A 72,089-nucleotide genomic window follows, 5' to 3' on the forward strand; every position below is an offset into this window, starting at 1 on the left:
GAAATAGAAAAAAAAAATTAGTTCCTTTTATTTTAATCTTCAACGGAAGTACAGTAAGTTTTTTTTTTTGTGTCTTATTACAGCATTCTCATTTTCACGCAGACAATTTTTGGTACAAAGACAAACAGAACTCAGAGCAAAAGCTGAGTAACTGCAGGAAATCACAGAGGTAAGAAATGTCTCTTTCTAATCGTATTTTTATCCTTCTACTAGACAAGGCATTGAACTTTTTTTTTTTTTTTCCCCTATGATGGAGAAGAGAAGACAGGTGTTTTGTCCATAGTTTTATTTCACCAGGAAGGTTTATATAGTTCTGCAATAAAGGTCATTGTATCACAGTCTGAAGTACAAAGCTCCCTTTGAAAACTCCAGCACAAAGACACTGCATATGGACAACATTAAACAACCATGTGGCTGGCATAGGGCAAAAAAAAAAAAAAAAAAAAAAAAAAAAAAAAGATTAAAACAAAACAGCATTCTTCCTATTGGAAAAGCAGAATAAAACAAGGCACTTTCAGTAAATAAGTGAAGAACAGAAACAAGCTGTATCAAAGATTCCACAGAGCTGACCCAGAGCACTGTAACAAAATTTTACAGTAATGAACAAGTAAAATACAAAAAGGCACTACATAATCCTCTCCCTGCAACTCCTCTTTCTCAACAAATTAGCCAACTGAACTTGGCACAATGGAGTCTTAATTATAAAGTGCATCTCCTGTCTTAATAGGTTTTGAAAAATAGGCTATAGAACATATGGAGCAATATCCCCACATGTACAATATATTGAAACACAAAAACATCGCGACTAGATTCAATCTAGTTATGAACCGTGCAGGAAAAAATATGGCTTCTTTACAAGTCTCTCAATCATCTCCATATAATCTGGACTATTTTTAAACAAACACGAATGCGTAAGCAAGATGGTAAGAGGTAGCGTTCCAAGTAAAAGGCAAACTCACGGGTTTTATTGTTACATGGGTATATAGCAAAGGTATCCCAGATTTTAAAAGCAGCATTACCAAACAGCAGTATTACAGCATGCTAACTTGGGATGAAAATACACAGTGTTTTGGGGGTCTCACTAGTTCCTTCAGCAAAAATGACCTTTTTTTTTTTTTTTTTTTTAAAATGTCCAACTATAATCCCATTTTCTAAGTACTTTGCTCTTGATACTGGAAGTTTTCCTATTGCATTGCATTAAAATTTCCAGAGAAACATTCTTCAACTTTACAACTTAAAAACACCACCTTCTACACTCTTATTAAACATAAGATAAGCCCGTTTTTACTTCAACAAGCATTGATTTATGGCTTTAAGAATATGAAAACACAAATACCAAACAGATGAACACATCAAACGTGTCACGTCAGTGGCGACATATGACATGCTGCTTACACGTGTTTGGTGATTTAATGTGAAGTTTTTGTCACTCCGCTAGGAAAGTCAGCCAAATTGTGTGTGTACGTATCTAAACTTTAGCTGATTTTAGCCCTTATTAGACTTAATATATTAAATATATAAAGGCTAGATAAAAATTGAGATCAAAGCAGCACTGGGTATATTTCTTACGTTAATAATTTGTAAGGATTTCTGTAAACATTCAACGTGTGCATTCTTGCTCTTTGCTGTAAATTCTTTGCAGCTACTACGTGCCCCTGCCCACGGGGTATGTCCCAACCATGAACCTTTCCTGGGTAACAGCAGCAGCTCCTGATCTATTCCTCTTCATCAGCGGTATATGCTACTTCAGCCACTTCAATTTCTGGTACAGAATTTTCAGCAGAGCCACTCCAGCAAGCCTCATGGTTCTCTTTATCTGAGCTGCAATGACAGATCAATTAGCTTTGTCAAACGGAAACTAATACAATTCTCCAGAGTCATTTTACGCCTGCAATCCACAAAACATTTACAAAGCTTGTTCAACTTACCACTTCTTCCAGAGCTAAAATCATCTCTCCCGAAGGCCTTTCTGAAACCATGGGATAGCTACAGAGAGGTGCAATAAAATGCTGAACTCCTCAGCTATTCAGAATTTATCCAAGACCAAACATTTAAAAACATACTTCAAGAAAAACTAAAATATAAGTAAAATAGTAGTATTTACCAGCTGTCCTCACCCAGGGTACCCTGGTCTGCTTCCACTGCAGAAGACTCCACCTCACCACTGCACTCACTTTCTTCTCCTGATATTTGACGAGTCATTTTTCCTGAAGACAAATCCCTACAACAAGTAAGAACAGAGTATCACCAATTCACACAGCAAACCTTTCATTGCTGAAGAGCCATTTGTTTCATTTTAAACTTTACAGTTTCTGGGAACCTATCAATCTCACTCCTACATGCCCCATTTCTTTTATTACTACAAAGATGCAAAGCTTGCACTGGATAGCTATTTAAACACTTCATTTGCTCCAGCTGCACGTTCCTAAACTAAATTCAATCCTCTGGTGGCATCATAATTTAGTAGCTTTACAAAATTAAAGTCCCGGGGGAGTGATTATGACTTCAGGTAAGAAATTACAAGCAGATGATCTAAGCCACACACATCTTGTCGAAATGGCAGAAGGATTATAACCAAAACATAGTCGGAAGGAAGACAGGCAGGATGATAAAAAGATTTCTTCAACAGTTCCCCAAGTTTCTCATTGGAATGTTAGTCATATATTAAGTTTCAGAACAATACATTTTTCCATTAACGATAAAGAGACAGGTGATAATTTTTTATTAACAGCAACATGGGTTGGCAGTCTGACTAGCCTGGCTACAAATGGGAATACGGTCACGTAAAATTATCAGAAAAACCCGCCTTGTTTGCAAAGTATTGCTCTGTGTGGAAATCATACCAACTTAGCACTGAAAGCTGCCACTCGAATTGGAAAGAAAAGCTTGAGAACAATTTTGTGTTGAAAGCGAGACTACTGTATTTCACCCTCTGAACTACTACTGTTTCTACAGTGTTATTTTAATGCATGCATTTTACGTAGCACCTCAGCAGTACTCTCTATTGGCCTGTGTTTGAGCCAAATCCACTATGATATGGCAAGGCCTACAAGTCTGATGCCTCGTCAAATCGCCCCCTCCTACCTCACATGCATTTTAGGTACCCGGCCTTTATAGCGTAAAGGCAGAAGGTGCTTAATTCTTGTTGGGTCATCAGATCAAAATTCCGCTTCAGCAGGACAGACCCGTTTCTTTTGAGTTCAGTTCCCATCAGACAAGCTGAATTTCTTAAACGAGACCACGGGCTTAGCTGGTAACTTTTACAACTTAAAAATCACAGGAGTTATTTTCTATTAAGAATTCAGATACTACTTGGCTGACTTTCAATAATTTTACATGTCTGGGAAACTGGCAGGGTGTTTGTGTGCTTTAAAAAAATAAATAATCTATCTTCAGGGAAAGCACTGAAAAATAAAATCCCTTTTTGCTACTCATGCCTTCTTGTTTTTAGTCACGCAGAATTTCCTATCGTGATGTTTTAGCCAAATGGTAGTCACTTAATTTTGATTGGCTACTTCACTGTTTAAGCCAGTAGTAAGTCATAACTTTCTCCTCAAACAGGGAAAGCATCTTTCACATGTAATTACTTGCCTTCACGAGTAAGTGACGAACTGCATGTGGCATTCAGATCAGAATTTTCAATTCCACTCAAATCCTTTACCAAATCCAGTTCACTTAAACCTTATATCCAAATATGTGATTTGTTAGTCAACCTGGATGTGCCTGGCTCAACAACCCAAGCACTATTAAAATAACTTCTAAAGGGACCATGGGAATTTACGCTTTTGCAAAGGAAACCCCGCAATCACCGACTCAGCAGGTCTGTCAGGACACTCACGAGCCCAACATTATTAACTCCCTTGGGCCTGCTACAAAATTTAGCACACAGGCACCGTAAGTTTTATAATCGAAACTCTACCATTTTTTTCCCCTTAGCTTAAAACGGAGGATCTGCAGCGTCATTCCAGGCGATTGGGAACAAAGTTGAAGACATTAATACAGACATAGAATCGCTTTGTCACTATGCCCCGTCAAAGCTTGGAGTACAGGTGGGATTTTACAACTATTATAAAAAGCAATTTTTCCATTGCTCTCATCTCTAGCGGGGCATTTCACATCTCCAACATTTCAACAGCAGAACGGAATCTTTGCCTTACCTTCACAGGATTAGGAAACATAATCCCAGTTACTTTAGAGGGAAAAAGATAGGACAACACTTCCTCAGTATTAAACAGCAGCTTTTTAGCCAATATATGAGAAAGAGCCTACTGAAAATATTGCTTCATGTGTGGTTACGTGGGGAAAATTCTTTCCAAGAATACTTTGAAAGCTGGTGCTTGTATATAGAGAAAATGCCTTTGTGGAAAGAAACTGCTAAACCCCATAAAATTGCTACATACCTAATTCTTCTCTCAATGGCATCTATATGAAGTTGCTTTTCACTTAGCAATTTCTTCAGCGATTCAACCTCTCGTTGTTTTTCAAGCAGTTCTTTTTGCAGGCGGTAATTTGTTTCCTCCAGAGTTTCACAGAAAGCCTAAAAGACAGATTTCAGAACATCTCCTATTTAACTTCAGTGGGCTGCCTTTATTGGTTTTTCTTTTAGAAATACCAACCTGTGGCAGAACTGTAGCTGCTTTTCTTTGTATTGATTACCAGGAAAAAAAAACACTATATAAACTTAATAAAAAGTTCCATCCTAATAAAACAACGCCGCTTTGCTTTGAACGCTGAATTTATTATGCTAAACTGCGATGCAAACACTTTATCACATCATTCGTTTGTCCCAAAAGAGACTTTAGAAAGAGGTTTCTCTCCTTTGATGCGCAGTCCCTAATTTTGAACCTAATTGGCTATACAGATCATCAGCCAAACTCCCAAATCCCTTTTCTCCTCCTATAAGCTTTGCTTTCACGTGACTTGGAAGCCAATTTCAAAGTATTTAATTATTCCCAAGATGCTAAGAATATCTGCAAAAAGTACATGTTCTTCCCTTACCCAGGACAAAGTTGTACAGTTCTGTACCAAATGGCTGTTAGAAATAGGACAATCATGAGAGTCAGAAAAACAACACAAAACACTCCGAAAAGGTTTAATAAAATGCTAGGAACACTAACTACTCAACCATGGTAAGTATGTTGTGCTGCTCCGCTGAGCATGACGTGTATATATAGTACATCCTGATGAACTTGACAGGGAGCAATCTCAAAACTACTGGAAAGAGCAAGTCTACCAACAGTAACGTGCAATTCTGATTTAATAATTAACATGTTCGCACTAAGTAAGAAACCCAGGTAGGAGGCTTTCTGGGCTTCACGTCACATACAGCTAACCACTAATTCACGGACTCCATTGAATATAAACATTTTATATGAGCTCAGTTAAGAACAATGCTGTTATAACACTATTTTCCCTCAAGTTTTAAAATGGGCTACAAACATCAAGAAGATACTAGTCTTTCCTTTAACTGAAGCAGACTTACAACTTTCTGGAGCCCTCAATATAGAAAGGACATGGACCTGATGGAGCGGGTCCAGAAGAGGGCCACCAAAATGATCAGGGGGCTGAAGCACCTCTCCTATGAGGACAGACTGAGGGAGCTGGGGTTGTTCAGCCTGGAGAAGAGGAGGCTCCGGGGAGACCTCATAGCGGCCTTCCAGCACCTGAGGGGGGGCTACAGGAAGGCTGGGGAGGGTCTGTTTACAAAGGCCTGCAGTGACAGGACGAGGGGCAATGGTTTTAAGCTGGAGAAGGGGAGATTTAGATTGGATATTAGGAAAAAGTTCTTTACCATGAGGGTGGTGGAACACTGGAATAGGTTGCCCAGGGAGGTGGTTGAGGCCCCTTCCCTTGAGATATTCAAGGTGAAGCTCGACGAGGCCCTGGGCAACCTGGTCTAGTTGGGGGTGTCCCTGCTGACTGCGGGGAGGTCGGACTAGATGACCTTTGGAGGTCCCTTCCGGCCTGGACCAATCTACGAATCTATGAACTTCTTTAAAATTGTAGGTTTTCCTGCAATTATGCAATTCAAACAAATGCAGTGTTTTTCAATCCAATAACCATTTTGAATTTTTTTTTGCACTAAGTTTTAATTTATTTTATTGTCTCGGAGAGCAAATTTATCTTGGTTGACAGGCATTGAAGACAAATCACCAGTTAAGCCACAGCTTTATTCACATGTACTAGAGCCGAGCACATGGTATGCAATTAATTCTTCACATGGCATTTTTAGTGATTGCTTTAGCAATCATTGCAGTTAAGCAGCCATCCTGTTTCATCTAAGCCAATTAAGCGAACTCTAGCATGTTTTGTAAAAGTGTTCAGGGTTGCCGGTGTCCTAACTGAAAATTGGCCATTATTTCCTTAAGAATATAATTAAGTTTTATTATTTCTACCTTTAGATTTATGCACATGCAAATTTCCCTATTCACAGAATAACTAAAAGTATCCTGTAGGCGTTTTGAGCTGTTTCATTGCTCTATATGAGAACTGAAAAAAAGTCTTTTGGAAAAATTCCTCTCTAGCTGCCTCCTCTTCCTCAAACTAAACAGTGTGTATCAGTTGCCCAAAGAAAGGAAGTCACTGTTCACAATGAATAAGAAAAGTAGAAAGGTGAACCAAAGCTGAGAAAGACCGATCAGGGAATTGTGTCTAATGAGATATATTGCTCCTTGAAGAACTGGACACCTGGAGTCTGGTACAGTTTCAATACCCAGGTGGGACCAATTTTCCCTCTAAGTTCTGAAAAGGCAACTGAACTAGACCAGCTGGAGGAGAGCTTCACTTCCTTCTTCAGTGTATCAGAGAATCATAGAATCATCTAGGTTGGAAAAGACCCTTGGGATCATTGAGTCCAACCATCAACCCCACTCTACAAAGTTCTTCCCTACACCATATTCCCCAACACCACATCTAAACAACTCTTAAACTCATCCAAGGACGGTGACTCAACCACCTCCCTGGGCAGCCTGTTCCAGTGTCTGACCACTCTCTCTGTGAAGAATTTCTTCCTAATGTCCAGTCTAAACCCACCCTGTTGCAGCTTGAAGCCATTCCTTCTTGTTCTATCACTAATTACCTGTGAGAAGAGACCAGCACCAACCTCTCTACAATGTCCTATCAAGTAGTTGTAGAGTGATGAGGTCTCCCCTCAGCCTCCTCTGCCTCAAACTAAACAGTCCCAGCTCCCTCAATTTTTCTTCGTACGATTTATTCTCCAGGCCCTTCACCAGCTTCGTTGCCCTCCTCTGCACCCGCTACAGCACCTCGATATCTCTCTGGTATTGAGGTGCCCAAAACTGGACACAATACTCCAGGTGTGGCCTCACCAGTGCTGAGCACCGGGGGACAATCACCTCCCTCCTTCTGCTGGTCACAGTGTTTCTAATACAAGCCAGGATGCCATGGGCTTTCTTGGCCACCTGGGCACAGGGACTTAAGGGACAACAGGGAATGGAGGCAGGTCCCTCCTCGGAAGGGCAAGCAAAACCCCTCCCGGCCCCTCTCACCTTCCCAGTTGCATTTACAAAATAGGTCTGGGGCTTTGGAAGTCGAGGGGCAGGTAAATGAGGATGGAGATGAAGACCCATGCAGTGAGCTGCCCAGAGCCAGCCACCCACGGCTTACAACTTCCTCAACAAAGAATAAAAGGAAGGTAATTGTGGTGGGTGACTCCCTTCTGCAGGGAACAGAAGGCCCCATTTGCAGACCGGATCCATCCCACAGAGAAGTCAGCTGCCTCCCTGGGGCCAGGATTAAGGATATACAGAAAATCATGAAACACTATTGGCTGGGAAAGGACCTGTGGAAACAATTACCAACGATATGACAAAAAGGACTGCTTTAGGGAATATTTTGCCTACATTTCTGTGATAAAATTTCTATAAGGCCTAATTGATTTCTAGTGGCGGAGGTACCCGTACTCCGCCCCAAAAAGAGAAACGTTTTGGCAAGTCCTTCTTGAACTGGAATAATAGAATAGGCATAAACCCAATAGACAATACCCATATTTTCCATTATCAGGGAAAACAGTAATAGAAGACTTTTTTTTCAATGCTTTGTATGACAACAATAAGGCGAAACAGAAGCAATTTTTGAGATGCCTTTAAAAACCAACTTCAGGAATAAGTACATGAACAATAGCTCTTGTCCTGTAGTTGGGCACTGTTTACAAAATCAAAGTGAGGGATGGATATAGCTGCTCTCTGATATGTAGGAGTTCGGGATGCTAACAGGCAGGAGCAGTGCAAAAAGGAGGACCACCAACCATGGATTTCAGGTAAGCAGACTTCAAGCTCTTCAGAAATCTGCTTGGAAGAAAGAATCCATGGGAAACCACCCTGGAGAGAAGCGCAGCCCACGAGAGCTAGCTGATATTCAAGGATCACCACCTTCAAGCTCGATAAAGGTCCAGCTTAAGAAACAGAAGTCAAGCAAAGGTTGCAGGAGGCCTGTATGGATGAGCAAGGAACTCCTAACTCAACTCAGATATAAAAAGGAAGCGTACTAGCAGTGGAAGCATGGAGTCCAGGAGTATAGGGCTGCTGTCTGATCTTACAGCGACAGGGTTAAGAAAGTAAAGGCTAACCTGGAGCTGAACGCATTAAGGCATGTGAAAGAAAACAAGAAAGGATTCTATAAGTGCATAATCAACAAAAGGAAGGTTAGGGAAACCATGGACTTACTGGCAAATGGAGTCGGGGAGATCGTGACAAATCACACTGAAAAGGTTAAGGTGTTCAACACAGTGTTCACCAGTCTTGACTGGCAACACCAGCCTTCAGGAACCTCTGCAACCAGAGGGAAAGAGAAAGAAGTGGAAGACAAACTCACCCTCAGTGGAGGAGGACCCGGTCATGGAGCACTTAAAACAAACTGGACATAGATTAAGTCCATGGGCCTGACAGGTTGCACCCATGAGTACTGAGGGAGTTGGCTGATCTCCAGCATGTTGTCCACCAGGACCCCATATCTCATGATTCAAGTATCGTAATCAAAAATAATTGAGCATCTTTCACATAAGAAGCAGATGAGAGAGCTGGGACTCCTCAGTCTGGAGAAGAGAAGGCTCGGGGTGACCCTATCAATGGGTATTTATACCTGATGGGAAGAAATGAAGAAGAGGGAGCCAGGCTCTTCTCAGTAGTGCCCACTGACACAACATGAGACAATGGGCACCAACTGAAAACTGGGAAATTCAATCTAAACACACAAAACCAACTTTTTTACCGGGATGGTGATCAAACACTGGAGCAGGTTGCACAGTGAGGCTGTAAAGTCTCCTCTGTAGATTATTCAAAGCCTGACTAGATGTGGTCCTGGGCAACCCGCAGTACCTGACCTTGCTTGAGCAGGAGGGTTGGACTAGTTGATCTCAAGAGGTCCCTTACAACCCTAACCACTCTGTAATAAGGTGGGGTATCCCTTGAAGACCAGAATTTTATGACAGCTGTCTCTAACAACTTTACATAAATGGTTAATAGCCACAACTGCAACAGCACAGCTATTTATTAATAGTTTGCTTAAATTCTTACGGTGGAAGAATAACCCTGAGGCTTCACCACAATACACGTGATCAAAATCTCTATGAAGGTGGCACTTAAATTTCTTAATTATCTGAGTAACTCCTGTAATTTTTATTGCTTTTCATCAAGTTAAATAGCTATAATGAAAAGTGGTTGTATAGAAATCAAACATGAGCTCGCAACATAAAAAACATACCAAAGCCTTCAGAAGTACATAGTGACGTAACAAGAGACAAGGCACTCCCACTCACACACAAAGCAAATTGGTAAATACAAATTTAGTTGAAGGAGCATCACTTAACATTCATAATTTCTACAGTATTAACAACGTATGTGCAATTATAAAAAATACTGTTACTGTGTACAGCAAGAAAACTATGACCACCTGTTCTAGACAGACTTAATACAGCTCTGCATGTCCTTGAAACCTATTTCTAATAAAATAGGCTGCAGCATACAGTATTATTTGTTCAATGTGCTCACGTGCATATTTAAAGGCTGCTGTTTTACAACACTACTTGACACTACTTATTTCTCTGCAAGAACACTATTTCTTGTGGTCAGAATTAATCCTTTCATTACATTCATAGCAAGAACACTTTACTGCAAGACCTGAAGTCTAAGGCGTACATATTGTGACAGCATGTTGAATGTAAACTATAAAACCTCTCCTTATATTCAGTAGTTGCCTAAAAAATAAGTTTTATCCACTGGTCATATAAGGCAAAAAGGAAGAGATTGTATCTTGGGAGAGGGATGAAGTACAGCAGTCAAAGATTATCAGTGTGCACCATTATTCGACTGTGTCAGTTTTACAAATACATCCATTTGCAAATATTTTGGAAAGAACAGAAATAACTGTTTCATTCCATACCATTCAGCAGATTTTACAATATTCTAACAACAACTACTGCCTTTTGCATTCTCCTTTTATCATATTCCATAGCACTTACCCTGCTCTCTTCTAGACTGTCAAAAGGACCTGGAGGATCATCCAGACAAAGGAATTCTCTCACTGCAAGACTTTACCAAACAAGAGAGTGAATTACTTGAAGTACAAAAAAAGCAACAACACTTAAATATGATCATACGAGGGCAATATTTCTTTAAGGGACACAAACATCTATCCTCAAATTTACTCCCAAAATGTTAACAAACTATTAAATCTGTGTTATATGTGTTAACCATGGACAGTATTTAAAATATGACTTAAGAAATTGCACAGGTACACTGAAGAGTTTTCAAATGGAGAGCAGAACATAATTCAGAACACGATTTTTCAAATCTTCATAGAATTTGTTGGTACGTGACAACTTACAAGCAAGTTTATCACTTTGGTATTGAAGAGGTTTGAAAAATTCTCCTGGTGAAAAATACTTATCAAAAGATGGATGAAAAAGTACGCTGCTTAAATCTATATGCAGATCCCTTCACGAATTATCAGTGGAACTAAGCATGGGTACTGAAACATGCTTACGTGTCTCCATTTTGCTAAGCTCATAATCCACTGACATGGTATATAGTGTTTATATCTACAGTGTATGTTTATATATAGATAAAAAAGAATAAGTTATAAAAGAATACGGAGTGACAAGATTAGTGTGCCATGCATATACTACATTGAAATGTATGTTCAGAAATGCTAACTAATGCATTCAACTTAAAATTGTTTAAAATTGTGCAACAGTTGTCATCCCCCCCCCCTTTGATTGTTTTGCAAAGGTCAGAAGAGGGAAGTGTGTGTGTGGTTTATTACAGGTTGCTTTGAGCATCTTGCTCATTCTGTCTTCCAAGTTTAGATCACTTTTCAAACTCTTCAACATGTCCAAACTTGTCCCTTAAACTCTTCAACATGTCCAAACTTGTCTCTTCGCCCACCTTTCTAAGACTTTCCTGCTCTGTCGCATTCATTCTTCTATAAATAACCTCCAATCACAATACTGTATTCACAATTAATTAGCAAGTAGTAACTTCTTAGCAATTCTGTGCTTGCACTCTCTACTCTAAGTCTCTAAGTCATCTCCTACTGCAATGAATGCAAAAAAAAAAAAAGGATTATACCATCACTTTTAGTTTTAGAAAGGCTCTAAAGAATATAGATCTAAAAATACATTAAACCTTTATTTTGTTGTTGGCTTTTTGTAAGCCTGCTTTCCAGTCTTTATTGCACATGTGAAGATACAGATGGGTTTTTTTGGTGAGTGGTTGGTGAGCATTCTTGTCTTGGTATCTTCTTTCACCTCATCATCCTTAACACCAACCTGAAAAAAATTCTTCTATCATAATAATCATTCCTTTCCTCACTTAATCTATGTGACAAATGCGATAAAACCTTCCTTTTTCAAGCCCTCTCCACTGTTTTACATTAATCAGTGATCTGCGCAAGTCAGAGCCTAAACCTGTACTATTAAAACAGCTTCTCCCACGTATACAAATAAATAATAAAAATAGTCTGCTACTTAAAACAAGATTATCACTCCAATTGGCACAAAAAATGAAAGACAGTAAACAAGTCATTAGTTAAATTATTAGAAAAAATAACCTCCAACCAAATGAAAAATTATTCAGGCATATAATGTATCTTTTCAAGAAGAGCAGGGTTGGTTTTTTCCTCTCTAGTTTAATCTGCTTGAAGTGACCCTTTTCCAACATGATGCTCAAGTCCATTTTTTTTCATGGGTGAATTGTTCCTTTCATAAAGATTCTGAATGAACTCACATATGCCCTAATGCAGAAGAATTCATTACGTGGAAACACTTCCACCCACCATTTTCCTTCAATATCTTCATCTTTAATTCACATAGCTCAATTCAAACATTTAATTATTTAATTTCTACATTTAGCTAGTCATTTTATTGTGTTATTAAAAGGCAACATTACAATGGCATAACATGCAGTAACGCCTGTGAGTGAAAAGGAAATGTCCAGAAAAATAAATGCGCAAAAATATCCAGTTTACATATATCACTACTTACCTCAGGTCAACCCCCTTTTTTTGTTGTTTTCCCTACAGCTGCTGGCAGAAAACTGTGTCTTTTTCTACTGTTTTCAAAACTTTGTGAAACTGAAAGCTGTAGATGCATTATTTTATACGAGGAGGTCACTGAATTTTTTTTTCACTGAATTTTTTTTTTTTTTAGAGTTGGAAGGGACCACAGAGATCATCTAGTCCAACTCCCCTGCTGAAGCAGGATTGCCCAGAGCATGTCAGAGCATGTTACTCAGGACTGCATCCAGGCGGGTCTTGAAGATCTCCAAAGAAGGGGACTCCGCACCCTCCCTGGGCAGCCTGTTCCAGGGCTCTGGCACCCTCACCGTGAAGAAGTTTTTTCTCATATTTGAGTGGAACCTCCTATGTTCCAGCTTGTGCCCGTTGCCCCTCATCCTCTTACTGGGAACCACTGAAAAGAGTCTGGCTCCCTCCTCCTTCAACCCACCCTTTAGATACTTGTAAGCATTGATAAGGTCTCCCCTCAGCCTTCTCTTCTCCAGGCTAAAGAGTCCCAGCTCTCTCAGCCTTTCCTCATCAGGGAGATGCTCCAATCCCTTAATAATCTTCGTTGCCCTTCGCTGGACTCTTTCCAGTAGTTCCCTGTCTCTCTTGAACTGGGGAGCCCAGAACTGGGTGCAGTATTCCAGAAACTTAAAGCCATAGGTCACCAAAACCATTGTTTCTGTATGTAAAATATGCACCTGATGGCATAAACATTTATTTGCAGATTCTTGAGAGCCTGCTTTGCCTTTGCTCTCCCCTCCATGTCTTACAGTCCTTCCTTTAATTTAACAAATAGGATAAAAATTCTGCCTTACAAGTATGATAGAAATCTTCTGCATCAATTAAGAAGAGCTGCAAGGAGCAGCACTGCATGTGGGGATCCCTGATGAAACTCAACTGAGTTTCTTTTAAGCTGCTTCTTACACAGGGTGGAGGCAGAGGAGCGCTGTGTCATCTATATAAAGCCCGCTGACGCTTCCGTTCAGCAGGTTGAACTTCTTTCTCCCACTTTGTGGGTTGCAGGAAACTTTCTGGAACACATCAGACTCTGTGGGTGGATTTCAATTTGGTCTTTCACCGAAATGTTTAATCCAAGGCAAAAATATGACAAGAAATCCATAAAAAGCAGACAGTAAATTTAGTCACCTGCACAGCAGCCTACATTTTATCTTTAAACTACTTCGTGAATCTAATTTTATTAAAAAAAATAGGTCTACTAAATGAGGTCACCTATCCCTCATGGGCAAATTTCCCACTGTCAATACGTCTCTATGACAGTACAGTGTGTAAAGAGAAATGAAACAGACGTCTCTAGAAGAAAAAAAAAAAAAAAAAAAGGCTCATTTGATTTTGGTGCAACCCAAGCAGTTTGACTTATTTGCAAAACCGTAGAAAAGTAAATGGTGAGCTTTTAAGGAGAAAGCAGGGTCAGGTGCTCACCACTGCTCAGGTAAGGTGCAAATATTAAATTTCCATTAATAGCAAATGTTATTCTAATAAGTGGGTAAAAAAAAAAAAAAAAAAAAATCAGACAGATGAAATCTCCCTAGTTTTGGTCACTTCCTGAGGAATCCAGACCTTCCACAGATATAAAAATTAGAACATAATCTGAACCAATAGGTTATAAAGTTTTCTAATAAACTTAATCTTCATACAGAGCCTTCCACAGCCAAGATCAGAGTTTCCCTCAAAACCACATTTCAGTTAACTATTCTAAACCAAAATACAAATTGATTCCACAAACATTTAAAGATCCTTTTGTATCTGATGAGTGATGCAGTCTGGAAGTTATGTTTTGGGTTTATTTTTCCTTAAATTATGACAAATGCTATTTTGTCCAACATGGACCATCATCAAGATACAAACAAGCTAGCTGAAATACCAAACTAGGTGCAACTCCACGAAGCATAGCGCCTATTCAAGCAGACTAAAGGTCCATCCAGTCCACCATTCTGTCTCCAGCAGCATAACATAAGTGACATTTAGAGAATAATTCCCTTCTTTTTTGGGGCACACCTATTATTGTGTAATTTAATAATCAGGAAGTTCTTAAACTTCTCAGCCACATATTTCACCCATATAATCACATTTAATAGTCACCGACAGGGAAACTCACAGGTTGATCCCAATCTCCTTTTGAAACCATTTCAGCTTTCTGTCTCTGACATCTCCCAACAAAGCCTCGCAACTCAAGAGTGACATAGTGAGAGATGACTATGAATCATCCAGATATTAACATTCTTTACTCACCCTCCCTATCCCCTTCATGATTTCATACGCCCAGTTTAGCCAGTCCTTTCCCAAGATGACAGACTAAAGGGAACCCAACTCTTCTTACAGAGAAGTGTGTCTGTAGCTTCATCTGTTCTTGCTCGCCTTCTCTGTAATTTTAGCAGACCCTCTTTTGAAACTGAATGCTTTGTTTTAGCATGGGACTATGTGGAAGTGCAATTCAGATTCCCACAGCAATCACTTTTCTTTTTTTCTTTTCAAGTTCCTCTTCAACAGTTTTGATGCAACTTTTTCACCATTGCTGAATACTGAACCGATTCAGAAAACTGTATCAATACCGATAGTTATTTTCCAGGTTGGAAAAAACAACAGAGCTTGTGATTCTGTATGTACTTTTATGTAATTTTGCATTTCATGACATGAAATTTAATGTTATTCACTCAGCGTCTCGGGATCCTTCTACAACACTTCATGATCTCATTGGTCCTTCCCTTTCACAGATATTAACATTGGTCTCCGTAACTGCGGTCCAGCAGTCCACATATAATACCCCTAAATTTCCATCAATCCTTTTCCCCTTGCCTTTCAACCATTTTATATGAGCTCCCTCATAACTCCTTGTTAGATAGATTTCCCTCTGCAAAAGATATTATTGCTTTTCCAAGGATTATTTTTATTTACCTGCATAAAAACACTGTGGGTTTTTCATTACAAGCAGTACCAAAAGTCAGACTGACTAATCTCTAGCTCCCAGACATAATTTGCCTCCAACACTCACATGCTTTATAAAGATGTGCCAAATGTAATAGCCATTATACTAAAAAGCAAACTAGATATGAGGATTATATAGTCTCACACCACAGGTCAACAGTTTTACATTTTAGTTCCTTTACAATTCTTGAGGAAATGCTGTTTGCTCTATAGAATTTCTTACTCTTCATTTTTAATGAAGTTTCAGGTGAATACAGCTCCTCAGACTTATTGCTGTACCAAAGATTCTGAGGAATCTCACAACTTTATTTCTGGTGTTGGGAAAGGTTTTTAGAACTAACTGCTCTGCCTCTAGCAACTTGCTTGCCTATATTAAAATGATTTTACATTGTATTTGCCAGAATTATGTTCTACTCATCTTCCAGGTTTGGAAGAATCTTCCACTTTGTATGAAAGAAAGACACTGTTCAAAGAGACTTCTGCACTTTGTTGCTTAAACACAGTGTGCTTTTTAGACTCCTAAGCCTTTTTTGATTTGTAATTTACATGTATTCATGTAAAGCAATCTATAAAGGTACTTCTATTACTATCACGTAATGTAAATTAAAAACCTTTAATTTAATACACATTTTAAGAACTAATCACATAACAGAGCAGGCACTTTCCATTACTGGAGCCCAATATTTAATCTCAATATAAATTAACAATATTTCAATTCTGCATTCAGCACACAGAAGTAAAGTTTTAGGAGTAAACATGGGATGCGCCTAATATTTTAAATATTACAGTTTTTAGTTAGTGGTTAACCATGTACGATTCAAAATACTCAAAATACTGTGATTCCCTGTTTTTGCTTAGGTTAAGATAGAACTAATGTAATAGGAAACCAAATAATTCACGTAACGACCAAATATACAACATGAATGTTAATGAAATTCCTTACTATGTTGCTCAAAGATAAACTGCTAGTGTCTAGAAGCCTATATGAGGAGTCTGAATACCAAAAAAATCCCAATCCACAAGCAAAGTTTAATCACGTACCAGTTAGCAATATCTTTGTGAGCTACTAGGTTCTGCAGAAATGCTTGTAGTCCCAACTGTCGATCTTCCAAGAAGTCAGGATTATAATTATCCTTGAACCAGCGCTTTGGTGGAAGAGCCAACCGAAAGCCTGGAAACATATCCTTTAGCTGAAATAAAAATCAAAGCCAAATGAAGAAAACCAAGAAAAAAAGTCTTGATGAAATACTGGATTTGACGCAGGCACTGACTTTACTCAGAATTACAGGATCTTTCTGTCTTCTGTTAAGTTCCAGCACAAGGTAAGTCTCAATCACAAGTACAAACCAAATTATAGTGTAAATTGTGGACACAGTTCTATTACTTGCTGTGCTGCCTCATGCAATAAAACGAATAAAATGACCTCTTAAATTTACTGTACAAAATAGGAATGAAAACCTTTGCTTTGTTGTTTAGTGTTTCTCAGTCTGCTACTTAATGCCTTTGAGTCAGTAAATATAAGAAAATTGTATGGAAGTAAAAAAGTATCAGATGAGTAAGCATTTCAGTGGTGTTCTAAAGTACTTGGGGATAATAAGTACTATATAAATAAAATATATAAAAGCCCATTACAGACCCACAACTCTGCAACTCATCTTTTTTTTGGGGGGGGAGGGAGCTGGCTGAATGAATTGCAACACAGGCCTGAGTCACTTCTAGTAAAGAGTAGTTCCTTGTACACTGAATATTAAAATTTCAATATGCATGGATAGAGCTCAAAGCCTACTACTAACATGCAAAACTGTATTTTTGAGTTACTTAAACAGTACCAGAGTATACTCAACATCAGAAATACCTAGAATTTTTCTTTGAATTCAGAAATAGGCAAGTGAATGGAATCATAAAATTATATAATGATGGACCTGTCCAGGGATACCAATTAAATATTTTTCTAATATGCATGAAAATAAAAAAAAGCCACTTCCATAAAAAATAATGTTTAGATGCCTTTTCTTAGAAGGGATGCTTGACACAAAAGTCTCTAAGAGGATTTACAACCAACAGGAAAAAGCAACCAGGTTTTAGAAAATCTAACGTTACTCCAACTGCCAGAAGAATTGTTTAATCTTTTTCTGAAGACAGGATCAAGCCAGCTTCCGTCAGGGATGTACTGTATAAACCTAAGATATTCATATGAATGTTCCAGTGACAGGGATTCCAGAATCTGCCTCGAAAACAGGTTAGCTCTCAACGTTTACATAGCTGCAAGGTAATTCTTCAGTGAGTGTCTTGATCATTGCACAGCAAAATTTAAGCCTTCTGACAATAAGTTCTATTTATTTAACTGCTCTTTATGGACTCTTGGAAAAGGCTAATGGATAGCTCTTTCAGCAGATTAAGTTTTTAAAAAGTTTAAACAGATACTGTATCTCAGCTAGAATCTCCCTACACAATTAAAGGAAGAACCACGTTAGTGGATCACCCTTGCTCATTTAAGTACCACAGCACAAGAAGGGTGCTTTAACATCACAAGCATGGTATATTCAAATAGCCCATGATAACTACTAGTTTCTTATTTATAAAATGGTTTATTGTCAAAGCCTTGCTCTTTATGCATTTAATTATTTAAGTATACGTTTTCCTCTTACTGAATTTCACCTTGATATTAGCCTCTTCTTGACATTTTTAGTTTATCTTTGGTCATCCAAAGTTCCTTCATCTCTCACCAAGGTATCATTAATACCATGTATGTAAATATCCTTTATGCTCCATAACCCCTCTTAATAAAATACTGAACAGAAATGAACCCAGAAAAGGTAAAAAAATGAATTCCTGTGTTAGTTGTAGAGAGGATCATAGATAACTGTTGCTGGGAAAGCTTTTCAACCACACAGATTTCTGCTTAATGGTAATTTCACTTGTCTGGTTACGCAGATCACGTAATTTATTTTGAAGGAAAGAGTACGCCTACCTACAGATTACTCCTTTGTGGACGAAGGGAGTATGAGAAAGTTTAGTCTGCTGACAGCAGACTAGTTTTCAACAGCGCAGTCCTGGGGCATTCTTTCTTGAACATTGCTCAAACGCAGCAGGAAAAACTGTGGGTCAGGCAAGTTATGCTGGCTGCGATCGCTTTCTTGAATCCACCTTCTAGATGTCTCCCCCCTACATCATCCATCACCTGCCAGGTGATGGAAGTCACACGAGGCACAGAGAAATGGTTAACTTCCCGATTCTTAAGACTGGCCATTTCACTATTTGTTCAGCATCTTTATCAGCATAGTAATAAACTTTACAAAGTTCTTTTTTCCATCATTTTTGGGACAGGAAAGTATTCTTCACATACTTCTCCAATCCACTAGGAGTTCTTCAACAAAACACACACATCTAGCCAAACATCTGTATTTCAGCCTTTGCTCCTAACCCCTCAAATTCTGTCATGTTCCAAAATCCACTTAGCTTAAGTTTTTTTGTTAACATTACAGCAAAAGACAGTACTTCAGTCCTTGCTGTATCATTCACTATTGGCTTCCCATAGTTTGCTCTCAAGTAATGCATCTGTTATTCTACTGCCTCCTTCCCTTCCTTCTGTCTCTAGTGTTTTATAGAACTTTTACCTATTGCTCTCAGCATCCTGTGACAGTCCATCTTGCATCTTAGCACTTCTGCCTTAGCCTTTAGAAGTCTGTACTACTACTCTTATGCTGGTATCTTTTTTTTTTGCCAATTACTTTTGACTTTGAGATCACTATGTGGCTTCTTGTGCCCAATACTGGCAATACTTCATCTTTCCCTTACATTGGATTACTTGCCATCATCTTCTATTTGTTTTCTTTCAGTAAGTATGGAGTTTCCAGAAACTTTTCCTTGCCTGGAAAGTAGATAGCTTTGACATTCAGAGAACTCATTCCTCACACTTGAAGTATGTTCAGGTCTTCACCTGCAGCTGCACTTACTGATTTCATTCATAAAAGGAGAGTTCATGGTTTTGAGCGTTTTTACTCCTATTTATTTCTATTTTATTAGCTGTTCCTTACTGTAAATATTTCAGAAACTATTGGAAGTCCAAAATACTTTCTAGGATCCTACTGCTATCTATTTTGCCGTATTTATTTTCATTTAGAGTTCATGGCACATAAAGAATGCTGTTATTAAGTTTGCTACCTACTTCTATTAGTTAGCTGAGCTGCATTCATTCTTCCAGTCCTGATTTTATCTTCACAAGCCCCCATTGTGACATTGTCCCTTTTCTCACATGTTCTCTATTTTTAGCCAAAATCCAACTCTCTGTTCAGTTTGGACTTGCGAATAAGTATATGCCTGACACACAGAAAACATATTGCTTTTTTGTCTTTACCTGGTCTTTCTGAAAAGCCATTCCTCCTCTTAATACTTCAAACTGCTTCACATAGCGATCAATTGTTCAATTCCGTTGGCATTTAATACCAAGTTTCTAATACCATTTCAGAGAATGAATAATTTGCCACCAACTTCACGAAGGATGGTGATGAAAAGGATTTATAAGACAGTATATTTCTCTTGTTCATATTGGATTTCTATGAGATAGGGTACAGAAAATCCTGGAAGTATATATGCATGCAACTTCATGTCTGTATTTGTCGTAAGAAAACAAGGAATTGCAAGTGTTGCACCGTGCCTTTCGAACCACTGATGCGTGTGTATAACCATTTACTCTTCAGTTTGTAAGAGGTCATGCTTGTTGTAACACAGAAATGCCACCTCCAGGAACTGAAATGTACTGTAATTCTGAAGCTTCTAGAGAATTACAGAATAGTAACAAGGTAAAAGTTTAGATGTATACTGAAAGATGAAAAAGATTCAGTCAGTGGCACAAGGGAAAAATAAAGTTCTTCCTCTTAAACAGAAATCCTAATACCCATAAATCATTTTAAAAGCCAAACATTGCAGTCAAATCTTTGACAGGAAAGACTAAGGACTTCACTTGTAAAATCTAAATATCTGTTTTGTGGCATTTTAGTTTCTGAAACTACTGATCAGCACACTAAAAGTCGATGCATGTAAGCCACTTCTTGGCCTATACCTGACATAGCTGACCAAAACGCAAACTGTTGTATGACTTGACTTCTGAAATTTGAGTTGAAATCCCCAGAACATCATCATCTCAAAAGAATTTAGGCTTTTGCCAATACCAAGGCATTCCTCAATTTAGGATAGATTGAATTAAAACACAGGAATTTCTTCAGAAAGGAATCCTTAAACTAATTCACATTCAACGATCTGTGGTAGTTTTAGAGCACACCGATGTTTTAAAGGTAACCTAAAAGACACTTAAATGGGTCAAACCAAGAACCCGGAGAAATATACAAATTCAAGCCAATATTAAACATTTCAGCAGAATTAAGTTCTTAGTTGTTTAGGCACTTTGATCCAAGGAGAACAAAAGGTATACCAAAAATCCCTTACTATGGGTAAAAAATAGGGAGTGTTAAAAAGCTGCAAGCTCGAACGTGAAGGAACACAGTAGAAGAAAACTCTCACTTGCAGTGAAAGATTATTCTTAGGAGTGGAGAGTAGGACAAAGTGTAATTGGTTTTTTACTTTAATGCTTCCATAAAAATAATGGTAAATGAGATAGCCAAACGGTATTTACCCATTAAAAAACCTTGTGTTTTTTAGAGAAATTACTTGTTTTCAAGTGTTCTAAAAATAGTAAGTTGCTGAACCAGAATGCCTATTTACCTGGCGTCTCTGTCTTCAGCTTTAAACATATAATATTTCACAATTAACTTCAAAGACACTGAAAATAACTGAAGACTGACCAACCTATAAAGAATTTATGTTCACGAAACTTCAGTTTTATCACAAAAAAAACCAGAGTCTTTTACACTGAAAAATTATTGGATCATTCCTGCAAAAAGTATGGGCCCCTAGTTCTATTTGCATGCAGGGGATACAACTATTAAAGAGTTAATTTCCTTTATCACATAGATTAGGAATAAATATAAAATATGAAGCACATTAACAACTTCAGACGAAGAAATACCTTCTTTACACTAACTGTAGTTATTTCATGTATCTTTGAAAAAAAATGAGGAAATGGATGTTTTTCATTCATTAATATAGTATGTGTTTTAAATGCAGGCAAAAAAAAAGAGCAAGAAAATAAAAAAGCGACAAAAATGTGAGACACAAAGAAAATGAAACATGAAAGAAGTATTTACCAGTGTAGAATTCTCACCTTGTCATTAAGCCTGGAGAAGTCAGTGTACCGTCTGAAAACCACCCAACTTTCCTCTGGACTTCTTTTTACCAGTATTTTGTATACCTGTGTGGAAAAACAGGAATATCAGAAAAATGTTCAGAACTTCAGGCTGCATTGGCAGGAAGGCTAATATTATCCTTCATTTCTTAATGAAACAAGACTTGTGGATAAGAAAAGAATCCTTAATTGGAAAGTGGGTTTTTTTAAGCTTAATTATCAGTACAAACAGTATAAATTAATTTCAGAATTTAAGGAAGGAGTCTCTATAATTCCTAAATCTAACTATTTTCTGACTGTAAGAAAGGATTTGTGAAACTGCATCCAGATTTCTTCCCCAGCAAAAACCAATTCTGTTATCAAAGAGGTGAGCGAAGTATGTTTTAGTGATCTACTTTAACCTTTGCTGAATTATGGTTTTACTCATCAGTCCTTGAGGCTAATTTGTTTTTAAGATGACTGTAATAATCAGTTACTGAGTGTTATATTGTTTTAGAATGTCTCATCTGACTTGGTTCACAAGGAAAAGTGATGCAGGATAAAAATAACATCCTGCTTCGGTTTCATTTGTCTTGAACATTAGGTTTTGCCTTTCCAGACAGAATACGACCACTTCCCTAGATAACTGCATCAGAACGATTTTACTAGCACTGTAGAACTGAACTAATGGATCCTTTGAATCAAGATTTAGCAAGACAACAGGACAGCAGTACCATTCTCCTATTTAAAAGGAAATGGATAAATAAATAAAACAATAACAACAACAGTAATAATTAAAAAAAAAAATCAATTACCAAAAGGTAATTAAAAACCAAAAGGTCCTTAAAAAAGGAGGACTAATACTCTAACGCCTGAACACAATGAATCTAACAACACAAAATTTTAACTAGAAAATATTACGTAGTATCTAGGAAAGAAGGGTTCTTATGTCACCAACCTTACTTTTTCCAATATAAGGAAAAAAAGGCTCTGCAATTGTACCAGGTTAGCTTTCACAGTCTAGGTGTTCTCTAGTTAAATAAAATACAAGGAAGAAAAAGATACTTTTGGAATCTTAGTGATAAAAAAACCCTTACAGGTATTTAACCAAATTCTAGTTAAAACATTTTCTAATCTGTTACTGAGTGAAATCTTTCCCACTATTTCACAGCAGGCCGTTTCAGCAATAAATGTATTTCTTGTTGCAGTCCCAGCATGCAATAACTGCAGTGACAGCCAACTTCTGTACATTTTGTATTCTATAATGTATTACGTTGCAGACAGTTACACAAGCCACAGATAACTACGGTGCAAACTGAAAGCGATTTTTCAGCAAGTATTTATCTACTTCTTTAACACAGAATTTCACTTTCAAGCAGCAGCATCTGTGGAAGTCCCGTACTGTAACAGAGGCAGTATTTCAGTCATTAACAAAAAGCTATTAGCTTTTAGAATTCATGCTGCAAGACATGCCTGTGAAGCCAGCATTAAAATGTAATTCTTCTGTCCTACATTTTCTGCATGAATGATCTCCAAATGTTTTAGCTTTCTTGTCATATCAAAAGTATAAACAGAGTTTTATTTCACAAAAATTTCATAAAGCAGAACTGCTATATAAAATTGTGAAGACTCTTTGCTGGTACACAGTAACACATGGAACAAGAAGCTTTGGAATATGCTTGCTGATTTACTTACTGATCAGTACCCTATCAAATTCTTTTATTCTACTAAAAGTTCTGCAAAGATATTGCTTACAAATGCACATATGAAAAAACCAAGCTAGTCTGACCCTCATTTTGAATGGTTTCCAAGTAAATATTAGAAAACTTTAAGAAAAAGTCTTTACAAATTATGGTTAAGGAGCGCAATCAGCTTATGATTACCAGCCAAGTAAAAAAAGAAAAAAAAAAAAAAAGGTCAACCTGAAGCAAACAATTTTGGTTTTCTTGCAAATGTTGAAAAATGTTCTGGGTTTGGTTCTTTTTCTTTTTAAGATTTGTAATTAGTAAACAAGAAAAACTGGATCATTACAAAACCAACTGTTAGTTCCTTCACACAAGGTTTTGGAAAAAAAACTGCAAATGAATTCAACAAATTCAAGTAATTCCAGTCAATCCTGAATTGCCTTATTCCACAAATACAAAATATTCAATGAAAATATGCCAATATTTAATAACAATCTCTAGCTGATTCAGCATCTCATTATCATTTCTAGTTTGCTTAAAAAAAACAAAAGCACTAGCTGAACATTCCAGGACTGCCAACTCATTTGAGACCAACTGCTTACAAACAGAGATGTTTTTCAGCCTAGGTTTCTTCTCCCATAAGCTTCAGAAGCACGTACTCCAACATGCATTAACATTTAACTCCTGACGTTAGTACATCACCCGGCTTAAACAACTCGGATTCATATTTTTGGGAACTCTGAGGTGTGCTAACAAACAGTAAAAAAACCTTCAGCAATTGAGTCTCCTCTCTTTTATGGACAATTTCAATTTACATTTCCACCGTCTTCCATCTCACTGACTTTGTGCTGCAGAAGCAACCAAAATTTCTAGGACTAATTACTTCCTGGTTTTAATGCACAATAGCAAGCTTATGTTCAACATGCAACTGAAAACAAACAGTTAATTATGTGCTTTCAGAAACACACAGAGCAACAAAAAGAGTGAATTCAGAAAGAGCAAAAATGCAGCCAAGCATTTTAATGGTGAAGAATGTTTCGTTTATACTGTAACCTGGCCTTCTCCATAAAAACACAACTTTGACTCCTTATTTTAACTGCATTTGGAGAACACCTTACACGCACACTGCAACATGCCTTGGCATATTTTCAGACTAACTTGTGTCAATATAACAATACTAGTAACTGCTTCAGTTTTGAAGGTATTATTTAAAAACAATCTTTTAATCTACATGTAAAAGAATTTCGGTTCTTCTTTTAAGCTACCATGCATGAAGATGTTAGAAACTGAAAAACTTAGACAAGGTATCATTCTCAAATAATTAAAAAGCAGCATTGTTTAATTCTTTTCATTGATTTTATTAGTCGTTGAACTGTTATAAGGGTGTTAGCTTCCACACTTTTCTGGGAAAACAGGAGAAAATAGGGAAATAGGAGCAGAAAAAAACATTTTCTGCTATTTCCTCCTTACCTATTTGTGATTAATGTTGCTCTCCTGAAGTAAGATGATTAATAAATAATTAGTAACAAACAACTCCCATCACTCCCACAAGCACTGCTGCCTCAAAGAAGTGTTTCAACCACATCCACAAAAACAAATGCACAAATGCCTTAATATATTTGTGGCATGTAAAAAAACTGAATTGGCAGCTACAGTATGTTTCGAGAAAAATCAATGCACATCAGTTAAGCTGGTGTTCTGTCATGAGATACCGCATATGTGAAATCTCACTCTGATGTTTTTGGAACAGATTTCCCTTTATTAGAAACTAAACCTAGCAACACAAGAAGCTGTAAACTACATTTGCGCTTTAATGCAGATGTTGTATGTTACTAATAACTGTAAAAGGCAAATATCAGGGTGTGTTTTACCATTCATTTCAAATAAAAGACTACATTTTATTTAAGATGTTTAACTACCCAGAACTTCTAGAAGTTCAATTTTTCAAGGAATTATAACTTTGCAAGGAATTCCTGACGTTTCCAGCAGAAATTGATACCTGAAGTAGAATGAAATCCTTTTGTTCCACTTTCCTGTAAGTGTGTAAGACTGCTTCTCAGTCTCAATTTTCCCACCTGTACAACAGGAACGATATTTTCCTGTCAGATGGCAGTACTTTGAAGCTAAACTGCTATTGGTAAACTACTCCAACATCCCCGAACAGCAAGATTAACTAATGAAAAAGAATGCAAAGTACATGAAATCATTATCTTGTCATTATAGGATGAACTATACTATCCCCAAAACTTACAGTGAATTTCGCCCTTTCCTCCATCACCTCATAGCCCAGTATAGTAGGTGTGGATGGTCGATCTTCCCAGCTCCTGGAATCTGTATTCTGCTCTATTTCGTCCATGGGCTGAGTACAGTATTCCATGGATGTATCCAGGCCTGTAAATTTAGTCCTAACAAGTGGACTGCTACACACAGATGACGTAGAACCAGTCTGGTCTGGCACACTCATCTTTTTAAAACTACCAACTGCAGAGTCCTCTAGCTGTCCTTTTGAGGAGCTGGAACTCGTCGAGATGCTCCCAAAAGAAGAACTTCTTTGGTTTCTGTTTGTAAAGCTGGATGATGAACTTCCAATAGGAACAGGAACGTATGGTGTTGCCATCCTTCATGAAAACAACCTCAGTTTTTGGTCCAGGAGTTTAAGGTTCATTCGCTGTACAAACCATGATTTCTCATCTTGTCAAGAACAGAACCTGTAGTGAAAGACAGAGAATGTTGTCATTTTTAAGTGAAAGCCACACTGAAATACTGCTTTGGAAGAATTTATAGCAGCACTGAGATATAGCAATATTGATGGTTAAATATTTTCACGAGGAATTTGGCTTCACATAAAAACTGCTTTACAATTGTATCTCTACAATTTGAGACAAGCTTTACAGGAGTTGTTTTTCAAAGCTATTAAAATGAAAGTTAAAGTAAGATTACAAACGAGAAAAATCGTTTTGTCCTTTGTGATTTAAGTGCTATTTTGTTTTATTGAAAATAAGTCAGCAATCTTTAGGCATATCTAAGAAGCTGTTGTAGAAACAGTACAAAGGCTTGTCCCAGAATTGCTTCTGTAAGATACCCAGAGCAGACTACATGAGCCACACAGGCATGCGACAACACGGATGACGTGAATCACAAGACAACACAGTAAACAACTTAGGTGAAAACATATTTGCATATATTACATATTCACTGAAGTATAATGGATCTGTTTTCAAAGCAAAATTTTTTTTTTCAAAATATTTTTTCAAAACAACTCTGTTGCATATAATGCTTTAGACATTCGTAACAACGTTGACTGGGCACATTTTCCGTAGCTTGAATAGGAGCAATTAAGTTTTACAAGCACGCCCATCAAAAGCAGTGCTGTAACAGCACCTAGTTTTCCCTTCCAGCAGATTAAAATGGGAAAATCAAGTTCAGCGAAGGAAGATAAACAAAAGATTTGTTTTGTGGTTTTTTTCTTCAAGAAAACCATTTCAAGCCAAAATTAATCTTTTGTGTGCACATTTCTAAAGAAAGCAAAAGAAAATTAAGACAGCACTATCAAACCGCCAAAAAAAGGCACCATCTCCTCATTTTAAGAAGGTTCCCAAAGAAGAGCTCTTACAAGATGCGAATTAGATGCCACCTCTTTGGATCAATAGGAAGCGAGTCACCACCTGTTTCACCCAAGAGTATCCCAATCAACCACGAGACTGCAGGTGCCTGTGAAACGGGAAACCATCGACCCAATTCACATCATATATATAATCGATCATCTGTGGGATAACTGCTGGAGGGGGCTTAGAAAATAGTTATATTCGCATTTTAAAACATTCCATTTTGAAACAAAAAGAGGCACAGCGTTGAAGAAACTTCCAGGCTGGAGTGCAGCTGACATGCAAGGAACGTGATCCACCGTGGTTCCCTACGCACATGCTGCAACCTTAGAGTCAGCAGAATCCAGGGTGACAAAACCCAGCATGGAAAGTTGGGTGGTGTGAAGATACCGTAGCCAAACTCTGGGCATCAGCGCAGGGAATGGGAACTTAGGGTACCATGAACACTGATAAACAGCATAGTTGTTACTCTGAGCCAGCAGTTTCTTATTTTTGTAAAAATCCTGTCCTTAGGTTGAACTTTGCTCATTATAATGTCGTTATAATACCAAAACACACCTCCAACCTAAAAGCTACCCGCCTCCAAGGTGCGACCACCCTTCAATGAGTCTGCGCTCTGAACTTCTGTTTGTCTATACCTTTAAATGCGAAGCGAGGACATTTTACACCAATCATAAAAAAGGTATGTATGACTTGAGTCACTCAAGCTCCTGCAAGGTAAAAAGTAGTATAAAGATGGCTTAAGAATGGAGGGATGTTAGGGAAGATACTATCATAGACAAGTCAGGATGACACCATCATGGACCTGGAGGGTCCTGGACAGGCTGGAGAGGTGGGCTCAAGTAAACCTCATGAGGTTCAACAAAAGCAAGTGCAGAGTTCTGCACCTAGGAAGAAACAATCCTCGCTATCAATACAGACTGGGGGATGAGGTATTAGAAAGCAGCCCTGAGGAAAGGGACTTGGGGGTGCTGATGGACGAGAAGCTGGACATGAGCAGGCAATGTGCTCTCGCAGCCCAGAAGGCCAATCACATCCTGGGCTGCATCAAAAGAAGTGCTGCCAGCAGATCCAGAGAGGTCATTCTGCCACTTTGCTCTGGTGAGACCTCACCTGGAGTACTGTGTGCAGGTCTGGAGCCCTCAATATAGAAAGGACATGGACCTGATAGAGAGGGTCCAGAGGAGGGCTGCTAAAATGATCAGGGGGTTGGAGAACCTCTGCTACGAGGACAGGCTGAGGGAGCTGGGGTTGTTCAGCCTGGAGAAGAGGAGGCTCCGGGGAGACCTCATAGCAACCTTCTAGCACCTGAGGGGGGCCTACAGGAAGGCTGGAGACAGTCTGTTTACAAAGGCCTGCAGTGACAGAACAAGGGGTAATGGCTTTAAACTGGAAAAAAGCAGATTTAGATTAGACATTAGGAATAAGTTCTTTACCATGAGGGTGGTGGAACACTGGAATAGGTTGCCAAGGGAAGTGGTTGAGGCTCCTTCCCTGGAGACATTCAAGGTAAGGCTCGACGAGGCCCTGGGAAACCTGGTCTAGTTGGGGGTGTCCCTGCTGACTGCGGGGGGGGTCGGACTAGATGACCTTTGAAGGTCCCTTCCGGCCCAGATGATTCTATGATTCTATGGACTATTGCTGACTTCTGGGAGCAGTCAACGGGCTGAGCCTCTCTTCTCCCCCCCCCGCCATAGGGACACCTATTGGGTGAGATCCATACACTTGTGGATGGAGTGCTTCCCTGGGGAACAGAAGTCTCTATAGAGGGTTGTTTTACGCTGCTATATTACTCGAGTTGTTTTACGCTGCTGTATTACTTGCACATGCTTTGCAGACAGTGTATTATCACCAGCAATCCAAAAGAACCTGCAATTCTGTTGCCTCAGTAAACTGCACAAAACATTAATCTGGCCGTGAGAGTTCTCATTGAATGCGACCAAACTCCTTAAATCTGGCTGTGCTAGTTCACTGAATGCGGCTAGACCGAAGGCGCATCACACTATTGTGCATCTGTAATTGTGATAGTTCAACACATTGAACGTGACCGGACCTGTAGTGCCAAATTAGGCATCACTCAGAATCTAAACCCAGCTGCCCCCAGCCCCTCTGATATCCGAGGACAAGCTGGAACGCAAGGGGGTTTATTTTCTGCTAAATTCCTTTTCACATTAACGCAACATCATCTACTGGAGCAAAACCCAAACGTGTTTCCTAATTACCAGGGTGAAGTGATGCTTTCACTCTCTTGTTCTAAATAAATCTTAGAGAACATGAATAAGGAAATGGATATGAAATGAACCAGCACCAACAAGAAAGACTAAAAAATGCTCTTGAAAGAATTCCTTGAGTGAAGGAAAAAAACCCCCAAACTTCCTCATCCTTTCAGCTAACAGGGAAACCTCCACACATTCTGTATGTCACAAAGCTCACGGAGCTTGATCAACGAGAACGATTTCAAACTGGCAGTGACTCCTTGGGAGCACCTCTGCCTCACCGTGGCGTGAGGCTGGACACTCGGCAGCGGAACTGTCAGTATCATAAACCCCTGCTGACCGACTTTGCTGGTCTGGTGCAGCATTTGGACTCTCCAGCAGCTTCTGCTGCAGCACAGTCCTGTGCTTGGTTGTGTGACTTAACCCCACGCATCAGACAGCTGGCCGGCTTCAGCCTCACATAACTTGAAAGAAGCAAGTCACACCTGTCTTGGGAGACAGGACATTCTCCTGGAGCTAGAATGAAATTTAAATCCCTTTTTCCACGTGTATCTCAGTAAGCCCATCTGTTTTCTCCCTCAAACAAACTCTGCAATAAATATTTTTAATAGAGGTAGAAATATCACGACACAAGTATTCTCTGCGGACTTTCTCTAGCAATATTCTCATCTGCATGAAACACTGAACAACGTTAACTCCTTTTTCACTCGCCGCTTTAGTGATTCTTCTATGTTACCAGCATAAGGAATTAAGAGCATCCCCTTAAAGAATGCCCCACCCAGCTCTGCTCCTGGCAAGTGAGAGATTAAATCCCTATAAACAGAAAAACCCAATTGAGTCCATGTTTCTATCAAATTGAAGGATCTGTAAATACAAAAAAAAAAAAAAAAAAGTGGTTGTTGTCTTCTACTGTGTAACTTTATGAAACTGAACCAGGAAAGAAAAGTAGGCCTGTAAATTCACCTGGGCGTTCAGGGAATTTTGAGAAGAAAAAAAGCCTGTGCTTTTCAGCACTTTTTGGAAAAAAAAAAAACCTCACAAAACCAAAAACCAACCACAAACCACCAAGACATTTTCACCAGTTACAATACTTATGAACAGTGTCTTTTCTAGAACTTCTTTCTTTAAAGTGAAATGCCAGTCAAGAACTTAACACACTTACTACTACTCTTAAATGCACGTGCATTAGTGAAAGGCTGTGGCTCTACGGGCAAGCAATACAGCTCAACAGCGCTTTACAAACGCATCCGTAAAGCACTACCCCACATCTACACTATAGATGCTTCAGCAGCTTTTATGTTAAACTAGCAGTAATTTGGCACTGACTGAATGCTTATTAGCAGCTGGACTGCGTTAGGTCTGCTCCCAGGGTACACTTTCTGGTTTAGTTTCTTTTGTACTCTGCAAGATGATCGCAATATCTGCTTCGAAAGGACATTCTTGACTCAATCTGACACAGTAAACATACCTATAGATAAATAAAAAGGGGCTCATACTACCAATGGTATACCCAGATTCCTGTAACTCTGAAGAGTAACAGGAACATCAGGTCAAGCGAGCAGAGAGCATGCCATGTCGTTTAATTTGATTTTTTGTGTGTGTGTCAAGAAAACAGAAAAAAGAAACCTACATATTACATTAGAATCTACCAGACTCATAAATACATATATATGTATGTAAATCCATCTTAAACTGTAAAGGTATCACAACTGCCAAATATCTAAAATAATTACGTGCTATGAATCACAACAGGGTTTAAAATCACATTAATTTGCGCTTTATAAAGGCTAAACATCAGAAAAAGGATACAACGCTCAAATGAGGGTCATAACCTTAGCACTCAAGCCTTTTTATGAATATAGAAGTTTACTGCCAATTCATGCAACAGAAGTAACAGAAAGAAATCTGATAAAACACTTTCAGACAAACCATATCACTCATTGCTTACACTGGTGCAGCAAGGAGGGAAGATTTAGGTACACACAGTCTTCTACTAACCAAGCTTCCCTGCAGACTGGTCTCATGTGTCACTGCATTAAACCAGGAGAATCATTGCACAACATCAATTTTCAGAACAAACAGATCGCTTACAGCACCTAAGAGATAATCCAGTCTCCACACTCTTCCCTGTCTAGATATTTGCTTTACTTTTTTATAAGAAATTTGTTTCCTCTTCAGAACCCATATTTAGTTTAGTTTGATTCCCAACTGTAAATTACAGTGAAATAAAGGAGAAGAGAACATTTGCTAGAAGTACTGAATGGCTAAATCTGAAATGGGATAGGACAGAGTCCCAGGAATCCTATCATCACATGCTACAAACCAGCATGACACTAACTTACCCTCCAGGGTGTTTACAACAGCCACCTCCCTTTTTGCAGGCAAAGCAAACAGGCTATAATAAAACCACTTAAAAAAGGGTTTGCCTTCAGCTTGCAGCTATCGCAGCTCCAAACCCTTTTAAGCTAATGGTTTGTATGTTTAGCGAGGAACATGTTAAGCCATACAATTCGAGGATAATAGATTAGAAACCAAACAATCCTTATTTAACAGTTCTAATTGGATTTAGAAGACTTTTAGCGATGCAATACTATTTGCGATGTGGATACGCAGGGTATGTCTCCGTTTGGACAATGCAGTTGGGCTGATCTCTGTTATTTAGGATTTCAGCCCCGCCACGGAATGCTTGCTGAAGAACTAGTGGGCTATTTAAGGAGACAATTTGCTGGGTTGGGACTTACAAAGCTTTTACAAAAGACTATCTTTTGGCCCCGACTTCACTCAAGTTACTTAACGACGTTGTTTCACCTGTTTCCGAACTCTAAATTAGGGCCTATTTATCAAACCACACACACACACACACGGGCACGGGGAGGGCAATCCTTGCCCTAAGGAGCCTGTCACCACATTGGAAACAACTCTGAAGGTGCCCCCCCCAGATATTCCACAGTGAGATGTGCTTACGTTGCCTACCTTTCCCTGCCACTTAACGGTACTGAAACCGAAACGAAACCCACACAAAACCCCGTACCGACCTCTCAGCATCCCGCCAGCCGCCGGTAGGGCCCTGGAGCGCTGGGGACCCGCCGCAGGCCCGCGGGGGGCCGCCAGGTGCGGAACTTCAGGAGCGGCCGCCCAGACAGCGGTACCGGAGGGGCCTGACAAACCTTGCCCGGTCGCAAGGCTTCGGACACCGGCGGAGGAACCACCCTTGAGGTGAGGAGGCGCCTTTCCACCCCCGCCCCGGGGAAGTGGAGCGCCGTCCCGCCCGAGCCGCACCGGGAGCGGGACCGGCCCCTGCCCTCGCCTCAGCTGCGGCCCAACCGCCCGCCAGCGGGGGCCGGCCCAACCGCCCGCCGGCGCCGCCGCCTCCGCACAGGTGGGCGGGAGATGCGCCACCGGCCGGCGCGGAGGCGGCGCGGGGGCCGGCCGTGACCGCCGCGGGACGGGCTGTGACGATGGGGCTCCGCGCTCCCCCCGGCCGCCCCAGCCCGAGCTCCGAGCCGCCTCCTTCCCTCCCTCATTCACCTCACCCCTTCCCGCCTGCCGGGCGGGCGGGCAAGCGAGGGGAGGAAAGGGGAGGGGAGGCGAGTAGCCCCACTCACCTGCTCGCCGCCGCGCTCGCCTCCCTCTGCCGCGCCACGGCGGGGACCGCCTCTCCCGCTCGGCCGACACCGCCCTCCCCCCCCGCCCTTCCTTGGCGTCGCGGTGCCCACTGGGACCTGTAGTTCCGCGGGGCTGAGAGGAGCGAGGGGGCGCCCTGAGGGCGGCTGGGCCGTCGTCGCTGCGGTGCGGCCCGAGCCGCCCGGGCGGCCTCGGGGCCTCCAGCCGCCGGGCAAACCGCGCAGGGGGAGTGGGCTCCCCGGCAGGGTCTGCCTGCCCCTGGGCCGGGAAGGGAAGGGAAGGGAAGCCGACGCCGACGGGTCTTCGCCCCGGGCGCGGAAACCCCAGGAGCTCTGTCAGGTAGGGGGATGCTGACGCGGTGTCACCTGAGGCCACCGTAAGGCCTCGCTGTGCCACCAGATGTGTCTCATGCGGCCACAAAACGAGTTTAGTTGTGGAGCGCCGTGTGAAGTTTCACGGGTATGAGGGGTGAGTGAATTTGCCGGAGAGGGGGGAAAGAGGGGAATGAAATCACTGTTCTTAAACAGTGGTGGGAATAAAACAGCATCTCGCTATTTTACAGTGACCTGTGTATGTAAACGGAAGTACAGTATTCTGGAGAAAATGAAAACAGCACAATTTGTGTAAAAAGGTACATTTTCTTTACATATTTTATATCCTTTATACATCCCATAAAAATGTGACATCAAGGGTTTCCGAAAAAGTCTTTCTGTTGAGTTTTCATCTGGAGTTCACATACCTGATTTTGTGACACTGTGTTTCCCCTCCGGCTTTGGATCTCTTATCTGGAAGGCATACACTAGGGTTTGTGGGTGTCAGCAGCCTGCTCCAGCAGCGGCTGGGACACCTGCCTGACACCCGCCTCCTGTTCGTGGCTCTGCAAGTCGTTAGGTACTTCCTGAGAATACTGCACCTCTTCTTCAAATGCTGTGCAACTGATCTGGGGTGCATTGGGAAGAGTGTGACCAGCAGGTTGAGGGAGGTCATCCCTCCCCCTCTGCTCTGCCCTGGTGAGGCCCCGTCTGGAGCACTGGGACCAGTTCTGGGCTCCCCAGTTCAAGAAGGACAGGGAACTGCTGGAGAGGGTACAGCAGAGGGCTACAAAGATGATGAGGGGTCTGGAGCATCTCTCTTACGAGGAGAGGCTGAGGGACTTGGGTCTTTTTAGCCTAGAGAAGAGAAGACTGAGGGGGGATCTGATCAATGCTCATAAATACTTAAAGGGAGGGTGTCAAGAGGATGGGGCTGGTCTTTTTTCAGTGGTGCCCAGGGACAGGACAAGAGGAAACAGGCACAAACTTGAATATAAGAAGTTCCACCTAAACATGAGGAGGAACTTTACTTCGAGGGTGGCAGAGCCCTGGAAGAGGCTGCCCAGGGAGGTGGTGGAGTCTCCTTCTCTGGAGACATTCCAAACCCACCTGGACACGTTCCTGTGCAACCTGCTCTGGGTGGACCTGCTCTGGCAGGGGGTTGGACTAGATGATCTCCAGAGGTCTCTTCCAACCCCATATCATTCTGTGATTCTGTAATCTGCTTGTTTATAATAAACCTGATACTTTTGGCAGGGCAGAGGCACACAAATAGTGTTGCAAAACTGCTGGTAAGGTGATCTGATGCGTGTTTCCAAACAGTAGTATAGGCCTGTTGCGTTACCCTTGTCAGTATATACTGCTCTGGGGGCTACTGTTACCACCGGGGTGTAATTTTCTGCTGGAATTATATTCTTAGGGTCTTAGGGAATTTTGGTCTTTGGTTTTTTTTTTTTTTTTTTCTTTTTTTGTGTCGTATTGTTTAAGCAGTACATCAGACTGTTTGGAATTAATTTTGAACTTAGTGGTTTTGATGGATGTTGGTCTTTCAAGCAATTTCCTCGGATTTGGCAGGGTAGCTTGCATTCATCATGAGTAGAATTAATAGATTTGAAAAGCGTTTATGAATGACTAGTTCAGAAGCCATGCCACGGGGATTTTTTTTTTTTTGATCTAATTATCTCTTTAAATTCCCAATTCCATTTTAAATATGTAGTACTCAGAAGAGATAACATACTGGATTTTTGAAATGCGTTTTATATTAATGCGTATATTAAATCAGAGGAAATATAATCAATTGCATTTTGAAAATTACACTGAGCACATAACTCTCATGAACTTGAAACTTTTTCTCACTCAAGATGAAAATGTCCTCTAATATATAGTGGCAAAGGAGAAAAAACTGCTAGAAGCAAGAGAATCCTAACTTCTAGTTGTTCAGAACAATTTTTTCTATAGTAGTTGAACATGTCTGAACATTGCAATACTTTATTTGTATATTCTGTGGGTTTTAAAAAATTTTTGCTGTAAATAGTTATTTTTAAAGTTTTCTACCTGCACCAAGCTACTTTTTAAAAACAAATGAGATTTTTTCACCTCTAGAAACATTTGATAGTTATAAATGCATGTTTTTCAGTCTGTTAGCGAATAGTTTGTGACATGACATTTATTGTATAAATTAACTTAAAATTTTTAACAGGCCCCTCCAGTGATAGTGAGGTCAGTTTTCACTATGACACTCTCAATCAAGCAGAAGTCCAATCCCAAATCCCTTGAAGAGAACATGATGTTTTTTCGTCACAGTGGGCAGGTACAGGAACAAAGCGTGAGGCTGCATTTCTTTGGTCGCTTGGAAATTCCGAGGAAGTCAGTGGGATTTTTGGCTGCTGAGGAATGTGGGCTCAGTGCCGTCAGGTCACAAGGCACTGTTCACTCACAAAGTCATCAGGAATGTCTGTTGCTTCACTGGAGTGAGGGGAATTATGCAGGATTAATCTGAATTAAAACTGGGTCTCTGCCTTTCCTGGTTTTCTTTTTATAGTAGTTCTTCCCTGTGTATTCCGGCCGTAGCAATCCGTAAAGCTTGGTGACTGCCTTGCTTTGGCTGCTTGTGTAAGCAGAAAATGGGGCATTCATTGCAGGCTAGATGAGCCACCCTGTGGCAATACTGTGCATTTCACCTTTATCAAATCAAAACGACAACAAAACTAGTTACTAAATGTGTAAAAGACTAGAAAGTATTTCCTGGACTGCCCCGGAAAGTATTTGCTGGTTTTTTTTCTGCACATATTGGTACCAGCTGCCACCCATGTTCTTCCTCCATCCACTAGTTAGTTGGTTTTCCAGAAGATTGGTATGTATATATTATAGGCCTGATTAAAATCTGTCAGGTCATCATAATTCTTTGTGCCAAATAAAAGATTTTTGCTAATGCTAGCTGGTTAGCTAGCTTAATTTGACCTTGTTTAGGGGCTAGGGCTTGCAGAATCAGAAAAGCCTATTAAGGTAAAAGAACTTTATGCAACCCCTGTGAAATTCCCAGCACTTTCTCTGCTGGGAAGAAAGGAGGAACTGCTAATTATGTAACACTAATGGTCCAGCAATTTTGTCTTCTGTTGAAAAAACACCCCAACAAATAATCCTATAGGTGAAAACTCTGGGATAATCAGTTATTGAATTAAATGTAGCTTCTACTTTGCTAGTTGAGGTATAATGTGATATGTTTTCAAAGTCCCACCTGCCCTCACGATCACGTGAAACACTGAGGGTAGATTTTCAATCAAGTTGTGGGATTTAGGCATTCAAGTCTCATTACGTTTCAGTTGGATGTAGGCACTCAAATTCTACTGTATTTTAGAACAATTCAGGCATTCGGTCCCATTATATTTCAGTGGGATTTGAGCCTTTCAGGATACTGTGAAATCTATGACTTGGAGGATATTTGTTTTATGACAAAAAGCCAATTTTGTTTCTCAGCTGTAGAGCCTTCAGCATTAGAAGTGATGGAATTTCCCCTAAGGGCAATTATTTCTGTAATTCTAGAATCCTAGAATTCTATAATGGTTTGGGTTTCCAAGATCATCTAGTCTGCCCCCCCCTGCCGTGGACAGGGACATTTTTCACTAGATCAGGTTGATCAAAGCCCTGTCCAGCCTGGCCTTGAACACTTCCAGGGATGGGGCAATGCCCTGGCTTGAGGCAGAACAGAACCAATTTTGTTTTCAGTAATGTTACTTTTCAGTTAAGTTTTTTCTAACAAACTCTCTGAAATTAATGGCATATCTGCTTCTAGCAGGTAACATCTGATGTTTATAGTTACTACCAAGGGATGGCGTGCAGAGGGGCTCTTGCATATACTTACTGCTATAAGAACCAAGGTCAACTAATTTGTTATGTACCAAGTTCGAAAGTCAGAAGCAGAAGAGCGTAGAGATGTTGCACCTGTGGGGAGGAGCAGACGAGGACAGGTGACCCAAAACTGACCAACAGGGCATTCCATCCCATCTGCATCATGAGCAGTATAAAAGCTGAGGGATCAAAGGGATCAGGCCTCTTTCTTCAATGGCTGGAGTCTGAGGAAGACTCTGTTCATCTGCCTTTGATCCTGATTTGTGTGTTCCTGACTCCAGATCTGGAATCCAGTTCCCGTCTGTCACTGAGTCCAGTCTGGGACTTTCGCAGTGCCTGCTGGGGACAGGATTGTCATCCTGGGAGCTCAGTACTGGTTTTGTGTATATTGTATATACCTTATTATTATTAATATTATTATGTTTTCTTTTCTTATTACTATTTCATTATAGTAGTTTACTTTCTTTCCAACCCATAAGTCTCTCTCTCTTATTTTCTCTCCCTTTGCTTCTGGGATGAGAGAGAGAGGTTAAAGACCGCATCAAAGACAGCTTCTCTTGGCAACCAGTTCTGGTGCCTCACCACCTTCATCATACAATGTTTCTTCCTCATGTCCAATCTAAACCTACTGTCTTTCCGTTTAAAACCAGTGCCCCTTGACCTATCACTACTGGCCCTGGTAAAAAGTCTCACTCCGCCTTTTTTTAAGCCCCCTTTAAGTATTGAAAGACCACAATAAGTTCTTTCTGGAGCCTTCTCTTCTCGAGGCTGAACAACCCCAACTCTCATCTTTACTTCATAGGAGAGGTGTTCCAGCTGTCTGATCGTTTTTGTGGACCTCCTCTGGACCCATTTTAAGAGGTTCATGTCTTTCTTGTGCTGGGGACTGCGGAGCTGAACACAGTGCTCCAGGTGGGGTCTCCTTACCGATGCAACCTTAAAGTAGTTCAACTGTGCACTTTAAAGTAGTACAGCTGAATAGTTTGAAAGTAGGCATAAGCATTGAAACAGGGAATTTAATAAAAATAGATCCTGAGTTGTGATCCTGAAATACTTAAAGCAGTTGCCTTGTAATTCTAATGTGTTTCCCCTTGATAGATACCACACCAGTGTGTGCATTTATATGTTGTATTCTGTTACTTCCTATGTGGATGAGAAGCTCAATGTGAGCCAGCAATGTGCACTGGCAGCCCAGAAAGCCAACCGCATCCTGGGCTGCATCAAGAGTGGCCAGCAGGTCGTGGGAGGTGATTCTACCCCTCTACTCTGCGCTCGAGAGACCCCACCTGGAGTACTGTATCCAGCTCTGGAGTCCTCAACACAGGAAGGACATGGACCTGTTGGAACAGGTCCAGTGGAGGGCCACGAAGATGATCAGAGGGATGGAGCACCTATGAAGACAGGCTGAGAGAGCTGGGGGTGTTCAGCCTGGAGAAGAGGAGGCTCCGGGGAGACCTTATAGCAGCTTTCCAATATCTGAAGGGAGCCTACAGGAGAGCTGGAGAGGGACTCTTTGTCAGGAAATGTAGTAACAGGACAAGGGGTAATGGTTTTAAATTGGAAGAGGGGAGATTGAGATTAGATATTAGGAGGAAATTCTTTCCTGTGAGGGTGGTGAGGCACTGGAACAGGTTGCCCAGGGAAGTTGTGGATGCCCCATCCCTGGAGGTTTTTCAAGGCCAGGCTGGATGGGGCTTTGAGCAACCTGCTCTAGTGGAGGTGTCCCTGCCCATGGCAGGGGGGTTAGAACTCGATGATCTTTAAGGTCCCTTCCAACTCTAACCATTCTATGATTCTATGTCTGTGAGATGCTACTGCAGCACACGTTCAGAGGAACTTTGCCTTCTAAAGGGCTGAGAAGGTTGACCTTTTATACATACCCTTTGGGAGCTCCTGTCTTTGGGAGGCTGTACTACACAGTTTCAGATATCCAGTGGTCAAAAAGGACTGAGGGAACGGTAAGAGATGGGATTTAAACTCTGTTACTGGCTGGCTCTTTGCAGGTTTGGTCTGACTTTGTGTGATTCACTGCTCTGTGGCTGACTGCATTCAAACTTACTTTGAAATCCTCATGAGGTGTATCATTTGTGCAGTACAGGCTCCTGGAGGCCTGCACTCCTTGTTCGGAGTTTGAAGTATTGCCCCGAGGGCTAGGCACTCCCAAAGTCCAGTTCTTTGTTAGCTCTAGGTCTTTTACGGTTTCTAGCTCAGGTTTTGAATTTCGGACTTGACCCTGTTCAAAACACTCAGGTGTGGGATACTGATTGCCCCTTTGTCTGCTCACCGAATACTCTCAGCCTGTTAATATCCATATATTATCTCCTAATGCTTGCTATAATTTTTACTTGTAATATAGTTTTACACCTAAATTGGTTTCTAGGTGGTATCCTGATCATAGACTTTTTATGGAATAAAAATAGACTTAATAGACTTTTTTGTGGAATATCAGTTTCACGGGTATAGTTCAGCTGCTGTGTATTATTCTGGCAATTCACTGAGCTATAAATGGGACTTACCAGCTTTCTATTCAGTTGTGCCTGTTGTGCTTCTCTCTTAGAGGGGGGTCCTCAAGTAAGAAAGCAGAAACAGCAGCCTCTCAGGAGTTAAGAAATCCCTGCCTGCCACAGGCTAGGTCTGCTTTCAGTTACAAGAAAGTTCTCTTTCTTGAGGATTGCTCCTGGGTAGAGAAACTCACAGGTGTTATGGCCAGAATTTTCAGATGAACGGACTGTAAGTGTGGATTTTAAAATAATATGAGAGTTACAACATTTCCTTCTGTCCTGTGCCAGGTATTGAGATCCCTAGCAAATTGTGTCCTTCCTTCTTCCTTTCTTCTTTTTTACACCATCAGCATTTTCAGCTCCTCTCCTAGCTGGGTATATCTTGCTTTGGCTTTAAAATACACGAGTAATTATGATCACTAGCTGCTAATAATGGTGTGTCGTTAAGAATATACAGAAGTATTCTGATAATTGATTGTATTGATGCTTAGGCAAAATTGTCCTAGAAATTGACAGCTAAAGACTTGTTGACATCTGGCTACATGTGCCCATGAATGTTAAGGGAGTGGGCAAATGCCACTGCAAGGCCACTCTCAATCATCTTTGAAAGGCTGTGGAGGTTGGGGGAGGTTCCTGAGGACTGACAGAAAGAAAATGTCATTTCCTATTTCAAGAATGACAAGAAGGTGGATCTGGGGAGCTACAAGCCTAATGTTAATGCCTGAGAAGGTGATGGAGCAAATAATTGAGGAAACCGTTTCCGAACGTGAAGGACAAAAAAGCAATTAAGAGGAAGGTGAAATCATGTCTGACCAACCTGATAACTTCCTGTGATGAGATCACTAAGTTGGTGGGTGAGGGAAGAGCAGTGGAAATTGTTTACCTTGGCTTAGTTAAAGCTTTTGACACTGTCTCACGTAACATCCCCACAGATAAACTGATGAAGTAACATCTTCATTAATGACCTTGATGATGGCACAGAGTACACCTTCATCAGATTTGTGGACAACAGAAAACTGTGAGGAGTGGTTGATATAGTTGAGCTGCCATTCAGAGGGACCTCAGCAGACTGGAGAAAAGGGCAGTTAGGAGTCTCATGAAGTTCAACAAGGGGAAATGCAAAGTCCTGCCCCTGGCAAGGTATTACTCCATGGGATAACCAGTACAGGCTGGGAAACAACCAGCTGGAAAGTAGCTTTGCACAAGAGGCGCTGAGGCTCCTGGTGGACACCAAGCTGAACATGAACCAGCAATGTGCAGCTAATGGTATCCTGGGCTGAATTAGGAGGAGTATTGCCAGCAGATTGAGGGAGGCGATCCTTCCCCTTTGCTTAGCACTGGTGAATAACATCTGGAGTGCTGTGTCCAGTTCTGGGCTCCCCTGTACGAAAGAGATATGGACATACTGGAGCAAGTACAGCAAAGGGCCATGATGATGCTTGCAGGCTTGGAGCATCTGACAATGAGGAGAAGCTGAGAGAGCTGGGATTGTTCAGCCTGAAGGAGAGAAGGTTCAGCAGTGTCTTATCCGCATGGAGAAATACCTGATGGGAGGGTGAAAAGAAGTTGGAGCCAGGCTTTTCTCAGTGGTGCCCAGTGACAGAACAAGAGTCAGAAGGCACAAAGGGAAATACAGAAAATTCCATCTGAACATAAGAAAGCTCATTTTCCTGTGAGGGTTATCAAACACTGGAATAGGTTGCCCAGAAAGGTAGTTGCTTGATGATATTTAAAACCTGACTGGACACAGCCCTCAGCAACCTGCTCTAGCTGACCCCGCTTTAAGCAGGGGCTGGACTAGACAATCTTGAGAGGTCCCTCAAGACCTCAACCCTTGTGTGATCCTGTGAGCCGTCCTGCAGAAAGGTACCAGACACAGTTTCTATTTCTGTTTTCTTAAAAGCGTCTAAAAGCATCTACTCTTTAAAGAGTATGGGAGCAAAATTTTTTCTCCTCATTTCTTGTTGTGTGATGAAATAAAATTCAACTTCTTGCAAGTTTACAGGTAACCTTTGAATGTACTTTTTTGATACTTTTTTCTTAATAGGGTTTTTTTTTTCTTTTTGTTTTTCTTTCTTTCCTCCCTGTAATCAATGTGAAAAGAAAAGAACATTGTAAGGAAAACCCAGGGAATAGAGAATAAAGAATTATTGTTAATTGAGTGGTAGACTACATGGTTTATTTTCAATCTAAATAAAATCATTTTGGCAGAGATTTTAAGCATTTTGATTGAGGAGTCATATTGATGTGCAATAATGACTTCATTACGTGCATTTGAATCTTCAAGTTTAAAAATGATTAGTTTGCTCTTAGCTAGAAGAAGTGGTTTTAAATGTTCTTTGTTTTACATCATTGAAATGTTCACTCACTTTCCTTCCAGGGAAGAGGTGTTTTTTTCCCAGTAATAACCTTTTGGACATGATGGTACCCTGCATTGTTATTCGACATGGCAAAGCTTCTGGTCTTTTGATATGACCTTTGTAGAAGGTTTTGGTTTTGTTTTCCCTCCTAATGCTTTACAGCTTACTGTTTTGTATGGCACAATGTATTTTAGTATTGATTTGTGAGAAGTCTTAAAAGCATTTCTTTCTTTGCAGGATAAAGAAGAAACTTGGTCTTATTAAAACACGAAGGGACACGCATGTGGGACAAACTGTTGTTTCATGGGTTTCTGTGTGACCTTGGACAAATCACTTAAATTTCACTTTACTGTTGATTCCCAGGTTTTGTTATAGGCTTATTAAGCAAGCTAACGAAGTTACAGTATTATAATCTTCTTCTAAATCTGGAAGGCATCACCTAGTACTATTACTAGGTACTATTACCCTGTGTTCTGAATTTAAAGTGATGCTTGTCTTTCCTGCACAAGACAGCTCTATTACAATACGGTCCTTCTGCACGCAGTCACTAAATATACCCCTATAAAGCTCAGTGTTCATTAACTGTATCCTGTGCACAAAGGGTGTGAGTTTCATTGTTTTTAACAATAATATAGAAACCTTTCCTTTATTTCCAAAGTTCAAATAGCAGCAGTGGTGTGAAACAGCTTTGTCTTGGAGAAACGTGTGGCGCATTGATATGGAAATGAGCACACCCTGTGCTTCAGTAAGTGCCAGGGTGGCAGTGTTCCCTACTGCCAGACTTACAGGAACTTTTCCATTGTGCTCAGCCTGTGTTCGGCTAGCCAAAATTCTAACAGTGTTTCCTTCCCTGGTAGAGGTAGACTTTGAAATCCTGCTGTACTTGACATACTTGCATATAAAGTTAGATAGAATCATACTCTTACCCTTTTCTTGTGAAGCAGCAACATGTAGTTGGTTATTTTTAGATTAATATTATACAGTAATGTATTTCATTTATGGTAAAAAATACCAGATAATTTGGAATCTTGACTTTGAGGAAGAAAAATATCTCTGCCCTTCAGAAGAACCCTGTTGCTTTCTGTTTATTTAGCCTTTTAGTTTTTTTCTATTTTGAATCTACCTTGTGAATTGCAATTCAAGAGTCTGTTGCACACTGACATGTTAATTTAGCGGTAACATTTGCAGACTATTCTAGGGCCAGAGGCTACTGTTAAGTGATTATTATTACTGCTATCTTGCAGAGCCCAGAAATGTGCTAAGCATTTGCAGACCCATAGGAAAACATTATTTTTTGAATGGATTTGTAGTTTTATATTGAACAGGATGAAACAAGTGATGATAACAGATATTTCAGGCAGAAGTTGGGAAGAGAGAACAAGGGCTACCACGTGAAGATCAATCACTAACTCATTTTAAGCTTTGACATAGAATTTTTTATTATCAGACAGTATTTGTTGTGATGGATGATTACATGGAGCAAAAATTCTTTTAGGAGAGATGAGCTGTAGTGGCAATGCCTCAGCTGATCTCAGCTGCAGCAAGTTTTGCTGAGTGAGCATGGCAGGAAAACCCCAAATCACAGAAACCACAAGGCCAATGGGATGAGGTTTAATAAGGCCAAGTGCTGGGTCCTGCATTTCGGTCACAACAACCCCAGGCAACGCTACAGGCTGGGGGCAGAGTGGCTGGAGCTGCCTGGCAGAAAAGGACCTGGGGGTGTTGGTGGACAGCCGGCTGAACATGAGCCAGCAGTGTGCCCAGGTGGCCAAGAAGGCCAATGGCATCCTGGCCTGTGTCAGGAACAGCGTGGCCAGCAGGAGCAGGGCAGTGATGGTGCCTCTGTACTGGGCACTGGTGAGGCCTCACCTCGAGTGCTGTGTTCGGTTCTGGGCCCCTCACTACAGGAAGGACATTGAGCTGCTGGAGCGTGTCCAGAGGAGAGCCACCAAGCTGGTGAGGGGTCTAGAGAACAAGTCATACGAGGAGAGGCTGAGGGAACTGGGCATGTTTAGTTTGGAGAAGAGGAGGCTGAGGGGAGACCTCATTGCCCTCTACAACTCCCTGAAAGGAGGGTGTAGAGAGGTGGGTGTTGGCCTCTTCTCCCAAGGGAATAGTGACAGGACCAGCGGAAATGGTCTGAAGTTGGGGCAGGGGAGGTTTAGATTAGATATTAGGAAGAATTACTTTCCTGAGAGGGTGGTCAGGCACTGGAATAGCCTGCCCAGGGAGGTGGTGGAGTCGCCGTCCCTGGAGGTATTTAAGGAACGTGTAGATGTGGCACTTCAGGGCATGCTCTAGTGCCCGAGATTGTTGGTTTCTGTCTATTTGTGGGGTGGTGTGGGGTTGTGGGCGTTTGTATTGTTTTGGTTTTGGTGTTTGGTGTTCTGGGATTTTTTTTTTTTTTTTTTTTTTGTTGGTTGGACTCGATGATCTCAAAAGTCCCATCCAACCAAAAATATTCTGTGATTCTGTGAAATTGAGAGGCAAGCTCTGCACTACTTGTCTCGCTGTCATCCAGACCCGGTCCCAGAGACCATGCCCATCCCTTCCTTTTGAACTGCCCGTGTCTTACTTCCCAATGAAGGTAAGAACATGGGAGGGTAGCAGAGGGTGGGATGGTCCCAGCACACCAGTAGGACACAGCCGTATCTCACACCGTCACCCAAGACTGGGGAAGAGCTCCCAGGTACCACAGCTCAGAGCTAGCAATAGATCCCTGAAATGTCATTTCATCTAGAAACCTGGACACAACCGATCACTAGCATATTGCAGCATTCCCAGAGACTCAATAATTTTAAATGAAGGGGAAAATTAGACAGCTAGATGAGTGAATAAATGTCCTTTATGCGCTGAGGAGGAAGGAAATTTTTAGGATGCCTTTTGAAATAATACGTTGCTGTGGCTGGATATAATGGAAACATCAGGCATTGCAAGTGTAGGGAGAGATGGGAAACATGAGGACGGTTATAAGAAAGGTGGAATGTTGCTGTCAGGACTGTCACAGATATTTCTAAGGAGATGTAGTCTATGACGGAACAAAGTCAATATTAAAATGGGCATTTTTTAATAAGAAATCAGTATTGCCTTTTCTCACTAAAGGTATGAATATCCACTTCCCCACAAATGCATACTGCCAGCATAATTTAAAAATGTCATCAGTTTAATTCTGGTGGTGTTTTCAAGGGAATAAGTGTTTCTAAATGGTCCGAGGTGTTAGCCTGGCGCTCTCACTGTGTGATATTCAGGACTTGGAGTTTCAGAGTCCACAATTGCCACTGAACATTGTTTCAAATTTTTCATAGACTTACAGAAAAAAGAAGGAAAGTAGTTAGAGCATTTGAAATGTAATTTATTAAGTGAGGTTTTGAAATATAAATATAAAATAAAACCTGTAATTATAAAAATACATAATACGGTAAAAGGTAAAAAGTTTTCATTTTACCAGCATCCCCTAATCGCTTTCCTTTGTATATAGAAAGATATTAGATGGAAGTTCTTCTTGCTGTTAAACTATATTATAGCTAGTATTAAAGACTTCACCAAATGTCCTTTTTGAAAAAGAAAAATGTATTTGAGGTGTATTCAGGCTATTGCTTTTCCTAAGTTTATGCTCCCATATGGCTTTGCTGGGAACAAAAAAAGACAAGTAGACAAAAAAGGGGAGAGAACAACAAAAGTTGGCATTGTGCTTTTTATTTTTGGCGCTGATTTTTAGCTTGCAGCTTCTCGAGTTGGAATGACAGATACACTGTGCCATATTAGCATCCAGCCCAAGACCCAGCAAACCTACATCAGCCACCTTTCAGGTCATGGGTTGACAATGAAATGAAAAGAGATTCTGTCTCGGTTGGCTAAATTAGGTTTCTTTCACACCAAAGAGGAAAAGAGAAGTAGGAAAGAGCAACAATAAACCAAAGCAAGAAAAAGAGAAATACAATAAACGTTACAGGTAGGACCCAAATGTTATGTTCTGTATGATGTTGCAATCATGTGACAAAGGGAGCTGGACTTTTCTTACTCTGTACAATGTAGAATGCAGGGTTTTACAGCACAAAGCTCAGTGTATGAATTCTCCTTGCCTGGTATTAAATGAAGTTTCTTTGGTGTGAAATGAATTGTATGCTGTAATTGGAATGGTGGCAGTCTGACTTTTGTGCAAGAGAGATGGTTGGGGGGAAGCATAAATAATAACCTTACCATTTTCTTTCTGACATGTAGATCATGCTGCGCATTAGATGATGAAGATATTTCTGTCCTTTGATATGCTCTGTTCTCACAACAAATTATTATATGTCAAAGAAACGAGCTCTGAGTCAAAATAATAGCAAAAGTGATGAGCTAGAAAATAATGTAAAGAACTGGTACCTATGAAATTACTGCAAATGTCTGAAGAAATAGGGTAAAGGAAATTGCTCACAAAATTGTTCAAATGGCTTAAGATGCTGTCTGAAAAATAAATAATCTGGGATGTGACTATTAAAAATGAAATGTGGTTAAAAGCTGAAGTTTGTGAAGCACTGTATCTGATACTGCATCACAAGCCATCTTTCCTTAACCTCCTTCCCTGATTAAAGTTTTAGAAGGATTGTAGTGGGGCCAAGTAGAGGGCAAAAAGATTGCCAGTGTCATAAAGAGTCTTTCTTATCTAAGTCATTAGTCCTTTCCCAGCCATGTCAATAGTGGGTTGAATTCATTATTGCCGGAAGACTGTTCAGTGCTCTATGTGAAATGAATTGTCATTCCCATTCTTGTTAGATATTTACATCACAAAGAAAGTTTGCTAGGATCAATACCACCCAGCTGCTACCAGAGACTAAGCAGTGGTTGGGGATTTGTTGCAGAGAGAAAATTGTAGTTTATGCGGGTTAGGTGAGTCATGTACTGTGGCAGGGAAACTTGTCCTTCGTGCTGATGAGACTTGTGTGATCTGGTCTAGTGTCACTTCAGTGGAGCGTCTTTCAATACCAACTTGGGGACAAGGCTGCTTCTTCCATATTTGGCCATCTAAAATTACATTTGAGGTGGTTGTCTCTGATCCCTCGTAGCCCATACAGAGACAAAAGCATTTTCAGAGGTCTTCAGTTTTTCCAAGATAACGATTTTGGAGATGTTTGGGATCACTTTGCACAGGTTGTCCATGTAGTACTGTTCAGAATGCTGAACTCCAGGTGGTCCCCTCCGGCAGAAATGGCTGGTTCTTGGTTTTATTCATATGCCTAGAGAGGACATTAATGTAAAAAATCTAAGTAAAGTGACATAGGGGTTAAACTTTTCCTTGATGGCTACAAGATTAAGAGGAGAGATAAACAGAAGACAAACTGTTATCTATTCTGGGAAGCTCTTCCTATGAAAAAAACAATGGAGGAGAATATAACGCTTTGGGGGATGTTAAACATTCACACTGAAAGGGTTAGTGATGAAACTTACTCTGAAGACAGAAAAAGGTTTACTTCATTACTCAGAGCACAGATTTTTCACAAATTCCTTCAGTGTAATCTTTTCTTTGATAGCTCTTCTTCCCGGGGCCTCAAATTCATTACTTAGCTCTCTATTTTAGTTTCCAAGTCAATAAAAAGGGGGGCAACAGGACTTTATAACTCCCTTGAGAAATGTTAATTACAGTGTTGAATTACAGGTGAACAGTGATAGGTTTGTGCTATATGTGCTCAAAGGCCCAGACTAGCACCAAGATCTCTTGAAGTTGATGGTACAGACTTAAATATGTAACTATCACATTTCTATCAGCAAGCAGTTATAAGCTGTACATACATTTTTCAGCTGCAGCTTTTGAGGCCTCACTTGTGCTTCCTTTTTGGTTGTGGCCTTAAATGTATATTTTTTTTTTCCCTCAGAGCAAAAAAACAGAGCAGAAGGGTTACTCCAGACTTTGCTCTCAGTGATATATTTGGATGTTATGGAAAATTGGAAAACAAATTATTGCCATGTCTTATTAAAGATCCATGTGTCTGGACCAGATGTTTGCTCTACAGCCAGTTCTGCTAATGAGGAAAAGGGTAACTAACCATAACATGATTGATTTATGTGTGAACGTCCGTCTTTGCCTCTAACCCTAGCAGGTGTGTGTATTTTCCGTATTGAAGAGAATACAGATTTTCTGTATGGCAGAGGATATTATATCGCCTGTCCACTACCAGAACTTATGAAGGAAAATATCTTGGCAAAGACCAACAGATCAGACCTCTTTCTTTAGGAAAGAAACACACACAAACACACACATTATTTATTAAAATTATCTAGACAAGTGACAAGTGAGTTTCTTTGATTATACTTATTTTACTGCTTCTGCTGCCTTGAATTGTGAATTGTGATTGCTGAGATAAATGAAAGACTTGACTGTTCTCACTTTGGTTTCCAGAAATACCTCTTTATGTTTTTCAGTGAGGTACTGCTTTGTAATTTACAACATCAGTCTCATTGTGTGAATCTCTACAGATATCTCAGCAACCTTTGCAGGAGTAATACGGTGTGTAATACACAGTATTGCATTTCCCTCTGCTTTCCAACAGGGAAAGAATAATGCTCTCACAAAGCTGTGCTAAATTAGAAGACTAGCTTTTTCTATGCTAAATCCCTAATGTTACGCACGCTTTTAGTCAGTATGGTTAAAGAAAAGGATGAAGCATCCCAGCTTTCTAGGTGGTCTAAAAAACCAGTCGTCTTCCCTCAGGGTTTCCACAAATATACTTGAGCTTTCCTTTAAGTTTCGTGTCTGAATTTGTGAATCCCCGTAAAGGAAAGAAAGATTGAAGCAATCTGTGAATGTAGCTTTTAAAAGTTGGAAATAGGACTAATGAAATCTCAGTGTGGGTCCCTAAAAGATAATTTAGTGGTAGGCACCGAATAGAGCATACTGTGTGATTTGCTGATGAATCCTGTGAGATTTACTTAGATGCAGGATCAGCCACACTGAGAGAAGAGCAATAATTCAAGCAGTTCTCCTCGGTGACAAAATTGCTGCCTTCTCGTAGCTGAGTTAGTGCTGAAAGGTGCAACAAGGTAGCTCATATATTTTCAATAGGAATTTTTTAATAAAAGGCAATAAATTCAAAGTACCCCGCTGTTCTATAAAGGCATCATAAAAAAGGGACAGTGTGCAATAAATTGCCCATTATTTATTTTAAAAAAGGGTTTCTAATGAAAGCTTAGCACTAATTAGGTCTAATCACACTGGGAAAAATTGGCTGTTTTCCAAGACATTTAGATCCTGTTCATAACTAGTTTACTTTAAGACTAGAATTTCTAGATTTCTCTTATCCGCAGTATGTCCCCTGTTCTGCAAAATAACTTTTTCCCTGAAGACCAGAGAATACATCTCCTGTTGCGATCTATAAATTGATGTAGGCGAGTAGAATTTGAATCTTGGCTAACTAGTCACACTTACAGAGCTAACTTTTCATTTTTACAACAAAAAGCGTTTGGAAGTATTAGTTGTTAACCATGTACATTTGCTCTCATGAAGTCTCTAATCTCTTTGTCCATATTTTCTTAGCTTAGTGTTACTTTTTCTGTTCAACAGAAGAAGTTTTGAGGTTTGGTTGGTTCTTTTTTCCCTGTCAGTCTCATTCTAAATTTGTCCCTGTTTAATTGCATGTGCTGTCTGCTTGCTTGAGGGTTTAGTTTAAAGCTCTCCTTCATACTCTTTCATCATTTGCTGTGCTTCCAATTAAGTATCGTCTGAAAATTTGGCCATTTCTCAAGACATTTAAACGAGTAATATTTTTCTTTTTGCCTACTTTCTTTTCCGTTTCTTTAAAAACCCTTAAAAACTAAAGCAAACCAAAATTAACCCGATCTTTAAATAGGTTAAGATCCCCAAAAGGGAAGAGGCATTGTTAAATAAATGGGGCCATATTAGTACTAACAAAACTCTCTTTGTTTCTATTTAACTTACTTCATTATGTTTGAGTCCATGCAGTTATTTCTGTTGGAGAATATGAAAAAATACATAGTTTAATTGAGAGTAAAGACACTGATATATATAATATTGCATTTAATACAATCAAATACCCTCTATTTTTTCCTCCATGCAAATAGCGGAGGCTTTCAAGGACAGTGACAGTAAAAGCCTAGTTCCAGTCAAATACATGGAAATTGACTGTTTTCCTCTTTAATAATTTTCAAAGATTTCTTTAGGTGCTCCTTTTCATTTGGTCTGCGCACTGAAAGGACTTCTACCCTCAGAAACTCTCTGCAGTGAATTGAGACATCAGTACTTCTTAGCACTGATGAAATAACACCCTGTCAAATATTTGATGGTGGAGCGATGGTGAGTTGATCACTCAGATGACTGACCAAGTCACAGCCTCCAGATTTCACAGTACGGTCAAAAATATTGCTTTTGTTCGTGCTTCTCTCACCTCGAGGTGCTGAGAAGCCAGGTGAGGTGAGGTCAGTCTTTTTCAGAGACAAGCTTGCCGGAAGGCACGTCTAAATTTCTCTCTTACACTTGATTCGTGTTTAACTCTTTTGCCTTGATCTAAATAAAATAACATTGAAAATCATTGGTAGAATTCATTTCCTTCCGAGCCAATCTTCTCAGGTGATGCTTTTTTTTTCTTTTTTTTAGTGACGCTTTTCTCGTGCTGAGTTTTGAGCCATGGTTCTTTGGACTGCAGCCTTGTCTCAACGTTTATGATAGACCTCTTATAAAATTTGTAACATAAAGCGTTAGGAAAGCTCAGATGGTCTCAGGGACTCCAATGGTGGTCTAAGGGCTGCAGTTGCTGCTGTTGTAGGGCATTTTGCTTTCCCCCTTTTCTATGCAAGGGTCTGTGGCTGGCCGTTTGGACCTCTGAGAGAGGAACTAAGCGTTGACTCTTGCATTGCTTTTACTCCTGAAGACATTTGGTCACACACTCATTCAGTCACTCATTGTCTGTCTTCTGTGCGTGGGAACACCATCTATGTCTCCATCATTCACACTGTGCAGGTTGCTAATGGCTTTGCGGTATGCATACACAGAAATTCCCCTGGGATGGGCCTGTGATTGATCTAACATTCCTATTTACACCTATTTCAAGGTCTGGAGCAGTGTAAACAGGCAGTGGTGGTGTGTGCCTGAGAACTAAGCCCTGTTTAAACAGGAAGGGCTCAGTTCTGTCAGTCTGAATCACAGAACGACATGGGGTTGGAAGGGACCTCTGGAGATCATCTAGTCCATCCCCCTGCCAAAGCAGGTCCACCCAGAGCAGGTTGCACAGGAACGTGTCCAGGCGGGTTTGGAATGTCTCCAGAGAAGGAGACTCCACCACCTCCCTGGGCAGCCTCTTCCAGGGCTCTGCCACCCTCAAAGTAAAGAAGTTCCTCCTCATGTTTAGGTGGAACTTCTTATATTCAAGTTTGTGCCTGTTATCTCTTGTCCTGTCCCTGGGCACCACTGAAAAAAGACCGGCCCCATCCTCTTGATACCCTCCCTTTAAGTATTTATGAGCATTGATCAGATCCCCCCTCAGTCTTCTCTTCTCTAGGCTAAAAAGACCCAAGTCCCTCAGCCTCTCCTTGTAAGGGAGATGCTCCAGACCCCTCATCATCTTTGTAGCCCTCTGCTGTACCCTCTCCAGCAGTTCCCTGTCCTTCTTGAACTGGGGAGCCCAGAACTGGTCCCAGTGCTCCAGACGGGGCCTCCCCAGGCAGAGTAGAGGGGCAGGATGACCTCCCTCAACCTGCTGGTCACACTCTTCCTGATGCACCCCAGGATGCCATTGGCCTTCTGGGCCACAAGGGCACATTGCTGGCTCATAGTCATCCTATTGTCCACCAGGACTCCCAGGTCTTTCTCCTCAGAGGTGCTCTCCAGCCGGTCAGCCCCCATCCTGTACTGGTGCAGGGGGTTATTCCTCCCCAGGTGCAGCACCCGACACTTGCCTTTGTTGAAGTACATCAGGTTCCTCTCTGCCCAACTCTCCAGCCTGTCCAGGTCTCGCTGTATGGCGGCACAGCCCTCCATCGTGTCAGCCACCCCTCCCAGCTTTGTATCGTCAGCAAACTTCCTGAGGGTACACTCCATCCCCTCATGCAGGCCATTGATGGATATATTGAAGAGGACTGGACCCGGTTCTGCCCCCTGGGGGACCCCACTTGTTACGGACCTCCAACTAGATCCTAATAACAATTACATGTAAAACCTTACCGTACAGGTACTACTAGATTCAGTGCTGATGTGGCAAAGTGCCGTTTGTGTGGGAAAGGGCAGCAAAATCAGGCTGCTTGCACTTAAGCCCGGTGGGAAATAGGATATTAACTGCCTGTGTTACAGAAGAGGAGAGCAGGTCAGCAGGATGACATACCTTGAAGAGCACAAGCGGTGATTTTATGTCATTATTTGTCAGCATCCTGCTTCTGTAACCTCGAGCGGCGCTGGCAAAGGTAGCTGCAGAGCTTGGGAGTGTCTCTACTGGGATGGTGGCATATCTGAACGGCTTGAGGAATGTGAACCAAGCGGCATCTGCCTTTATCGGCAGCAAGCAAACAGAAGGCAATTTGGTCAAAATTCCTTCTATTGTATTTTCAAGGATGTTTGCCCTAGAAGAAAGCATTGCTTTGGAATGTATTTGTTTTGAAGCGCTTGCGTTCGCAGAGCTGATGTTACCTCTGAGAGCTAAAGAGTAAAGGTTTGAGAGGAACCTCTGTGCATAACAAACACCATGCTGAGGAACCACATTTTCCCAGCGTGCGTAATTCTAAATACTGAATGATTGCGATTACTAAGGGCATCTGAAGAGTGGGACACTGAGGAGTGTTGTCATATTATATAAGTTATGGCTAATAGCTGCTGACTTTGGAACAGTGATGTGAAAATCAGACGACTTCAGAAACTCAATTTGGAAGCTGGGAGAGCCCTGTGACAGATCAGTACTGATGTAGGAAATGACTTAGAGGCAGATAACTGCTGTTTTATGCATAAGTACTCAAGGTCCCAATATTTTTCCTATGCAAATCAATGTCAAAATTGAGGTTAACCTGATTAGGATCATCTCCTTGCATAGAAGGATTGTCTGTTGCTATATCACAGAGAAGAGTTATAATTACATTTTAGATGGGGAAAAGTTATGAATTCCATCATTTACATAATATGTTGAGTCTAGTGGTCCCTGGGAAAGTTCTTAATATCAGTTATTGTCTGTATAGAACAATTTTTGTTCCGAGAAACAAATCAGGAAGGTGCTTTTCCATGAATTTAGGAAGGCATTTTGAATTGGTATGCGTGGTATGCATTTGTGCTGATCCTGCAATGTGCTTTTCTCATAGACATATTCTGAACTCGCACTTACATTTGGTGAGAGTACATTGAACATTCCAGCAGACTGCTCGCTCATCTTTGGTAGTTTGCCTAAACCAGTGTGATCTCCATAGCTAATGATGCTTAAGGTTCTTTGTTGCATCTCATCCCTCATCTACACGGGGTCACCTTTACCATTTTTGAAGAAAGACTCCTGCAAAAGAAGGGTGTTCAGGAGGCATTAGCAGAGACCTGCAATATGTCTCAGGGAGGAAGGAAGATTCCTTCTAATCTGTGCTATAAGTAATAAAATGTGGCCAGGCAAATCATTCTTCTTCTCTGGAAAAGTTCAAATAAACCATAAGGGAGATATTATGAACTCATCCAGCATGTGAAAAACTCATGTTCTCATTCATTCACGAGGTGACAATAAAGAATTTATTTTGTGTCTTGCATATTTATCACGGATGTCAGAAGTATTGCTTTCTGCCATCACTTAAAAAGATTTTCTGGTGAAAATCTTCCCAGGAAGATGTATATTATACCAGGAAAAGAGTTCTTTTGCTATCATAGTATGAGCTGTATTTTAGAATGGAATTAACTTTATTCACAAAGGACTGTTTTTAACATCTGGGTATCTGGATTAGGAGTGTTGCCATTGTAAACAGAATTTCCATATGGGAAAATTTTATAAACGTAGAATTACTTTGGACTATGTAGTGGCTTACTGAATGTAATAAAGTGCATCAGTCTCAAGATTTTCCTGTGCCTAGTTAGGAAGAAGTATATGTTGCATTGAGATTGGTTTAGTAGGATGTTCTGCTCAGGTGTAGGAACACCCAGTGCTCTTGGCAAAAACATAATTTCAGAGTTAGTTCCCTGATTTGTCTCTGTTCGTTACCTCATTCTCCCTCTCCAAACAGTGAGGCTTCTATTTCTAGGATGTATCTAGTGTCATCACCAACATTAGTCCTTAGCTGATAAATTTGAACATTAATGCAAATTTTTGGCCATTGAAAATCACAGAAGTGCTTTTCTATGTGTGCTCTTTCAAAGTAATTTCTTTCCTGCTTTGTTCCAGTGCTACTTTTTGCTTTTGTACAACCTAATTTTCTTTAAGTGGTCTGACAGGAAAATAAATGTGCTGCTGTTTAGGTTATCGCTCACATTATTTCAGGATTAAAAATTGTATTGTTGCACTGTGAGTATTTACAGTGATATGCATTCTTGATTATTAGGGCAAGAAGCAAATATTTTTTTTTTTTAAGAATATAAAAGGAAAGAGAAGCAGAAAAATGAGAAATTTTCAATATATGAATTCCTATTGTTATATCTTGGATATAACCCCATTCTCTAAGTAGCAAGGCTCACGCTGATTCTAAGTACAGAAGAGCTCTGTAATTTTTAGTGCTTAAAGGAAGGTTTAGTTTTGTGGTTTTTGACAGTTCTGGCCTCTATTCCTTCTTAGGTATTGCTTTACATTTCAAGCAAAGCATAATGTAAGTATACCTAAAATTCAGAAATAAAAATAGAGCATAATATGTACTGAGCTGAATCCATTATGAGATGGTAGGTGTTGCTTGTGACAAGAGTGCTTGTATTATTAGCTGACCTGGACTGCTTTTTGTATCATTTCTGTGTTAATTTTCATTAGCTTTCCCTTTCTAAGTATTCTTCTAAAAGGAATTTGAGAGATGAAATCGCGGGGGAAATGTTTTCTTTTCAAAGCAAACACTCTGGCTTCACTCCTAGGAAGTGCTACTGGTATCTCTGTCTTCCTCTCTTGATAACTCTAGGGAACAGAGGTTAAATCGCAGTAAATCTCAGTGTCTACTATAAATTACATATTTAATTATGCCTCTTCCCTGGTAGAGAGGTAAGAACCTTAACTTTCCCAGGTCTGCAATCTAAAATTATTATTTGTTGCATTTTTTTTTTTTCCCTAAGTAAATGCAAGGGAAGTACAGTGAAGCTTCCTCTCTGGAAGCTGGATGGTGATTTCTTCTGCCGTTCGAGAAACTTCAAAACAATAGGAAACTCACATTTGGTGCATTTGCATGTACTTGGACAAAGTCTACTTTTAAATAGGATAGCACTGTATCATTTTAAAGCACTGAAGAGTAGGTAATATAAAATCAACCAAGAGGATAATCTGTGACATTTACAAACATTTATAATGGCATTAGTTCCGAGTAAGTTAGCTGAGGCAATTTGAACCTGTAGACCTGAACAAATAAATAAGGATGGCTTGCCATCAGCTGTTTCAGAAATGTACCAGTACTGCTGCGGAGCTTTGTGCATCCAAATAAGCAGAGAGATCTGCCGGGCTTCTCTGGGGCTTCCTTCGGTCAAGACGTTGCCTGCTTTACTAGGAAGTATTTCGCAAACAGCTAAAAATGCTGTCCCGGTTTGAAGTAAAACTGAACCATTTTTCTGTTCTGTAATTTTACATGGTAGGCAGGCCTCTTCTAACTCTCTGAAATTAACGGTATATTGTGAAGAAAACTGCTCGTTCTCAGAATGATAAGCCCAATGTTTGTGCTCCATGCCAAGGGATGGTGTGCAGGGAGGCCCTTGCTTATACTTATTGCTATATCAACCAAGGGCAGCCAATTTCGTTATTTGCCCCTTAGAGGGTCGGAGATGGAAAAGCGTAGAGGGGTCACATCAGTGGGGAGGAGTGGACAGGAGAGGTGACCCCAAACCTGACCAACAGGGTATTCCATCCCATCTGCCCCATGCTCAGTATAAAAGCTGAGGGATCAAAGGGTCAGCTCCCTTCCTGCGATGGCCGACGTCCAGAGAGGACTCTGTCTGTTTGTCTGCCTTTGATCCCGATCCGTGTGTTCCTGACTCCAGAGCTGGAACCCAGTTCCCATTCGTCACTGAGTCCAGTCTGGGACTTCCCCAGTGCCTGCCAGTGACGTGACTGTCATCCTGGGAGCTTGATACGGTTTTGTATATACTGTATCTATTTCATTATTTTCTTCTTTTTTATTTTAATATTAATTCTTCATTAAAGTAGTTTAGTTCATTCTAAACTTCTGAATCTCCTTATCTCTTCCTCTCCTCTTTTGGGGGGGTGGGGGGAGAAGGGCCATCTGTCAGTCTGGTTTTGGTAAATAGTCGGTCTGGTTTTGGTAAATTTGGCCAAAACCATGACAAATGCGATGTTGCAGAAATTTTTGGGCTTTCTGGAATTTCTGTTGCAATGTTTTAGAGCTAGTCTGAAAATAATGGGCTTACAATAAGCCCCACTGTCAGTGACGGGGCTTAAAGGTGAAATTATTTTTGATGAAATGTCGCTGATCGGCAGGTCTGGCAATAGTTTCCCTTGCTTACCTGTGAAATGAATCCATTCTTCACCCAGCTGTATGCCGTGGTTAGACTGCGGTGCCAGCGTGGGCCTGAGCTTGCCCTTGGTCCCAAACTGACTTGTCCAAATTCTCCGAACCCAAGCCGATGCGAAGCAGCCTTCGGCAAGCCCTGAGGAGTGCAGGAGAATAATAACTGAGCCTGTGCAAATTTTTTGGCATGAGCAAAGCGTGTGCTTAGTATGAGGAAGGAGAGCTAAGCACCGGCATGTCAGCTCTTGCTTTATCTCTGTCCCCGGCCAGAAGTGCCGCAATGACTTGCAGTCATGTTATATGGCTATATATGGATCAGAAAGACCGACAAAGAATCATAGAATCATAGAATGGTTAGAGTTGGAAGGGATCTTAAAGGTCATCGAGTTCCAACCCCCCTGCCATGGGCAGGGACACCTCCACTAGAGCAGGTTGCTCAAAGCCCCATCCAGCCTGGCCTTGAACCCCTCCAGAGATGGGGCATCCACAACTTCTCTGGGCAACCTGTTCCAGTGCCTCACCACCCTCACAGGAAAGAATTTCTTTCTGGTATCTAATCTAAATCTCCCCTCTTCCAATTTAAAACCATTACCCCTTGTCCTGTCCCTACACTTCCTGACAAAGAGTCCCTCTCCGTCTCTCCTGTAGGCTCCCTTCAGATATTGGAAGGCCGCTATGAGGTCTCCCCGGAGCCTTCTCTTCTCCAGGCTGAACAACCCCAGCTCTCTCAGCCTGTCTTCATAGGGGAGGTGCTCCATCCCTCTGATCATCTTCGTGGCCCTCCGCTGGACCCGTTCCAACAGGTCCACGTCCTTCCTGTGTTGAGGACTCCAGAGCTGGACACAGTACTCCAGGTGGGGTCTCACGAGTGCAGAGTAGAGGGGTAGAATCACCTCCCATGACCTGCTGGCCACGCTTCTCTTGATGCAGCCCAGGATGGGGTTGGCTTTCTGGGCTGCCAGCGAGCATTGCTGGCTCATGTTGAGCTTCTCATCCACAAGCGCTCCCAAGTCCTTCTCCTCAGAGCTGCTCTCCAGCCATTCTCCACCCAACCTGTATTTGTGCCTGGGATTGCCACGTCCCAGGTGCAGGACCCTGCACTTGGCCTGGTTGAACTTCATGCTGTTTGCACGGGCTCACCTCTCAAGCCTGTCCAGGTCCCTCTGGATGGCATCCCTTCCCTCCAGCATGTCGACTGCACCACACAGCTTGGTGTCATTGGCAAACTTGCTGAGGGTGCACTCAATCCCACTGTCCGTGTCTCCGACAAAGATGTTGAACAGCACGGTCAGCAAGCCCTTATGGGAAAAAGGTCCCTGTGGCACGAGTGGCCAAGGCAGTGTGAGTGTGCAGAGGGTGGCTGGGGAGTGCTGTAGCCTGCCCTTGGGTTCAGCAGGTGCTTAGCGGAGCGGGCATGGCTGCAGGGCTTTGCCACGCTGCCTCTCCACCGGTGTGTGTTGCTGTATGAGGGACACAAGCACTCACAGTTGCCTCTTCAGACTGAAAAGATAATTCAGTTCCTAACTCAACTGCAACCTGTCTTCTTATTTGTATCTTATATCTGAAATCTTGTTTATTAAAGCTGTCGTCCACATTATTCCTCAGGGAAAAATGTGAAGGATCATATAATCATAGCGTGGTTTGAGTTGGAAGGGACCTTGAAGATCATTGAGTTCCAATCCCCCTGCCATGGGCAGGGACACCTCCCACCAGAGCAGGTTTCTCAAGGCCCCATCCAGCCTGACCTTGAACACTTCCAGGGATGGGGCAGCCACAGCTTCTCTGGGCAACCTGGGCCAGGGTCTCACCACCCTCACAGGAAAGATTTTCTTCCTAATATCTAATCTAAATCTCCCCTCTTCCAATTTAAACCTTTACCCCTTGTCCTGAAAGAAGAGGTGTCTGAGTCAGCAAGTCTGAGGGCCAAAGGAGTCTGGAGGTTCTTAAGCAGACACCCCTGCAATTTCTGCTGAGGGTCAAACAAGGGTGTGCAGAGTGGGGCTGACCAGTGGTGGAGACCCTTGGTAGGACAATATTAATCGGGGTTCCAAGTCCCTGCATCAGCAAGACTCAGGTAAATCTCTAGCTCTTCAGTCGCAGCTCCAACAACTTTAAATATTTGCCTTGAGAACACCATTTAAGGCAATTAACCTGATGTTTGAAACTAAAAGCTTGATTTAAAAGTAGAGAATTTACAGAAGCACAACTGAGAGTTAAATGCGGCTTGTGAAGCCTTTGTCTCTGGTACTAATGTTTAAGAAGGAAACAACCCAGCTTGACTCCCAGTTCCCCAGAGTGAATTTGGAGGCCTGAGCTTTAGAAGAAAAAAGCCCTTTTAGTGGTACATGGAGATATTTAACCTGCAAATCCATGAGAGAAGACAAAAATGCAATTCTCATAATGCTTTGATTGCGTTTTTTTTTTTTTTAGAGGAAAAACTTACTTAAAAACTGGAAACAGTGCTCAATACCAAATTTTAGATGCACGCTTTACTGCTGATTTCCTCCTACCATCTGTTCTGTAACAAAAAGACAGACTCGTGGTTTCTGGGTCAGAAACAAGGCGCGGGTAGTAACTTTGTACTTCTGGGAAGATACTGCGTGCTTTAAACCAATTCACTCCTGTGGTGGTGTGCGGTGGGAGGTCAGCTGAAAGGTTTAAGATGAGCCAGGACAATTTAAATCACACAGTTTTAGCAAGGGGTCTGTTAGTTTTAAACATCAGCACAACTTGGCCAAGGACTATGTGTAGATTGATTCCTCAAAGTTGAGTGCACATCTAAGTAAGACCTGGAGGCTTGCTGGAAACGGTTTTAGGTTTAATCTTCTTCAAGGCTTCCTTGATAAAAGTTTATAACTGGGTGGCACTTTCTAGTTTATACCAAACTTTTGTAATGGTGAAACTTATAGAGTGCAGGGTGATCATCCTGTCCATAACTGCAACCACAGCCTCCGAATATAAAGCTGTTGTCCCATTCTCTACGGTATTGTTCTAATGAATGCTTGTTTTGTGGTGTGGTGGTTTGTTTTTTTTCCCCCCAAAGATACGACAGAAGCAATCTTAGTTACCAACATATTATCTTTTCAAAATTGTTAAAAAATTGAATTTATAGAAATATCTGAAACAGTTATCGACTACTGGAAAAATTTGCGAGGGCAAGTTATTGGTATACCTTAGTATGTGATCTAATGCTTTTTTTGTGCATGGGGTTTTGTGGGAGCTGAAAGACTAGCTTTTTGTTACCAACATTCTGAAATTGCTCTTCTGCCCTATTATTTTGTCTTGTGTTCGTTCATTTTCCAAATGAAGCTTCATGAAAAGAAAGACTCTCCCTCTCCTTGCTGAGATTCCCCTGCTGGTTTGCATTCTATTTTCTGCCATAAACCTGCCCTACCTGTAATAACTGGAAACGTAGTGAGCCTACTACTGTGGATAGAATGGATAGAGGATAGAATTCAAGGATAGAATGGTACAAATTCTGTTTGCAATCTTCAGACTTAAGAAAGCTCAATTCCATTTTAATCCCTTTTTGAGGGACTGAACTGGAGTCCTCATGCTCATCTGCCTTGTCTTGTCTTGCCCTGTATCTCCACTTTCAGGTTCAGTGGTGGGTTCCCAGTGTATTTAGCAGCCTACAATGTTGATAGATGTACTTAGTCACTTAATCAGAGGTTATGCTAGAAAGCAGGGACAGGACAAGAGGAAATGGGCACAAACTTGAATATAAGAAGTTCCACCTAAACATGAGGAGGAACTTCTTTCCTGTGAGGGTGGCAGAGCCCTGGAAGAGGCTGCCCAGAGAGGTGGTGGAGTCTCCTTCTCTGGAGACATTCCAAACCCGCCTGGACACGTTCCTGTGCAACCTGCTCTGGGTGGACCTGCTTTGGCAGGGGGTGGGACTAGATGATCTCCAGAGGTCCCTTCGAACCCCATGTCATTCTGTGATTCTGTAGCTGCTTGGATTGCTGTCTTTGACATTCGGTGGGTTTTCTGGAGCCTTCTGAATATTTTCCTGTCTTCTTTCTTCTCCTGTTAACTCAGGAATGCTAATAACTGAAATCCCCTTTTTATTCAGAGAAATATGGGCAGTGGCCCAGCAAGATGGCACATATCACAAACACTTGTAATTTCACCCTGCCTATAACAGAAGCTGAGGCCAGAATCCAAATGGAGCGATTAGAGTTAATCCTTGGAAGTAAGATGAAGTTCACAAATTGTTTCTTTGACAAGTGAGTTTATTTGTCTAGATGCTGCTCTCTATATAGTCCACCTGTCCGTTATTGATAAAGAGATCGTTGATTGCTCAGAAACATGGCTCAATTTTTTGTGTGTGTGCTGGTGCACACAACTGATGCGTGTCATTAATGGGATCCAGAGGGAGCAGTTTGGAAGATGAGAGGATAATTTACTCGCCATGTACATTCAGTCCTCAGCCTCCTTGCTGAGATTCCCCTGCTGGTTTGGGTTCTATTTTCTGACATAAACCTGCCCTACCTGTAATAACCGGAAACGTAGTGAGCCTACTAGTTTAATTCAAGGATAGAATGGTACAAATTCTGTTTGCAATCTTCAGACTTAAGAAAGCTCAATTCCATTTTAATCTGCAATGCCTAGTCCTGGCATTGCAACCTCTGTACGAGTTGAGAGCTACGTTAGCGTCCCGGTTTGAAGTAAAACCGAACCAATTTTCTATTCTGTAATCTTACATCTTAGGCAGGCCTCCTCTAACTCTCTGAAATTAACGGCATATTGTGGAGAAAACTGCTCGTTCTCAGAATGATAAGACCAATGTTTGTGCTCCATGCCAAGGGATGGTGTGCAGGGAGGCCCTTGCTTATACTTATTGCTGTAACAACCAAGGGCAGCCAATTTCGTTATTTGCCCCTTAGAGGGTCGGAAATGGAAAAGTGTAGATGGGTCACATCGGTGGGGAGGAGGGGACAGGAGAGGTGACCCCAAACCTGACCAACAGGGTATTCCATCCCATCTGCCCCATGCTCAGTATAAAAGCTGAGGGATCAAAGGGTCAGCCCCCTTCCTGCGATGGCCGACGTCCAGAGAGGACTCTGTCTGTTTGTCTGCCTTTGATCCCGATCCGTGTGTTCCTGACTCCAGAGCTGGAATCCCGTTCCCATCCGTCACTGAGTCCAGTCTGGGACTTCCCCAGTGCCTGCCGGTGATGTGACTGTCATCCTGGGAGCTTGACACGGTTTTGTATATACTGTATCTATTTCATTATGTTGTTCTTTATTTTTATTTTAATATTAATTCTTCATTAAAGTAGTTTAGTTCATTCTAAACTTCTAAATCTCCTTATCTCTTTCTCTTCCTCTCCCTCTCTTTTGGGGGGAGGGAGAGGGGGGGGAAGGGCCATCTGTCGGTCTGATTTTGGTAAATTCGGCCGAAACCACGACAGTTAGGAAAGACTCTGAGATAACTATAATCACTAAAAGATGAATGAATTACTCGTATTGATTACACTGGAAACAGGCCTGGTTTGACTCCACATGAGAAAGAAAATTCTGAGGGGATGAACCTGTTTCAAGATGTGCTGTGCTGCAGGGATGTTGCCCAGTGCTGGAGGTACCCAAGTGCCTTGGTCTTAGCAAGAGCCTGGTCCTTGCAGCTCCGTAACTTCCCCCTGAAGCTGCTGAGCTGTTAGCTGGAGCCTCTCTGCCACCATTTTTTCCATTTTTTTTTTTTTTTCATGCTGTTATTCTTGTATCATTCTTACAGACTTGCACCTGCAAATCCAGACAGTGTTATGGCAGGCTTTCATGGAAGTAGCTACCGCTGGTTTGAGAATTGCCCCTCTCTCCCCTCTTTCTTTCCTTTCTGTTTTGTAGATTTTATTTTATAGGAAAGAAACCAAGCCTGGAGAAGAGAAGGCTCTGGGGAGACCTCACAGCAGCCTTCCAATATCTGAAGGGAGCCTACAGGAGAGCCGGAGAGGGACTCTTTGTCAGGAAGTGTAGGGACAGGACAAGGGGTAATGGTTTTAAATTGGAAGAGGGGAGATTTAGATTAGATATTAGGAAAAAATTTTTTACTGTGAGGGTGGTGAGACACTGGAACAGGTTGCTCAGGGAAGTTGTGGATGCCCCATCACTGCAGGTGTTGAAGCCCAGGCTGGATGGGGCTTTGAGCAACCTGCTCTAGTGGGAGGTGTCCCTACCCATGGCAGGGGGGTTAGAACTCGATGATCTTTAAGGTCCCTTCCAACTCTAACCATTCTATGATTCTATGAAACCAAACACTCTGCACAGCAGAGTGGATAATAGTAATCCAAATCCTCCATAAACATTATCCACATATAAACATATGTGGACAAAAGCTTAACAATCAGTCAATGAACAGTGCTTGCGTCTCATCAGCGTACTTTGGTCAGTGCTAACAGCATCAAAAGCAGGAGCGATCCATACAGACTTTGAGTGGGTGTCAGTGAAACACTTAGAATAAGGGAAAAACTCCTTCTCTTCCTCTTCATCATCACCACCTGCCTCCATCACCACTGGAGACACTGTCCAGAGGATGGCGCTCACCTGAGACCTCCAGGCTGCTCTTACTGGCTGGCCTCTGGGGCGTTTTTTGTCCGCCTCTCTTCATTTTCCCCTCTCCCGTCCTCTTTTCTCTGTCCTTCTCCTCTACTTATGGTTTTGTTTCCCCCCCCCCCCCCCAAATTACTTTGTCTGTTAGAGTCAATGTGTGTCATCAGCAGTGGATCCTGCTAATCAATCTTCATGCAGGTTACCCTGACTCAGCATCCTTTGTACAGCAGGAAAATTGGTGATCACGGCTGAAGTAGAAAACTGTAAGAGGAAGTGAAATGTTGTGATCCAGACAGGTACATGCTGAAGAGGAAAGAGGGGTCGAGCAGGAGGACCTTAGGCCAGACATAGAGCTGGTATGTGGTTGTACTCAACTCTGCTATCAAAGAGCTATTGCTGAGGGTACAGTTTGTACCAGGAAAATTATAGAATCACAGAATGGTTAGAGTTGGAAAGGACCTTAAAGATCATCCAGTTCCAACCCCCTGCCATGGGCAGGGACACCTCCCACCGGACCAGGTTTCTCAAGGCCCCATCCAGCCTGGCCTTGAACCCCTCCAGGGATGGGGCATCCACAACTTCTCTGGGCAACCTGTTCCAGTGTCTCACCACCCTCACAGGAAAGAATTTCCTTCTGGTATCTAATCTAAATCTCCCCTGTCCCAATTTAAAACCATTACCCCTTGTCCTGTCCCTACACTTCCTGACAAAGAGTCCCTCTCCGGCTCTCCTGTAGGCTCCCTTCAGATATTGGAAGGCTGCTATGAGGTCTCCCTGGAGCCTTCTCTTCTCCAGGCTGAACAACCCCAGCTCTCTCAGCCTGTCTTCATAGGGGAGGTGCTCCATCCCTCTGATCATCTTCGTGGCCCTCCGCTGGACCCGTTCCAACAGGTCCATGTCCTTTCCATGTTGAGGACTCCAGAGCTGGACACAGTGCTCCAGGTGGGGTCTCACGATGGCAGAGTAGAGGGGTAGAATCACCTCCCATGACCTGCTGGCCACACTTCTCTTGATGCAGCCCAGGATGGGGTTGTCTTTCTGGGCTGCCAGCGAGCATTGCTGGCTCATGTTGAGCCTCTCATCCACAAGCGCTCCCAAGTCCTTCTCCTCAGAGCTGCTCTCCAGCTATTCTCCACCCAACCTGTATTTGTGCCTGGGATTGCCACGTCCCAGGTGCAGGACTGTGCACTTGGCCTGGTTGAACTTCATGCTGTTTGCACGGGCTCACCTCTCAAGCCTGTCCAGGTCCCTCTGGATGGCATCCCTTCCCTCCAGCGTGTCAACTGCACCACACAGCTTGGTGTCATTGGCAAACTTGCTGAGGGTGCACTCAATCCCACTGTCCATGTCTCCAACAAAGATGTTGAACAGCACTGGTCCCAGTACTGACCCCTGAGGAACACCACTTGTCACTGGCCACCACTTGGCCATTGAGCTGTTGACCACAACACTTTGAGTGCAGCCATCCAGCCAGTTCCTGATCCACCGAGTGGTCCATCCATCGAATCCATGAGTCTCCAATTTTGAGACCATTATGGTCTCAAATTATGGTGTGCTTTCAGCTCTCTCTTTAAAAGTGCCGTTTTTCTGGAATAAATGTGTCTGTGCGAGGAATTCACTGGCACTCATATGTCAGTCACAAGGACTCTTAGTGCAAGCAGATGTTTGTAAGACACCAGAGTGTGTTTGTGCATGTTGAAAAAAGGTGGATGCATGCAGAGGCATGGATTTACATCCCCAGCTAGGCCCAGCAGGTTTCCTCTGATAAACTGGGAGACAAAATGTGTCAAAGTTCTTTTTCAGCCCCTGAATGATTCTGGCCTTGCTGCAGTTTGCTGATGAAATGTCTGTTAAATTGTTTATCCTCCTTCCTGGTACAGAGGGTGCTGGATGCTGTGTGATCCCCCATACAGGGAGGCAAGCACCCCCAGCAGCGAGCAGTCTCAGAATCACAGAATCACAGAATGGTTAGAGTTAGAAGGGACCTTAAAGATCATCCAGTTCCAACCCCCCTGCCATGGGCAGGGACACCTCCCACCAGACCAGGTTGCTCAAAGCCCCATCCAGCCTGGCCTTGAACCCCTCCAGAGATGGGGCATCCACAACTTCCCCGGGCAACCTGTTCCAGTGCCTCACCACCCTCACAGGAAAGAGTTTCCTCCTAATATCTAATCTAAATCTCCCCTCTTCCAATTTAAAACCATTACCCCTTGTCCTGTCCCTACACTTCCTGACAAAGAGTCCCTCTCCAGCTCTCCTGTAGGCTCCCTTCAGATATTGGAAGGCTGCTATGAGGTCTCCCCGGAGCCTTCTCTTCTCCAGGCTGAACAACCCCAGCTCTCTCAGCCTGTCTCGAGGCTGTGTTGGCCCAAAGGCTGGCTCATGTGTGGGTGCTGCAGGGCTGAGGTCCCCAGCGTGGGCTGGGCACTACATCACACCAGTGGTCCCTGCTTCTGCTTGTCCCGCCCAGTAGAGCTTGGGGCATCTCTCAGAAACCTGTTTGCAGGTCTCTAGGGCCAGGAGACTCTGTAAAGTGACCGATTTTCACATTTGCTGCTCCTTTGGCTTACCAAAGCAGATTTAGCTCGATTCTTATTTTGTTTCAATTCTATTGGGTGTATACTAATTGTATATTCCATGAAAAAATACAACGAGCTGACTTACTCACAAAGAGATACAATATCAAGTATAGTGTTATTTTTTTCTATTCATAAGTAATTGACAGAAAACAGCAGGTGCTATATTTTATCTTGGAGCAGATAACATTCAAGAAAGAAGAATAGGAAACCTCTCCTTTTCCCATGGGTAGGGGACTGATAAATTATTCCATGATAGATAAAGGTAGAACTCATGCAGGTAACAAAGCTGTGGGAAAAAAAAAGCACATAATAGTAATAGTGATAGTAATAATAGTAATAATAAAAGATTAATATATGCTTAGACTGCCAAAAACTTGTTTGGATGCTGAGCTCTAAAGCTTCCCATATTATTGAATCTAGAAGAGAAGTTTTTCATTGCTGTTAAATTAAAAAAAAAAAAAAAAAACCCCAAAAAAACCACCAGGAAAAAAACCCCAACAAACTGAAAGGAAACAAACCCAAAAGGAACAAAAAACAAGCCACTGTACAAATACAGTGGATTTGAGGGTTTGACTGACTATAAATAACCCAGAGCTCTTATTTTTCCTTGCTTTTTTACATTTATGCCTAGCACAAAATTGAAATTCAAGTATAAGAAGAATCTGTATCTCCAGCTGTCTTTGCATCTATCAAATAGAGAGGCTAAATATGTCTTTAAAAACCTTTAAAAGCCAAGACAATTATCCTGGGAGGGAGCTGAAAGAAGAGAACAGGGGTAGAAATGGTACTTTACCCATTCCTGTCCCTGGCTGCCCCATTCATTGCCCTTTTGTTTCCATTGGCTTTTTCATCATCAGAGGAATATTCCTTCAGCACATTTCTGCCTTTGTCTTGAGCTGCTATTAGTATCTAGTAAGTGTATCATATACCCAGTGAGTTGTTAAGATTCAGTCAAGCTTCCTGGTGTCTTACACAGCACGGAATCATAGAATCAGAGTCACAGAATGGTTAGAGTTGGAAGGGACCTTAAAGATCATCGAGTTCCAACCCCCCTGCCATGGGACACCTCCCACCAGAGCAGGTTGCTCAAAGCCCCATCCAGCCTGGGCTTGAACCCCTCCAGGGATGGGGCATCCACAGCTTCCCTCGGCAACCTGTTCCAGTGTCTCACCACCCAGCATCTCCAAGTGTGCATGCAGAGCACTTGGCTTGGGAACAAAATCAAGAGTTTCTACCCCATTTTGTTGAGTCAAGCCAAACCCTCCTAATCCGGTGCTCCTCAATCTGTTCTTGGTGACCTGCTGGGTGGTTTGGCTGGGGTCTGCTCCACGGGGAGCTGTGTGCCCGGTCTGGGTCTCCTGTGCCAGCCACGCAATCTGCTGACCTGTGCCTGGGACATGCAGCGCTGCTGTGGCTGCTCTGGTGGGCCAAGGGGGGTGGTAAGAGAAATCCACATGGAGAAATTCACCAGTGAAATCCACACCTGGCCCAGACAAAATTTTCCAGTGGTCTGGGTGTTGGCTAGAGGCTGACATTGGAATAATTCTGCCAAGAACAAGGCAAAAGCACTCACTGGTGATTATAAGCTCTGTGCACAGACTTACACTACTTAAAAAGTCTTGTCTTGTTCACTCCATCCAATTCATCAAGATGAAAAGAACAAAGAAAAGATGAAAAGTTGGTTTTGATGAAATACAAGAGAATTAACTCACAAATTGTGTCCACGTTCTTATATTTCATGCAGTCCCCTGATGATTACATCTTTTATTGACACCCACCCGAGTTGGTGATGAATCTCTTCTATGCATTCTTCACTCCCCCAGTGTAATTGAGCCTTACTGTCCTGGTTTGAGGTAAAACAGAATTAATTTTCTGTTCTGTAATTTTACATTTTTAGCTGGGCCTCTTCTAACTAACTAAACTCTGAAATTAACAGCACATTGTTCAGAAACTGCTCGCTCTCACAGTGATAAGACCTGATTATACCAAGGAATGGTGTGCAGAGAGGCCCTTGCTTATACTTATTGCTGTAACAACCAAGTCGGGTAAATCTGTCTGTTATTTGCCCCATTGGAGGGTCGGAAGTGGAAAAGCGTAGAGGGGTCACACCTGTAGGGAGGAGGGGACAGGAGAGGTGACCCAAACCTGACCAACAGGGTGTTCCATCCCATCTGCATCATGCTCAGTATAAAAGCTGAGGGATCAAAGGGTCATCTCTCTTCCTTCAATGGCCGACGTCCGAGGAGGACCCTGTCTGTTCATCTGCCTTTGATCCCAATCTGAGCATTCCTGACTCCAGATTCAGAATCCAGCTCCTGTCCATCACCGAGTCCATTCTGGGATTTTCCCCTGGGCCTGCTGGTGACGTGATTGTCATCCTGGGAGCTTGATATAGTTTTGTATATACTGTATACTTTTTTCCCCCTTTTTTTTTCTTTTCTTCTTATTATTTATTATTTCATTATTTATTAATATTTTCATTAAAGTAGTTTAGTTTTTCCTAAACTTGTAAATCTCTTTTATCTCTTCCTCTCCTCTATTTTCCCTAGAGGGGGAAGGGAGGGGCCGTCTGTCGTTCTGATCGTTCAATCCGGTCAAAACCACGACACTTACCTATCTGAGGGATGTTTAGATAACTGGCTGACTGTGGTGCTACGCAATTGATTTTAAATTGATGCTGAAGAGTGGAATAGTCGCTTGTGGTACAAAATAATAAACGGAAGCATGGCTGAGGTCTGTGCAAGAGCAGTTTAGAGACCAGGGTTAAATAAGACCTTGTGAAACATGTCGAAAGGACCACTTCTGCCAGGGGCGAGCGTGGCGTAGTGAGCTATGAGCTGGGTTACGAATGCCTTATCCTGGAAGTGTTTGCATGAAATGAAATATCATCAGAAATTAAGTTAAGCTTAACATTTTATCACCTTAGTACATGCTTTTCCCTGAGAATAGGTCCCGACCTGATCTTCAGCCAGCTCTCCGACCCGCGTGTCTTCAAATCGACTGAGTTTTGTGTTAGTCATCTGATGACTCTGTGGACGTGAAAAAGAGTTGTAACTTGTGATTTTGAAAGTGGGAACTTTTAGTATGGATGTCAACATAGGTGTTTAGACTTGCTGATATGGTAGGTGGAAGCTCATTGCAGCTTCACCACTTATGTAAAAAACCTTTCCATCATATTTACCCTGGGACAGTGGTGCCTCTCCGCTAACATTTGTATGTCAAAGACAAGAACGGGCTTATTTTGAGCTTAGCTGATTAGCAAAAAAAACCCCTCAGAATCTACTCTCTTTCTTGGGCTGATGGTTTATAAATAGGGTGAGAGCTGAATCAGAGGTTTTCTGTCGTGTTGCCATTCATTAAGTAGACTGAAGTAAAAGAAAGGGCTGGAGGTCTGACTTGCTTGGCAGGCAGCAAGGAAGAAATCCTGAGCTTGCACCTCTGCCATTCAGTTTAAAAACGTTGAACGCCTCTGATGAAATGAAACATTATCCTTGCCCATTTTAATTCTCTCTAAAACTTTTGCAGACTGACTTTCCGCAACTAAATGTGAAGGTTTCTCTGCTTCTATGGCCACGTCCCGGAAGATGCCTGTTGGTCCCAGCTGCCTTTGAGCTCATTGGGCTGCAGCTCAGATAACAGGTTTCTCAGTTTTGCTATTTATGTTAATTTGAACTTGTCGAGTCGGTGAGAAGAGAAATGAAAATAACTGAGCCAGAGTTACTTTTTTTTGTGGCAAAATTTGATCTAAGGAAAACATCCTTTTACTGGTTTGAGCCAAAGGGGAAGGTATATTTTACAGATGCAAAGGAATTTTTACTGAAATCATTCTTGTTCATTTTTCTTGAAGTGAAAGGATGGAGTCAAGTTCTGAAGCAATTTCTTTTAAAATCAAAAACTTACTAACAGGTTGCAAGGAATAAAAAGTAGTAAAAGTGTGCCTGTGGATTACATTGTATACTTGTATACTGGCCTTGAACACTTCCAGGGATGGGGCATCCACAGCTTCCCTGGGCAACCTGTTCCAGTGTCTCACCACCCTCACAGTAAAGAATTTTTTCCTAATATCTAATCTAAATCTCCCCTCTTCCAATTTAAACCTGTTATCCCTTGCCCTGTCACTACACTTCCTGACAAAGAGTCCCTCTCCGGCTCTCCTGTAGGCTCCCTTCAGATATTGGAAGGCTGCTCTGAGGTCTCCCCGGAGCCTTCTCTTCTCCAGGCTGAACAACCCCAGCTCTCTCAGCCTGTCTTCATAGGGGAGGTGCTCCAGCCCTCTGATCATCTTCGTGGCCCTCCGCTGGACCCGTTCCAACAGGTCCATGTCCTTTCCATGTTGAGGACTCCAGAGCTGGACACAATACTCCAGGTGGGGTCTCACGAGCGCAGAGTAGAGGGGTAGAATCACCTCCCATGACCTGCTGGCCACGCTTCTCTTGATGCAGCCCAGGATGCGGTTGGCTTTCTGGGCTGCCAGTGCACATTGCTGGCTCATGTTGAGCTTCTCATCCACAAGCGCTCCCAAGTCCTTCTCCCCAGGGCTGCTCTCCTGCCATTCTCCACCCAACCTGTATTTGTGCCTGGGATTGCCACGTCCCAGGTGCAGGACCGTGCACTTGGCCTGGTTGAACTTCATGCTGTTTGCATGGCCCCACCTCTCAAGCCTGTCCAAGTCCCTCTGGATGGCATCCCTTCCCTCCAGCATGTCGACCGTGCCACACAGCTTGGTGTTGTTGGCAAACTTGCTGAGGGTGCACTCTATCCCACTGTCCATGTCTCCGCCAAAGATGTTGCAGTTTGTGCAGATGTTGCACTTTGTCTTAGTGTCCTGCAGTGGAGGAGTCAGCAGCTACTGCCAAGCTGTCTGAGAAACCGGGGCAGTGAGTTCTTGGCTGTTTCCATCTTGCTAAGCTAATGGTAAGCCCGAACAGCCCAGCTGAGAGTCAGCTCTGGTCTGGTGTCTTTGCCTGTCAGCGCTGACCGTGAATGCTGCGAGAAGTGCCTTTATATAACTAAAATTCTCACTATTGTAGAAAAAGATGCGCTGAAAAGAGCTTTTTACTCTGTTCAGCCCTGAAACGCAGAAGAAGTATATTTTGATTCTGTATGTGGTTGTGAGTATCATTACTTCCTTATTGTGAAACATGGTATAAGTAACAGCCCTGGCTGCAGCCCTGGCAAGCATTATTGGCACAATTGGCAATCAGTGCAAAAGGAGGAGACTTGGTCATTTGAAGAATTGGGCTGTTTATGATTGAAGTTGGTGGAAGGGAGGCTAGAGTATAATTTTCCTGAATTAATCCCATGCTTGGAAACTAATTTTAAACAACTACTTTTTTTTTTTTTTTTTCTTTTTTTTTTTCCCCGAGTGGAAGATTATCTGTTTGTTTGGCTTAACATTCAGTGACATTTACACTGAATGGCTCACATAATTTCATTTTGAAGTCTGAAACTAATTTTGCATTTTGAATCCCCTTTTTTTTTCCCCCACTGCTCAGAAGGGAGCTGAAGATTGTTTTAGCTGTCTCATCATCACCTGTGAGTAGTTGCTTTATGTTTGGTTTTAATCAAGTTGTGTATAAACGAAATGCTTGCTCCTAGGCATTCCTCCTGAATATTGAGGAGCTAGCATTCTTATTATTTTATAAGAAATACATTGATAAACTGAATGAATTGATAAGCATATATTTTTCCTTACTACATGATTGGTAGGAGCCGTAGGGGGATAGTGAGGATTAGAGTTTTCCAAACAGCAGCAGAATTAAAAACCAAAATCTGCTAATATATTAGTTATACAGGGAAGAGACTGTAACAAATTGTCTATCCCTTCTGAAAAAATCTTATTAGTATTTGTACTTTAAAAAATCTGAGTTCTAGTTGGGGTGGTTGAATGTTTGCTTCAGGGACTGTGTATGTTGAATCTGATTTGTATCATCTCTATGTGTGCAACTAGGCATCCTCCTGGAAGACAGTACACAAGCCTACTTTATCTACCTTATTGAGAATCAGTCCTCCACCCCAAACTGGTTAGAAAGGTACTGAGGCTTTCCTTTTTTCTTTTTAGTTGCATTGTTTTTCATGTGTATTCAGTGGTGCATTTTTTCCAGTGTAAACTATGCGTGATTGATCCTCCTGTGTTACTAAAAATTAAAGCATGATCTAACTAACTTTAATTGCACTTCCATTTGTTGATCAAGCTGTTCTCTCCTTATGTCCCATGAGACCAATATGTGGCATCAACTGTGAAGCCAGTTTCCATCAGACATTTAAAACAAGGCAGAAAGATTACTCTGTGCATATCCATAAATTAAAAAAAAAAAAAAAAAAAAAGAAAGACTGGAATTAATTTCTTCATGGTTTTTTTTCCCCTACTCTCACGTACCATGTAGAAGGTGTTTTATTTTAGGTGAAAGGGTATGTTGTTCCTTTAGATGACTTGATTCAGATTTGAGTACAGGTGAAAGCATGCCTTGCATTTGCTTCCAAGACTGTACTGGGAAACAGGGAGACTCTATTCAGCGACTGAGTTTTCTGTTCATGCTG

The 72,089-nt window shown here is 41.7% G+C and overlaps 1 protein-coding gene across 1 annotated transcript; it reads right to left on the reverse strand.

Annotated features, from left to right (window-relative positions):
- Positions 1 to 1,125: 1,125 nt before the first annotated feature.
- On the reverse strand, positions 1,126 to 32,855 carry SNX16 (sorting nexin 16). Its single transcript, XM_074145612.1, has 8 exons — positions 32,794 to 32,855; positions 25,619 to 26,075; positions 21,683 to 21,769; positions 16,504 to 16,652; positions 10,478 to 10,547; positions 4,401 to 4,537; positions 2,105 to 2,221; positions 1,126 to 1,821 (listed from the first exon to the last, which is right to left on the reverse strand). The coding sequence occupies exons 2-8, from the start codon at positions 25,982 to 25,984 to the stop codon at positions 1,716 to 1,718; spliced, it is 1,032 nt and encodes a 343-aa protein (XP_074001713.1). The 5' UTR covers positions 25,985 to 26,075; positions 32,794 to 32,855; the 3' UTR covers positions 1,126 to 1,715.
- Positions 32,856 to 72,089: the final 39,234 nt, after the last annotated feature.

Source organism: Numenius arquata, chromosome 3 (assembly GCF_964106895.1).
Source record: "Numenius arquata chromosome 3, bNumArq3.hap1.1, whole genome shotgun sequence".
In the NCBI taxonomy this organism is placed as follows: Eukaryota; Metazoa; Chordata; class Aves; order Charadriiformes; family Scolopacidae; genus Numenius; species Numenius arquata.

Excerpts from the sequence above, each read along its gene's own strand:
- SNX16 (XM_074145612.1), bottom strand. The coding sequence starts at position 25,984 with ATGGCAACACCATACGTTCCTGTTCCTATTGGAAGTTCATCATCCAGC. Across the intron at positions 16,653-21,682 it reads TCTCCAGGCTTAATGACAAG|CTAAAGGATATGTTTCCAGG; the intron begins GTGAGAATTCTA and ends TTTTTATTTCAG. Across the intron at positions 2,222-4,400 it reads GCCATTGAGAGAAGAATTAG|GGATTTGTCTTCAGGAAAAA; the intron begins GTATGTAGCAAT and ends TACTTGTTGTAG.